The sequence below is a fragment of the Oryctolagus cuniculus genome, chromosome 16 (genome assembly GCF_051225735.1).
Source record: "Oryctolagus cuniculus isolate XC-2025 breed Fujian yellow rabbit chromosome 16, ASM5122573v1, whole genome shotgun sequence".
Taxonomy (NCBI): domain Eukaryota; kingdom Metazoa; phylum Chordata; class Mammalia; order Lagomorpha; family Leporidae; genus Oryctolagus; species Oryctolagus cuniculus.
In genome coordinates, this window is record NC_142882.1 from 25,959,448 (window position 1) to 26,031,536 (window position 72,089).

The 72,089-nt window shown below is 41.1% G+C and overlaps 1 protein-coding gene and 1 long non-coding RNA gene across 3 annotated transcripts; both read right to left on the bottom strand.

Annotated features, from left to right (window-relative positions):
• Positions 1-4,938: 4,938 nt before the first annotated feature.
• LOC149121621 (uncharacterized) lies at positions 4,939-48,677 on the bottom strand. Of its 2 annotated transcripts, XM_089316573.1 has the most exons (4): positions 48,156-48,677; positions 28,603-28,729; positions 28,267-28,359; positions 21,621-25,200 (listed from the first exon to the last, which is right to left on the bottom strand). In XM_089316573.1, the coding sequence occupies exons 1-4, from the start codon at positions 48,486-48,488 to the stop codon at positions 23,075-23,077; spliced, it is 2,679 nt and encodes an 892-aa protein (XP_089172699.1). In that variant the 5' UTR covers positions 48,489-48,677; the 3' UTR covers positions 21,621-23,074. The 2 variants fall into 2 exon arrangements, 1 of the variants encoding a protein (XP_089172699.1); XR_016223441.1 differs by lacking the exons at positions 21,621-25,200; positions 28,267-28,359 and adding an exon at positions 4,939-5,078 and having other exon boundaries at positions 48,156-48,536.
• Positions 48,678-61,755: 13,078 nt separating this feature from the next.
• On the bottom strand, positions 61,756-66,515 carry LOC149121622 (uncharacterized). Its single transcript, XR_016223442.1, has 2 exons — positions 66,310-66,515; positions 61,756-62,296 (listed from the first exon to the last, which is right to left on the bottom strand). It is a non-coding gene; the product is annotated as an uncharacterized LOC149121622 (long non-coding RNA).
• Positions 66,516-72,089: the final 5,574 nt, after the last annotated feature.

Genomic DNA, 72,089 nt, shown 5'->3' on the forward strand with positions numbered 1-72,089 from the left:
ATGCCTCTTTTCTGACCACAGTGAAATGAAGCTGGAATTAACAACTCAATAGTCTCAAGAACCTATGCAAACACATGGAGACTGAACAACCTGCTGCTGAATGAACAAAGAAGAAACTGAAATAGAAAGCAAACCAATTTCTGGAAATGAATGAAGGTGACAATACAACATTATCCAAACTTATGGGATGCAGCAAAAGCAGTGTTAAGACATTAACAAACTGAACAAAAATCACTTGATTATTTCAGTAGATGAAGAAAAAGCATTTGATGAAATACAACATTCTATCATGACAAAAACCTTAAGCAAATTGGGTGTAGAAGGAACATGCCTCAACATAATAAAGGCAATTTATGACAAACCCACAGCGAGTATGTTATTGAATGGAGAAAAGTTGGAAGCCTTCCCCCTAAGATTTGGAACCAAAGATGCGCACTCTCCCCATTACTAATTTTTTTCTCACCATTACTACTCAATATAGTCCTGGAAGTTTTATCTAGGGCCATCAGACAAGAAAGAGAAATCAAGAAGAAAATCAAACTTATCCCTAATTGCAAATGCCATGCTTCTATACATATAGGAACCAAAAGATTCCACTGATAGACTACTGGAACTCATGCAAGAGTTTGGTAAAGTGGCAGTATATAAAATTAACACAAAAATCAACAGCCTTTGTATACAGACAATGCCATGTCTAAGAAAAAACTTAGAAGATCAATCCCATTCATGTTAGCTAAAGACAGTAATTAGATACCATGGAATAAATTTAACCATGGATGTCTTAGATCTCCACAATAAAAATTACAACACATTAAAGAAATAAATAGAAGAAAACACCAAAAATGGAAAAATCCCCCAAGTTCATGGACTTGAAGAATGAATATAATCAAAATGTTCATACTACTGAAAGTAACTTACAGATTCAATGCAATCCTAATCAAAATACCAATGACATTCCTCTCAGATCAAGAAAAAAGAAGGCTGAAATGCATATGGAAACAAGAGACTTCAAATACCTAAAGCAATCTTATGCATCAAAAACAAAGCTGGAGGCATCACAACACCAGATTTCAAGACATAATACAGGGCAGTTACAAACAGCCTGGTACTGGCAAAAAAAATTAGACACATAAACCAATGAACAGAATAGGGTGTTAAACAAACACTAGAAAAAGAAAAGAATCACACTATCAAACTTGAAATATTACAGAATTTTCACAACACCCAAAAATGATGTGTTGGAAACAAATTTTCCAGGGTGATATTTTCTGTGCTTAGGAATAGATTCACACAACTTTTTAAGTGCCTGAGCGGCCAGTACTGGGGGAAACATTGTTATGCCTCTACCTATGATGCCAGCATCTCATAAGAGCACAAGTTTGAGTTCCAGATAATTCACTTCTGATCCAGCTCTCTGGTGATGAGACTGAGAAGGCAGCACAGGATGGGCCAAGTACTTGGGCTGCTGCCACCTACATGTAACACCTAGGTGACGCTACTGGCTCTGGGCTTCAGACTGGTGCAGCCTAGGCTGTTGTGGCCAGTTGGGGAATGAACCTATGGATGGGAGATTTCTGTCTCACCCTCATTCTCTGTAACTAAGCCTTACACATAAAATAAACCTTTTTATGCAATAAATAAAAAGGGCCTGAGTTTGTGGGTGCCACCTGTTGCTTTCTCTCACTATGAAATGCCATATGCCATGTTATGAAGCAAAAACATCACCCCTGAAAGATACAGCCCCTTAGACTATCCAGCCACCAGACTGTAAAAAATAATTTCCCCTTGGAACTGTTGTATGCCACATCAGGCTATGCCACTGCACTTATGCCCAAATTCCATTTATCAGAGTAGATCTAAGTCCTTTATGCTCCAGTTCCAGTCCAACTCTCTTGCTAATGCACCTGGAAAGGTAGTGAAAGATGGCCCAAGATCTGGTTTTCTGGGTTCCTAACACATGTGGGGGACCCAGATGTGGTTCCTGGCTCCTGGCATTGGTCTTGCCCAGCCCTGGCCTGGCTGTTGCAGCAATTTGGTGAGTCAAACAAGGTATGGAAGTTCTCTTTTCTCACTCCTCTCTCTCCACCCCTTTCTCTCTCTCTGCCTCTCCATCACATTGCCTTCAAGTAAATAAATACATAAATCTTGGAAATAATTAGTTAACTTTTTTTTAATTTAACTAGCTCTAACCATAGTCCTAACTCTGGTTCTAACTCTAAAATTTACTACAGAACTAAATCTAACCTTAATCTTAATATTAATCTTAAACTAATTTTAAATCTCACCCCAACACTAATCTTATCTTTCTGCTTAGGCCTAACCCTAAAACAAACCAGACTTCAGCATTAATTTGACCATACTCCTGATGCTAACTTTAATGCTGTATCTAACACTAGCCTTAAACTAACCATCATGCTAACCCAAAGACTAAGCCTCATCCTGGTGATGATGACCATAACTTCAAATATAGCTGTATATTATATATATAATATATAATCACAGCTCTCTCTATATATTATATATATGTAACCATATTATATATGTATGTGTGTGTATATATATATATATATATATATATATATATAAGACCACAGCTCTAACTCTATCCCTAACCCTACACCTAAACTTATCCATAACCCTAGCTCTATCCCTAGGCCTCACAATAGCCTTAACCCTATCTATAACTCTAATCACAAATCTAATCCTAAATATAACCCTAGTCCTAGACCTAATCCTTATTCTAACCCTAAAGCTAAACATAACTCTATGTGTAGCCCTAACCTTAAGCCTAGCCCTAACCATAACCCTAACCATGGCTTTTAATCTAACCCTAGACCTAAGCCAAACTTCACAGAACCCTAATCCTAAAACTAGCCCCAACTCTTGCCATAAGCCTAATACTAACACCGACACTAAACATAAACCTAGCTCTAATCTTACCCTAACCCCAATCCTAATAATAGCCTTAATAATAACGCTCATTCTAAACCTTAACACCAATACTAGCTCTCATCCTAGTCCTAATACTAACCCTAACACTCATCCTATACCTAGCCCTAAACTTACTTCTAACCCTAAATGACAGAATTTGCATTCACATGAGCTGTCAGGGTTTATGTACACTTGAGTAACTGAAGTGGTTAGAGAAACAGAAAGAGAGCCCAAGCCCATTTGTGTTCGAATGGCGCCATCATTAGTCATCAATTCTGAAAACGCCCCATTTTCAAGCAAATTGCTGTTAAACTTCTAGGTGTCACTGTGGTGATACATATGGGAAAACTTGTGGGTTAGGATGAAAAAAACTGCAACTTGGCAAAAAAATTTCAGAAAACATCAGTCAGTTATTGAAGTCTAATAGAGGCTTTGTGATTAACTGCCATGGATTGGCCCTCCAGTCCTAGTGTAAAGTTTGTAACAGGAGGAAAACAGACAAAATACTGAAAATGTATATTAAGTGGAAAATAAAATATAGAAGGCAGATCAAATGAATTGTATTGTCTACAAATGAAGAAATGAGCTGAATGCCAACAGTGGCTGTGTTTTATGATGAAAGATAATATCTGAGTAGTACTTGTGAAAATAAACTGCACCCTCTCAGGAAGGCCTGGAAAAGTGATACTCACAGTCAAGCATGTAGATGTAATGGCTAAAACACTCCACAGAAAAAGAAAACCTTGGATTTGATCCCAAGTCCAGCTCTAGATAACTCTTCAAAACACAAAAGAGAAAATGGCATTTTACATTTTCCCCCATCAGAATAGCAGCAAAATATGCAATCATCGGAGCAGAGAGGAAGTGGAGGACTGAGAACTAGTGAGTGAACCTAAATCTGTTTGTGATTTAATGGTGCTGTGGCTTCGCACCTGACCTCAAAACTGTCCATTTTGCAGGTACCATGGCTCACTAGGCTAATCCTCTGCCTGCGGCACTGGTACTGTGGGTTCTAGTCCTGGTTGGGGTGCCAGTTCTGTGCTGGTTGCTCCTCTTCCAGTCCAGCTTTCTGCTGTGGCCCGGAAAGGCAGTGCAGGGTGGCTCAAGTGCTTGGGACCTGCATCCACATGGGAGACCAGAAGGAAGCACCTGGCTCCTGGCTTCGGATTGGCCTTTTGGGGGTGAACCAATGGAAGGAAGACCTTTCTCTGTCTCTCTCACTAACTCTGCCTATCAAAAATAAAAATTAAAAAAAAACTGTCCATTTTAAAATAACTTTGTCTTTTTATCTTCTTGTGGTGCATTGGCTTTGGGAAGTAGGTTGGCATGGGTACACAGGAAGTCACCTGGGTCATCGGCCACCTTGTGGGCTGCCTTAGATGTGGGAACTGAAGGCACCAAGATCAGCAATGGGGTCCAGTTCTGAAGTTAGACCTGAGGACTCTGGGGGCTGGCTGAGGTATCTCAGCTTCCTAGCAGGTCCTGGAGGCTGGGGTGTCTCATCTTGCCAGGCTCTGTCAGATTTCCCCAGGTGCCAAAGTCTGTGCTACAGGACAGGATGCTGATGCCTCCCTGCCCCCCACTCCCGGCCTATTCCCACCACTTGCCTCATAGCAAGCAGTGCTGGTTTCTTTAATGGATTCACTATTGTGTACATGGCAGTTTAATTTTCTGACTTTGTGTTGACTCTGAAACCAGATGCTATGGAATTACAGAAATTTATTATATTTATCCGGAATAACTGAAGGGCTGTTTGTAAAAATTCACCTGAGTATTTATTTTAAATACATAATTCAAGGTTTAGATGGTTTCATTTTTAAATGCTTACTTTTGGTAGCAACCACAATATTTTGACAAAAATATTTGTAGAAATTTCTTTCAACCATAAATTCATATAATATAAAATGGGTGTTGTGACTGATGTTATCATTTGCTGCTGACACTGTAAGTTCATGAAAACTGAGTAACTCAATAGCAAAATCTGCCAATTCAGTAAGAGATGGAGCTCACTTTACTTTTCATTCCTTTCCAGCAGATGTCTCCCAGACTTGCTTCCATTACAGAGAAGATTCCTTTTTTGCTATGTTTTATGTTTTTAGGTGGGAATGCTGCTTTCATTTTACCACCACAATGCTCTTGGCAAGGGCCTGTAATGGAAAGATTGAAGAAATGCTGAGATCCCTTTCCATGCCAGCTCAGTAAAGTACAATAAACAGGAAATCAGATGTCATTTAAGGAATTTTTTCCCAAATGTACAAGGTTTTATATATATATATATATAAAATATTTTATATTTATATATTACATATTATATAATATTCATTATATTATTATATTAATGCATTATATAATATTTATGTTTTTTATTATATATATAATAAAAGAACAAGCACTTGCCAAAAACAAATACAGTGCTAATCTTAAGTGGTTTGGAGTGCTAGTTTGTTGTGTTTTTTATCTCAGCATAACAATTATATTATTTTGTATGCATCAAATATTACATAAGAATGTAAAATGATCTTTACAAAAGAGAAGTAAATACAAGAAAAGTAAGCATTACTAATATGCAGCAGTACATATTTATTCTTTTCAAATGGTTCAAAGCTTACAAAGCCCATTATTAATAGGATAACCACATATGTGAATTATGACTTAGCAATATAGAGCGAAAAGGAAATTACATATTTATATTAAAAATATACATGCAAATGCATAAGTCTCTCAAGTGCTCAGCATACACTGCTTCAAAAGCAGGAGGCATGAAGCCGTAGAAGTTTGAATATGCACAACATACTGAAATCTCTCAACCATAAAAACTGTACCTAATTTGTATAATAGTTTCTTTCTTCAAATATTTGGATCTGAACTCAAGCAAAGAAAATAATTGAACACCAATGATTTTAATACTATGAAAATATAAACAGGTTAACAGTTGCAAAAATCTTGAAAACTATGGAGTTTATGAGAATGAAAAATGCATTTCATAAAAAAAGCCATAGTGGATCTATTTCATTGTGGCTCTATGTTTTTTTTTTAATTTAAGATCTCTCTTCTTCCCCCTCCCTCTTTGTAACTCTGCCTTTCAATTAAATAAGTAAACCAATCTTTAGAAAAAAGATGGACAGAATAAATGTGTGTTGATTACAGAGTTCAACCAACAGTATTAACTAGAACAAAAAAAAAACTAAAAGGGATAAAATATTAAATTGTACATCAACAGTCACGAAAAGGACTGATCAAGTCACTGTTTCTCAAAGTGTCCATTTCACTTCAACAGGTTTCCTTTTTGGTGCTCGGTTAGTTGTCACTGATCAGGGAGAACATATGATATTTCCCCCTTTGGGACTGGCTTACTTCACTCAGCATAATGTTTTCCAGATTACTCCATCTTGTTGCAAATGACCAGGTTTCATTGTTTTTGACTGCTGTATAGTATTCTATAGAGTACATGTCCCATAATTTCTTTATCCAGTCTACAGTTGATGGGCATTTCGGTTGGTTTCAGGACTTAGCTGTTGTGAATTGAGTTGCAATAAACATAAAGGTTCAGGCTGCTTTTTTCTTTGCCAATTTAATTTCCTTTGGTAAATTCCAAGGACTGGGATGGCTGGATTGTATGGTAGGGTTATCTTCAGGTTTCTGAGGAATCTCCAGACTAAATTCCATAGTGGCTTGACCAGTTTGCATTCCCACCAACAGTGGGTTAGTGTCCCTTTTCCCCACATCCTCGCCAGCATCTGTTGTTGGTAGATTTCTGAATGTGAGCCATTCACCGGGGTGCGGTGAAACCTCATTGTGGTTTTGATTTGCATTTCCCTGATTACTAGTGATCTTGAACATTTTTTCATGTGTCTGTTGGCCCTTTGAATTTCCTCTTTTGAAAAATGTCTGTTGAGATTCTTGGCCCATCTCCTGAGTTGGTTATTTGTTTTCTTGTTGTGGAGTTCCTTGATCTCTTTGTAGATTCTGGTTATTAACCATTTATCTGTTGCATAGTTTGCAAATATTTTTTACCATTCTGTAGGTTGTGTCTTCATTTTCCTGCCTGTTTCTTTTGAAGTACAGAAACTTCTCAATTTGATGCAATCCCAAATATTAATTTTGCCTTTGACTGCCTGTGCCTCCCGGGTCTTTTCCAAGAAGTTTTTGCCGGTGCCAATATCTTGAAGGGTTTCTCCAATGCTCTCTAATAATTTGATGGTGTCGGGTGTAGATTTAAGTCTTTAATCCATGTTGAGTGCATTTTTGTGTAAGGTGTAAGGTAGGGGTCTTGCTTCATGCTTCTGCATGTGGAAATCCAGTTTTCCCAGCACCATTTATTGAATAGACTGTCTTTGCTCCAGGAATTGGTTTTAGATCCTTGATCAAATATAAGTTGGTTGTAGATGTTTGGATTGATTTCTGGTGTTTCTATTTTGTTTTATTGGTCTATTCATCTGTTTCTGTACCAGTCCCATGTTGTTTGGATGACAACTGCCCTGTAGTATGTCCTGAAATCTGGTATTGTGATGCCTCCAGCTTTGTTTTTGTTGTACAAGATTGCTTTAGTTATCTGAGGTCTCCTGTGTCTCCATACGCATTTCAGCATCAATTTCCAGATCTGGGAAGAATGTCTTTGGTATATTGATTGGTATTGCCTTGAATCTATAAATTGCTTTTGGAAGAATGGTCATTTTGATGATATTGATTCTTCCAATCCATGAGCATGGAAGATTTTTCCATTTTTTTGGTATCCTCTTCTATTCCTTTCTTTAATGTTTTCTAATTCTCATCGTAGAGATCTTTAACGACCTTGGTTAAGTTTATTCCAAGGTATTTGATTGTTTTTGTAGCTATTGTGAATGGGATTGATCTTAGCAGTTCTTTCCCAGCCGTGGCATTGCTTGTGTATACAAAGGCTGTTGATTTTTGTGCATTGATTTTATATCCTGCTACTTTGCCAAAATCTTCTATGAGTTCCAATAGTCTCTTAGTAGAGTTCTTTGGATCCCCTTAATAAAGAACCATATCATCTGCAAAGAGGGATCGTTTGACTTCTTCCTTCCCATTTTGTATCCCTTTAATTTCTTTTTCTTGCCAATTTCTTTCTCATACCTGTCCCTTAGGTAGTCTTCTCTACTTGAGTTAATGGCAGCTTCTGCAGTTGCTCTGCTGAGATCCACAGTGCAATTCTTGATTAATCTCTCTTTCACAACTCCTCTCTTGTCTGTAAAGAAATCCTATCAACTTTACTTCAAAAATGGGTCCAGAGGCTAGAAATATCTACCTTTAATTCACCAACAGCTGCAGTCTATATTAGTAGGCTAATTGCTTTTCTTTATTTTTAATAAAATACTCAGTTAATTGATTTTAATGCAGGAGTCTGCTACAAGTGAATGATGAAAACTGTTTATGTGATCAGGATAAAAAAGATAAACTATGAATTCTTCATTTTCTTTTGCAAAAATGTTAGCAGTGATAACATTTGCTGGAAATAAAACAGGATTGTATCTTCCCTGGGGCATAGCAAGAAAATATTTCATTATATCAATGACCTCTAATGGTTTACAAGTAGATAATAATTAAGTTTGTTAAGGAACCATTTCAATACATGGTTGCTATGGAATTTTGACTGGTATGGATAAGTTCAGAGAATTTAAAGAATTTTTACTAAGAAAGGCAATAGAAAAACTGGTGATAATTGAGGAATGTGGAATTCTAAGAAGTTTTCTTTTACAAATAAATCAACTACAATATGTTTTTACAGTGCTTTAAGTGATCTGGTAGAGAAGGCTGTGTTTATTCTATATACTTTTGTTTGTATGTGTAGGTAGTACAAATCTTGAAACATATTTTATAAATTTACTGTGACAAAATATAATGTATGTGAGCAAAATTGAGACTTTAAAATGTCAATATTGTTTACTGCCCTCGTCTATACTCTTGAAGAACAGTGGTTTTCTTACTTAATATCTATTGAATTCTTTACTTGGTGGTGTTTTAAAAGTATGCCATTGTAAAAATTAAAAGAAAAATCAAGAAAAGAAGGAAGAGGGAAGATGGGAGCAAGGGCGGGAGAGAGGGTTGGTGGGAAGTATTACTATGCTCCTAAATCAGTACATATGAAATGCATGGAATTTGTTTACCTTATGTAAATAAAAAATTTAAAAAAATTCTGTTTAGAACTTCAGTTGCTTTATAGTTCATGGTTAGATGTGGTTCATTATTAAATGGCTCAGAAATAGAATTAGTTTCATTTTTTAAATTTGGGAGGCATAGAGACAAAGATATAGGGATGTAATGAAAGAGCTAAATTCTTCATGTCCACTTGGGGTTGAGTCAGCAGAAATGGCACTCAGTCAAGGTCTCCTAGGTCGACAGCAAGAGCAGTTATCTGTCTCCCAGGATCTGGATTATCAGGAAGCTTGAGTCAGGTTCTAGAGCCAGAAATGAAACCCAGGGACTCCTACATGGTATGCAAGCATTTTAACTGCTAGGTTACATTCCTGCTCCACAAATAAAATATTCTAGCATAACTGAACATTGAAATGCTGAACTGAAAGTTGACCTCTCATAAATTTATGTGATAATAAACAGAAACACTCAGGATGCTGAATATAATTTATCCATTTCTTTCCCTCCCTAGGACTCCTAGAAAAGGATGACATGAGACAGCTGTGGGAATCTCTTAGGTGTAGACACTTGAGAATTAACATTTTTTATTGGAAAGACAATACTGGGTTATGCCACAAATTTGGGCTTTAGGTTTCATAATTTATTTTCATGAAATTAATTTTATTTTCCATTTAGAGTTCTGATTGTTTCTTGTAGTAATAATTATTACTCTTTATGCAGAAGTGTAAGTTTACCTACTTAGAGCGTTGAATGTAGTAAATTATCCAAAGGAGATAGCTGCTGTTGAGAGCACTGCATTTCTAGTAATAATGTCTATTACTGTATGAGTGTCTCTAGAACAGTTGCCACAGAATTGGTGTTCTTTTCCTTTTGAGAATTACCCTAACAGTTGCCTTGGAAACCCCAGAAGGTCAATGAAGTGATCCTAACCATCCTCAAACTTAGAGAAAGCAAATTAGGACATTGACTTCATCCTGGAAGGTTTTCATTTGTGGTGAAGAAATGAGCAGAAGTTATCAGACACTTTGGTTATTAACATTGTTTTGTTTAGATAATTCTGATTTCACAAGCTGGGAATTTGTAGAACTGTTGCATGTGCATGTATATTTTGCTGTATCAAAGTAGCTGCTGTATGTTATTCAGGTTTGATTTTTTATATTCTTAGAGTTATACTGTAGGATTTATGTCTAGTAAAATCTGATTCTTGCCTCACTTCCATTTGGGATTGTCCTTTAATAAAGAAATAAGAATTTTAATTACTGTTTTTTGAAGGCCACTTCATATATATTTAAGTTTCATATCAGCTCTGCAAAGTAGGCATTTTATCTTTGCAGATGAGGAGACAGATGCTGAGGAGCAAGATAATTGGCTCAGTCTTGTCACAGACTAACATGTTGCAGGATCTGGGTTGGAACCAAGACTGGTTAGTTAAGCACATGTTGCCTCTACTACTCAAACCTGAATCACACATTTCCCCATATTTCTTTTTATTGTGCCTTGTCTTCACTTGAGTTTGGTTTACCAGTCTCTGGTCCTGCAGAAGCTGGGGATGTTGAAGTAGGGCTTGGGATAGGGTATAGGCTTCAGTGCTGCTGACCAGGGTAGGGGCCAGCCAATGAATGATGATGGGTACAGTGCAGCTAGCTGGGAATTATGATGTCTGTTTGATGGCTGACATTACCAAGAGGACACCAGACCCTGGACAGATGCTTCATGAGGTACAGAGTATCCTTCAAGAATCATGTTGAAAAATGGATTTCTCTTCTTGTCTCATTGGAGTCAACCTAGCTGAATCCTTTAGCTGCCTTTTCTTCCTGGGGCATCTCATTACTTGTTAGTTACTTGGGAAGCTTGTTTCTGAATTTTGGAAAGCAAGAACTTTTTAGTGTGGATCATCACTCCTTCAGCTAAAATTGGCTTTTGCTGCTCCAGAGCCTGCACTCTTGCCCAATCTCTTTCTTTTCTCAAACTGCCAGATACCTCCATGAAAAAAGGAAAAAATAGCTGCACCCTAGGTTTTTTTTCTTGTGCATTACATGATGCTGTTATCTCTTTGTCCTAACATAGTAACTATCTTATATAATAATCTAATAAATATTAATGGGCTAACACATATATGTTAGAGGAGGATTTTTTTTAACAGGGAACTCCATTCTGTCCTTGGTGACCTTAGCAATGAGAATTGTAATCTACACGCTCTGTGAAGACACAAACTCCACGAAGTATGAGATTTCTCTTGTCTTTTTTTAGTGCCTGTTTGTTGAAGGAGGTAACAGTGACCGTTGAATGACAGAGTGGCTGCTTTTGGAGGTAGAAGCACACAAGTATCCACAAAGCAACATCTAAACAGGAGATGAAGTGATTTGCTCTTCACATTAGTTGGCAGGTGCATTCTCTTTTAGAGAGTGAAGATGCGCTGGTGCTGCAGTTCGCTAGGCAAATCCTCCGTCTTGTGGCGACACCACACCGGGTTCTAGTCCCGGTCGGGGTGCCAGATTTCTGTCCTGGTTGCCCCTCTTCCAGGCCAGCTCTCTGCTGTGGCCCGGGAGTGCAGTGGAGAATGGCCCAAGTCCTTGGGCCCTGCACCTCATGGTAGACCAGGATAAGTACCTGGCTCCTGCCATCAGATCAGTGCGGTGCGCAGGACACTGCACTCCAGCCACGGCAGCCATTGAAGGGTGAACCAACAGCAAAGGAAGACCTTTCTCTCTGTCTCTCTCTCTCTCACTGTCCACTCTGATGGTCAAAAAAAAAAAGAGAGAGAGTGAAGATGATACAGAATCCAAGTTAGAGAGGGTAGTTTGTAGGGAGGGAGGTGAGGTTGGGAAAATGAGCTTAGGGTGAAGCCTTTCTAATAATGTTCTCACAATCATGCATCCAATAAAAGCAATTTGAAAGATGAAATTTAGCCATTCCTTAGCATTATATATATGACAGTGTCATTGACACTATCATCATAAATGGCTATGATTTTTCTTTTTTTTATTTTGACAGGCAGGTGGACAGTGAGAGAGAGAGACAGAGAGAGAAAGGTCTTCCTTTTGCTGTTGGTTCACCCTCCAATGGCCACCGCGGCCAGCGCGCTGCAGCCGGCACACCACGCTGATCCAATGGCAGGAGCCAGGTACTTATCCTGGTCTCCCATGGGGTGCAGGGCCCAAGCACTCAGGCCATCCTCCACTGTACTCCCTGGCTACAGCAGAGAGGTGGCCTGCAAGAGAGGCAACCCAGACAGACTCCGGAGCCCTGATGGGGGCTAGAACCCGGTGTGGTGGTGCTGCAAGGCGGAGGATTAGCCTAGTGAGCCATGGTGCTGGCCAAATGGCTATGATTTTTCAACATGCTATATAATAGTGGTTTAAACTCTAGGGAAAATAAGAGGACTTGGTATACATACTCTAGAAAACAAACTATTTGTAATCTATTACAGATAATTATTTTTATTATAAAATTTTAAAATTTAAAAGCCATGCTTCTTTCCACTGTGGCTATTATGGACATGCCTTGGTTCTTCAATAAGTATTTGTTGAACACAATAATAAACAATTGAACAGATGAGTATAAAAAAGCCTATTGATGAATTTCTTGAGAAAAATAAATCAGGGATTGGATTAAAATAGAGGAGTAGAGAGGGAGCTTACTGTTGTAATCTAGGACAAGATAGTATGAAAAAATGGAGAGTACAGTCTCAAGGAAGAGTTAGGGAAAAATGTCAGAGGAAACTCCACACAAATTAGAGGGACACTGTGGACCATATGCAGGGTGTGGACATGTACAACTCAGAAACCCAGCAGCCAAGAACCTCAACAGTAGCTCAGGAGGTGAGACCAGACTGGAGCAGCCCAAGCCACTGGTAATAAAGTTGCAGAAAGATCCTGGTGGGAATCCAGCTAGGAGCCCTAGGTGGGACAGTGTACATGCCAAACTAGGCTTGTTTCTCTCTCCATGACCACCCTGAAACTGGCATCCTGTAACAAGCTGATGGAGGGCAGGCACCATTTTGGACATATGTAACAGATGCGCCAGTTCGTATCTGCACACCCAGCAACCAGCAGAGCAGAGAAACCTGAATTTGGTGGGGAGGACTAATAGAGGACTTGGTGCTCATGACTGTGGGAAGCTTGTGTGCTGGGACTGTGAAAACACTGAGGCTGCATGGGAGGGCTCAGGGTATGGCTGGTACTTTGGGCGGTCACTGTGGGAAGTTACACATACTCAGGGCTCACTGATTACCTGGTGAGGATCACTGAATATAGGTCTCCCACATATGTGCCAGGGGTCAGAATATATATAGAATCTACTGCTGCTTTCCCAGGAGCATTAACAACATGACTGGTTTGGAAGTATAGCAGACAGAATTCAAATCAGCACTCTTATAGAATGCTAGTATTGTAGGGGGTGGTTCAACCCATTATTAAACAACAGCACCCTCTCACATCTTCTGTGGTGAACTATATCTAACATGCTTACTATTTTAGAATGAAGGGTTGTTTTGTTGGCATCTTATGTGTTGCACTATAAAATTTCTTCATATATTATGGATACCATTAATTTATCAGGTATATTTTTCCTTTTCCTTTTTTTTTAAAAGATTTATTTATTTACTTGAAAGTCAAAGTTACACAGAGCGAGAAGGAGAGGCAGGGAGAGATAGGCCATCCATCTGTTGGTTCATTCCCAGTTGGCTATAATGCCCGGAACTGTGCCGATCCAAAGCCAGGAGGCAGGCACTTCCTCCAAGTCTCCCATGAGGACTTAGGGGCCCAAGGACTCAGGCCATCTACTACTGTTTTCCCAGGCCATAGCAGAGAGCTGGATCAGAAGTGGAGCAGCTGGGACTCAAACTGGAGCACATATGAGATACTGGCGCTCTAGGCAGAAGCTTTACCCACTATGCCACAGAGCCGGTCCCATGGTATATTTTTCAAGGATTTTTTTTTTTGCTTTGACTTTCATTCTTTAAACAGTGTTTTGAAAAGAAGTTTTTGGGGCCAGTGCTGTGGCATAGTGCATAAAACTGTTGCCTGCAGTGCCGGCATCACATCTGGGTACCAATTTGAGTCCTGGCTGCTCCACATCTGATCCAGCTCACTGTTATGGCCTGGGAAAGCAGTAGAAGATGGCCCAACTGCTTGGGAAATCCAGAAGAAGCTATTGGCTTCTGACTTCAGATCACCCCAGCTCTGGCCATTGTGGCCATCTGGGGAGTGAACCAGTGAATGGATGTCCTCTTAAGTTTTTCTCATATCTAGGAAATCTTTCCCTAACTTAAAGTAAAAAAAAATTTCTTCTATGATTTTTTTCTGGAAGTATTGCAGTTTTCAGTACTATAGTTATATCTGTGGCACATTTTTTTTTTTCAATTTTGTAAGTAGAAGCTATTTTATTGGAAATATCTTATTGTGCTAACACTATGTGTTGAAAAGGCTATACTTTCTCCACTGCATTGCAATTGAGACTCTGTAGAAAACCTGTTCACTGTTTGTGTTCGGATCTTCTATGCAACCTCTTGTGTTCCATTAATCTGTTTGGCTTTCTGTGTGTCAACAGCACACTTTAGTTAGTATACATTTATAACTCTTAAAATCATCCCTTTGATTTTATAATTTTTACAGAGTTATTTTGGCTATCATAGATTCTTTGCATTTTCATATGAGCTTATATCAGCTTGTTACTTTAAAAATAACCAGGTAGCTTGCTGGAAAAGAGATTGAAATTGTGTTGAGTCTGTAAAATAATGTTAGGATAAATAATGTTTTAACATTGATGAATCCTGAGATTCTTGAATAAAATGTTTCCACTTAGAGAGGAATATTTAATTTCATTTAAAATTAAGTTGTTTTTGTAGGCCTGTCAGTATTTCATCAGATGTGCATTTCATATTTTAAGTGAACTAGTGGTGATTCTAAAATTTTGATTTTCATTGGTGTTACATTAAATGCATTTTATTCTTCTGTATTGATTTTGTTTCTTCTCATTTTACTAAACTCACTTATTGCTGCATTATGTTTTTGGTTTATGCCATCACAATTTTTGTCTAGACCTATTCTTGTCAGTTGTTTTCTTTCTCAAACTACTCTCTTACTAATGATAGTAAATATTTTTTATTTGTACCAATACATTTTCTGTGACAACTTTTTGTCATTTTAGTGTGACAGTAGTCATAGATAAATAAATCCATGAGCATAGCTGTGTTCCAATAAAACTTTATCACTAAAACCTGAAGCTGCCTACAAGTGAGAGTTTGAGGGTGGAGAATTCTCACCCCTATGTTGTGATCATATTTGTGAATAGACATCTTTCCTTCTTCCTTTCAATTTCACTACTTTTATTTATTTTTATTGCTAGAATCTTCACTACAAAGTTGAATAAAAGTAGTGAAAACAAATTACTATCTTGTTCCTGATATTAACAGTAAAGTATTTTATTTTTTGTCATTAAATATGTTTTGGAGTTTTATTGTATATACTCTTTTTCATATTGATGGAGTATTATTGTATTCTCAATTTCCTGAGATTTTTTAAGTCAGGAGACCATGTTAAATTTGTCAAACACCCCTATCCACTGAAAAAGTATAGGGAATGAACCCCCCTATGCAGGCAGAAATAAACTAGGAAAGCTGCCTCAGGCCTCAGCAACAACAGAAAACAGTGATACAAAATCAGGCCGACTTTATCTTTTCTTTTCAAAGATTTTATTTATTTATTGGACAGATTTATAGACAAAGAGAGAGACAGAAAAAAAGATCTTCCATCTGCTGGTCACTCCCCAAATGGCTGGAGCTGGACCAATCCAAAGCCATGAGCTTCATTCCAAGTCTCTCACATGGGTGCATCGGCCTAACACCTTGGGGCATCTTCCACTGCTTTCCCAGGCCAAAGCAGAGAGCTGGATCAGAAGTGTAGCAGCTGGGACTTGAACTGGAGCCCATATGGGATGATGGCACTGCAGGCAGAGGCTTAGGCCACTACAGCACAGTGCTGACTCCCAGACTTTATCTTGAAACTTAACTTTACTTTAAAGTTATCCCATCTCACAGATGTTCATCTGCATGTTCAGGCTGTTGAAACAGGATGTGGCATTCAATGCTAATGGCCCAAATGATTTGTGAGCTCATTTCCTTTTAGAAATTAAATTTTTTTGTATGATATATTATGCCCAGTTCAATTGTCCCCAAAGACCACCAAGGAGCCTATACGGCTGTAAAACACGTGAGAATTTTATTGCAGGTCTGGGCCTGGGCTCTCAAATATCATTGATGCCACGGGTCTGGTTGAAAGCCCCAACTCTTCAGTTAACAGGGTTTTTATAGGGTTTTCAGAGACAATCTATACATTATAGCACCATTCAGCAAATCATCTCATTCCACGGGAGATTCAAAGAACATCTCTTAAAATTGGTTAGTGCATCCAGCGGCACGAATGGACCTAGTAAAGGTGGTGGGATGGCTTTTGAGGTCGATGCCTTTTAAAATTATTGGCTAAAGTATAGGGTCCAAGCCGCTAGGGTGTACGTGCCAAACTGCAGTGTCTCAGGATGTTATCAATCACCTTAACAGCCTGAAAAGACACCTGAAACTTCAGGTATTTCCCTGCTATCTGCCGATTGGCTGTTGCTAGGTGGGTTTATTGCAAGGGAGTTCATTTATTTCTTTTTTCTTTCATGAGCTGTAGGGTTCAGGGCCCTGTCAGGCCTGAGTTAAAAGATGGAGGCCTATTCTAAAAGAGCTGTGCCTTGATCCCGGCTCAGGTCTCTCAGATACAACACAGTTTACTCATACATTCACCTATTGAAGAATATCCTGTTTCAAAATTTAGTTTGATTTTTTATTATTGCTCATGCGGAAATTTGATTTCTTCAATCATTGAAGTTGGATAATGTTTGCATTATAAATTAGTCCAGATGTATTCCTCCTCTTCATCTTTTGAAAAGTGTATAGAATTACATTAGTTTTTCCCACTTTTTCTCCAGGTTTATTGACTGTCACAATGAAATTGATTATGAAAACAGGCTGGTGTTCAGATGCTGGGACAGACAAGTGCTTTTGGGTGCTTGGCTCAGGGGCAGTGGTGCAGCTTCTTTTTGTTGACACTATCCTCACTGACAAAGGCCACGCCATGCATTGAGCAGTGCTGTAGGGCCTGCTTGGCCATGTCTGGATTAATTCTGGGCAGCCAATGGAGGAGCAAAGTTTTGCCTGGAGCTAAAGCCTCACAGCCAGCATGATTCACATAGTAACCAGTCCTCAAGTGGGGATTGCAGGTGAGCAGTCCTCTGCCTGCAACAAGAAGTCCACCAGAGGCACACTCACTGTCTTCTGTGAGACATGGGGAACACCTGGCCACATTGCCATGGGTCCTTGCCCCTCATTGAGACTCAGGCTCCACCTCTGTCACTGTGGGACTCTCCTTGTTCTCTTCAGTGATGCTGGCAATCCAGTTTCCTGTAACAGAGTATGGGGAGCTGTGCCAGTGTCATGCTGAGGTCAAGGTGGTCAAAGTCAGAGGGGCCTCTGGGTCCATGCAGGAGGTGCTGCAGATCCTCAGGCTACATTTTACTGATTTTCAAGTTCAAATGAGCTATGCCCTGACCAGAGTCACTACTTTTTGTCCCCTGATTGTCCTCTATTTTTTTCTAAGCAGTCCCACAACTGCTAGCTTCTCAAAAACTAATCTTGTGAGAGGTGATCTGTAAGTTTATTAATATTAATAAAGTAAGTTTAAATAATAAATAATAAAGTAAGTTTATTAATATTAATAAGTGCTGAAGTCTCAGGGCCAAATTACGGAGTCTTTTATTTCTGAAAGCCGGCAGCTGCACAGGGGCATGTGCTCTCCAAATCAAACAGCCCTGATAGAGCCCTAGGGTAAGCTTATAAAGGCCCAAGCCATATCTTGTTGAAGTTAATTACAAAGCCAAGCCTTTGTTACAGAAGCTAGAGCAAGCAACATTATGCTTATCTTGTGGGCATCAACAAGTTTCACTAAAAATGCCTTCTAATCCTTTCTCTGTCCCCATGCCTGCAGGAACTCCTAGAATCAGAATGTTGCCTTTTTTTTATAGTATCCTGTAGATTCCCAATAGTCTTTTTTCTAATCTCCTCTAATTGTGTTTGGTTTGACTGTATACTTTCCTGTGCTCTGTCTACTAAGTCTGATATTCTCTCTTCTGCCTCACTGATTCTATTTTTAAGGCTCTCCACTGCATTTTTTATTTGTTCTATTGAATTCTTCCTTTCATCTTGATTCCTCCTTATAATTTCAATTTCATGGGAGAGATTTTCTTTCATGACCTTCATGGATTTCAGTAGTTTGTGCATTTGCTTTTGATTACTTCTATGTAATCATATGATCAAATTTTTGAGTTCTATTTCTTGCATTTCTTCTATCTCATCACCTTCATGATCTAGTATGGAAGTGTCATGTTCTTTTGGGAGTGTCATGATGTCTTCCTTATTTTTGTTTCTCATATTGTTGCATTTCTTGTTTAGCATTTTTGAGATACTCATCTTTTTTTTCTGCTGTGACGGTTTTTATCATTGTATTATCACTGTAGATAAATGGACTTTCTGCTTTCAGTGAATCTCTAGAGGCTTATAGTGGGTATGGCCAGAGAGCTCTGTTCAGTTCTCAAGGGAAAAGGGTATGCCTAAGGTGACACATCCAGGTTTGGCATGGTAAATCTCTTTTTTTAATCAGAAGGGAGTTATATTCTGTTCAGCTGAGCTCTTCTCCTTGATGGAGCCCAGTGCCTGAGCATTAAATCAAGTGTGTATAATATTTACTCTGTCCCAAGGACCACATAAGGATCTATGCTCCCCATTGAGACCTCTGTCCTTAATGAGTTGTACTATGAGAATTAATAGCAAATCTAGTCTTCAAACACCTGTTTAGCTGGGAGCCTAGAAAAAGTGCTCAGGCAAGCAATATTGTGAAAAATTAGTTCTAAGTAATATGAAAGATAACCCAGACAAAACAGCAGTCCAGCAAATCATTCAACCTCACTGAAACTACCAGCAGACACACCATTCATTTTCTATTAAATCTGTTTATATAAGACTTAATTTGATGAACACTTGTAAGAAGCCATGGGGACTTAAACAGGGATGAAGAGCTGTTTCTAATGGGTAGTAATGGAGGTGGAATGGATGACTTGCACAGCTATTCTCTAGATAGGAAATAAAAGAGCTACTGCAACTAGATGCATCATAGCATTTGTAGCCCTGTTATCATGGGAATAGCCATGCAACCTAGGAAAAGTGTTCCTCCTGAGGGGATCCTGAGGAATTAACTGAATGTATATCAGGTTTATATAAATCAAGAAATGACATTGTAAATTGGAAGGGATAAAAACACACATTTTCTGTAAAAATGAGAGCCACCTGTAGGAGCAGGGAATAATACAACAATAAAAGGTTATAAAAATTATAGTAAAGTTAAATTAATACAAAAGTGCACTACAGGGGCCACTGCTGTCTCACAGCAGGTTGTCGCCCTGACCTGAAGTACCGGCATCCCATATGGGTGCTGGCTCAAGACCCGGCTGCTCCACTTCCAATCAAGCTCTCTGCTATGGCCTGGGAAATAGTAGAAGGCCCAAGTCCTTGGGCCCCTGCACCTTACATGGGAGATCCGGAGGAAGCTCCTGGCTTTGTATCAGCACAGTTCTGGCCGTTGTGACCAATTGGAGAGTGAACCATTGGATGGAAGATCTCCCTCTCTCACTTCCTCTATCTTTCTGTGTAACTCTTTCAAATAAATAAATAAATCTTTTTTTTAAAGAAAAGTGTACTACATTTATGCTCCTGCTTCTCTGTTGCAATGGGTACCACCTGGACAGACTTCATTGCATGTTCTTGTCTCAAGGCAATTAGGAATAGAATGAAGACATGTAGAATAGGGGGATCATGAATGAAAAAGGTATTATGCACTCAGTAATACAGGAAAATTCAGATGAGTATTGCAACTTATAGTGTTTGAGGTTGTCCCTTTAAAGAATGAGGGTGATGTGTGGGACAACATCTACTTGCATATTCAAATAGACCTTGGATAGTAGAGTCTAATCCAGATGTGCACACAGATAAGTTGAAATTTCTCATGGGTATATAGGTCACCACAAACGCATTCCTTTGTGCTGCACACAACACTTATTATCCAGGGTCAGGGTACACTATTATGGCTGGAACATGTGTCACTTCATATGCCTATGATTTGCACTACAATAATGTGGGGAAAGAATCCTGGGTGGCCAACAAAGCAGCTATAAACAAATAACTTTGTAATTGATGAAGATGGTATTCCAAATAACTGTTGCAATTACTGTTACTCAACTTTGAAATATTTATTAACAAAATTTACACAAGAGAGCACAGTTCAATTCATATACTTGATCCCACTCTCAATGAGAAACCAAAACTGCAGGTTGTATAAGAGAAAAATGTCTGAAGAACGGTTAACCACTCTCTGTCACAATTCATCATGAAAACTGCCCAATACCTACTAAGGTGTGATTCCACCAAAGAATTCTTCCAGACAAATTATATTTCAGGGACTTCTCTCTGTAATCTTGCTATGTTTTGTGGAAGTTCACCTAATAATAAAGGTATTTCCCATTACAATACAGTCATAGGCTTTTTTCTTTCTGTGAGTTGTCAGGTAACCATTAAGAGATGACGTATGGTTCATGACTTTCCTATGCATGTATGTTTTCTCATTTCTGAGTCTCTTCATGTGAATTGATTAATGGCAGAAGAATTTTTCACATTCATTAAATTGACATTTTACTATTTGAATTCTCTTGTTTGTTGATGTTTAATTTCTTGTTTTTTAAGATTTTTATTTATTTATTTGACAGGTAGAGTTACAGACAGTGAGAGAGACAGAGAGAAAGGTCTTCCTTCTGTTGGTTCACTCCTCAAATGGCTGCAATGGCCAGAGCTGCACTAATCCAAAGCCAGGAGCCAGGTGCTTCTTCCTGGTCTCCCATGTGGGTGCAGAGGCCCAAGCACTTAGGCCATCTTCTACTGCTTTCTCAGGCCACAGCATACAGCTGGACTGGAAGAGGGGCAGCTGGGATAAGAACTGGCACCCATATGGGATGTCAGCATTGCAGGGGGAGGATTAACCTACTGCTCTACGGTGCCAGCCTGATGTTTAATTTCTGGCTATGGTTTGTTCAAATCTACTGCACTTGAAGGATATCACCTTTTTTGAGTTGCATATTTATTCAAGCCTGAATTCCATGAAAATATACTTCCACATTCATTACACTCCTAAGAAACCCCTTATGTGAATTCTCTGATGTATAATGATCGATTTCTGACAAATGGCTTTTTGTCACACTAATAATATTTCTGAACTTCTTCATTTTTTAATGATTTACTTTATTTATTTGAAAGATTGTTACAGAGAGACAGGGAAGCATAAAGAGGTCTTCCATCCACTGGTTCACTCCCCAGATGGATGCAATGGCTGGAGCTACAGAGATCCAAAGCCAGGAGTCAGGAGCTTCTTCTAGGTTTCCCACCTGGGTGCAGGGCCATCTTCTACTGCTTTCCCAGGCCATAGCAGAGAGCTGGGTCAGAAGAGGAGCAGTTGGGACTAGAACCAGTGCCCACATGGCATGCTGGCACTTCAGGCCAGGGTTTAACCTACTGTGCCACAGCGCTGGTCCCCAAATTTTTTCCTTATGGGATTTCCATTAAAAGGCTCTGTCACATGGTTAGGTTGATTTTGGAAAAAGTCCTTCACATTCATTATAATCAAGTTCTCTCCCTCGTTTGAACTGCATGTGTTATGAGGTATTCCTTCTGAAAAAAGTCTTTCTCACATTTATTACAAGATTTCCACCATGTACCAAATTCTCTGCTGTTATATTGTGTGATTTTGGCAGTTTCCAACACTCATTCCATTCATAAGGTTTCTCCCCGATGTGAATTCTGATGTTTTATGAGGTGTTACTTGAGGATAAAAGCTTTTCCATATGCATTATATCCAAAGTGTTTTCCCCCATATGAATTAGATGCTGTGCAATGAGGGCTGAATTATGGGAAAAAGCTTTCCAAGTCATTATGTTCAAAAGGTTTCTCTTCATGTGAATTTTCTGATGCATTCGGAGATGTGACTTATTCCCAAGAAATTTTCTACAGTTATTGCATTCGTGAAGTTTCTCCCTGGTGTGAAGTCTCTGGTGTGATATGAGCTATGATTTATAACATATGATTTATGAAGGCTTTTCCACACTCATTAGATTCATAAGGTTTATGCCCTGTGTGAATTCTGTTTGATATGAGGTATAATTTATAGAAAAATGCTTTTCTGCAGTCATTACATTTATAAGATTATTTCTCCGGGTGAATCCTCTGATGCATTTGGAGTTTTTCCACAGTCATTATACTCATGAAGTTTCAACACTGTGTGCATTCTCTGGTGCATTATGAGGTTTGACTTTTGTCCAAAGGGTTTTCCAGTCATTACATTCATAAGGTTTCTGCCCTGTGTGAATTCTCTGATGCACGATGAGGGTTGATTTATGGCTAAATGATTTTCCACAGTTATTCCATTCATGAGTTTTCTACCCTGTGTTAATTCTCTTCTATGATATGAGGTTTGTCTTTTGTCCAAAGGCTTTTCCACAGTAATTACACTCATGAGGTTTCTCCCCTGTGTGAATTCTCTGATGTTTCCAAAGGACTGACTTTTATCAAGAGGCTTTCCCCTGGTCATTACATTCATGGGTCTCCTCTGTGTGAATTCTTCAGTGTGATATGAGGTGTGACTTTCATAAAAAGGTTTTGCCACAGTCATTACACTTATGAGGTTTCTGCCGTGTGAATTCACTGATGTATGAGGAGGTCTGACTTTCATCCAACGGCTTTCCCATAGTCATTATATTCATAGGGCTTCTCATCTGTGTGAACTTGCTAGTGGTTTATGAGGTGTGACTTTTGTGTAAAGGCTTTTCCACAGTCATTACATTCATGAGGTTTCTGCCCTGTGTGAATTTGCTGCTCTATGATGAGGTCTGAATTTCATCCAAAGGCTTTTCCACAGTCATTACATTCATGAGGTTTCTGTCCCATGTGAATTTGCTGGTGTTTGATGAGGGCTGATTTTCGTCCAAAGGCTTTTCCACAGTCATTACATTTATGAGGTTTCTCCCCTGTGTGAATTCGCTGGTGTATCATGAGGGCTGACTTTTGCCCAAAGGCTTTTCCACAGTCATTACATTTATGAGGTTTCTCCCCTGTGTGAATTCGCTGGTGTATCATGAGGGCTGACTTTCGCCCAAAGGCTTTTCCACAGTCATTACATTTATGAGGTTTCTCCCCTGTGTGAATTCGCTGGTGTATCATGAGGTCTGACTTTCGTCCAAAGGCTTTTCCACAGTCATTACATTTATGAGGTTTCTCCCCTGTGTGAATTCTCTGGTGCATTATGAGGTTTGACTTTTGCCCAAAGGCTTTTCCACAGTCATTACATTTATGAGGTTTCTCCCCTGTGTGAATTCGCTGATGTATGATGAGGTCTGACTTTCGTCCAAAGGCTTTTCCACACTCATTGCATTTATGAGGTTTCTCCCCTGTGTGAATTCGCTGATGTACGAGGAGGGCTGACTTTTGTCCAAAAGCTTTTCCACAGTCATTACATTCATGAGGTTTCTCCCCTGTGTGAATTCGCTGATGTATGATGAGGTTTGACTTTCGTCCAAAGGCTTTTCCACACTCATTACATTTATGAGGTTTCTCCCCTGTGTGAATTCGCTGGTGTTTGATGAGGGCTGACTTTTGCCCAAAGGCTTTTCCACACTCATTACATTTATGAGGTTTCTCCCTTGTGTGAATTGGCTGGTGCCTTATGAGGTTTGACTTTTGCCCAAAGGCTTTTCCACAGTCATTACATTTATGAGGTTTCTCCCCTGTGTGAATTCGCTGGTGTTTGATGAGGGCTGACTTTTTCCCAAAGGCTTGTCCACACTCATTACATTTATGAGGTTTCTCCCCTGTGTGAATTCGCTGGTGTATGATGAGGTCTGACTTTTGCACAAAGGCTTTTCCACACTCATTACATTTATGAGGTTTCTCTCCTGTGTGAATTCTCTGGTGCATTATGAGGTTTGACTTTCGTGCAAAGGCTTTTCCACAGTCATTACATTCATAGGGTCTCTCCCCTGTGTGAATTCTCTGGTGTACTATGAGGACTGACTTCCACAGAAAGCCTTTTCCACAATGAAGGCATTTATAAAGTTTCTCCCCTCTGTGAATTCGCTGATGGTTTATGACTTGTGACTTTTGTGTAAGGGCTTTTCCGCAGTCATTAAATTCAAGAAGTTTCTCTCCTGTGTGAATTTGCTGATGATTTATGTAGTGTGACTTTTGTGTAAAGGCTTTTCCACTGTCATTACATTCATGAGACTTCTCCCCTGTGTGAATCTGCTGATGTTTCCTGAGGACTGACTTTTGTCCAAAAGCTTTTCTACAGTCATAACATTTATAAGGTGAATTAAAACTGAGTGATTTTCCACAAGGTTTACATGTGTAGCATTTTCCCCTTGTATTTATTCTCTGATTTATTGCAGGATGTGACTGGTGAATGACAGGTTCAACATACCTAAGGTACTTATAAATTTTCTCTCTTGTGTGGGTTTGTTGGTGCATATTGAGGCCAAAATTTTCATGTTTAACTTTTTCTATTTGAGTTGCTTTTCCAAAAGTGACAGTTGATTTATTATAGTTTTCTGCCATATGAATCCTCTCGGATTTATAAAACATCTTTCTTGTGCAGACGTTTGCTTGTCCAGTGGGTCCAAATGGCTGCTTCATGATGTGAATATTGTCATGCTGACCAAGAGGCTCACAGAACTGGAGAGAATTTCCAGGTATCTTAGTGTTATCAAATTTCTCTCCAGCCTGTAGTTGATCAGGCCCACTGGGGGGATACACATTGTGACATTTACTGCATTCCTCAGGCTTCAATCCTGTATAGGTTCCTTTTTTAATAATCAGTGTTGGAATATGGCTTGAATTTAAACTAAGTGTTTTTCTTAATTCAACTCTCTTGAGAGCTGATGTCTTATTATTTTTCATAAAATCCTGATTCAGATTTTTGTCATGACTTTCCTGGTTGATCCTAATCAGGTCATCCCTTTCCATGACCACTGAAATGAGGAAAAAGCAATCATGTTACTGAATCACATGTAACTATTTCTCCTGGCATACTCATGTAAAGGGAATGAAGTTACTTGTTATCCAAGTGGCATAATATTTTCACAAAATCAGTATGAGGTACTTATTTATGACCATTATATGGCTTTTCTCCTTAATAAATTAATACATTAAATTGTACCATGAGGTTTCCCAATGTTGAAATATGATTCTTTTTACTATGAGAATTTTTCAAGGATGGTAGAATTTCATTTGTGCTATGATGTGTGTGATCCCTGCATCTCAAAACAGTGTCAGTTTCAGCCCTGGCTACTCTGCTTTCAGTACAGCTTTCTACCCATGTAAACAGGGAGGAAGTAGATAATGGTTCATGTGCCTGGGAACCTGTGAGACACCAGGGAATACTAGATGAATTCTAGAGTTTTGGCTTCAGACTTATTAGACCTAAGTGTTGCAGGCATCTGGGAAGTGAGCTAAGAGAGGACCTCTTTCTCTCTCTTTCTCCTCTCACTATCACTCTGCCTTTCACAAAGATGAAATAACTATAAAGTATTCTAAAGAATGGACAAATGTTTAATAAAGATATTCACCCACTACCTAGCAACCATTTTCCCTGTCCTTTTTCTCCAGTTTATTTTTATAAAAACTGTGTGTTTTGTGCTTCTCTGATATTTCAAATATAAACATGAAAAAGTTTTACTGATCACTTACTTGTAGGTGGAGAAGAGTGAAATGTTCCTGTACTTTAAGCAAGACAACATTTAAGGAGTATGATTGGAATCTATGATTGTCTTACATTCAGTCTTCCCAGGTAAACATCATTTGTGGGGTTTTTCAAATGTAAAAATACTTTGTCTCTACTCTAGGACAGCTTCCCCAAATTCCTAAGGACACCCAACACCTTCAGCTTCTCAGAAGTACAACAGGTAGAGAAAAGTCACAATATACCACTGTAGTTAAACACTTCCAATCAGTTTGAAGAATGTGTTTCTGCAAACTGGGATGTGCTCATCTTCTTTAAAAGTGTTTTCTAGCTCATTCTGAAATCATCAGTGCTGGTTACCTCCTCTAAATTCTTTCTATAAACATTCCTGTGTGATAATTTGAATTTCTGGAGGCTTTTGATCAATTGCCTCCTATTTGCACAGAAAGATTCATTTCCTATGCATTTCTCATCTTTTTGTTTGCATATTTTTCAATGATACTGAAAAATAGGAGAGAAAGCATACTTCAAACTCCACCCTTAAAGAAATCTGAACCACTCAACATAAACCCACGAGGCTACTTGACCTTGGTCTCAAAATCTCATTACTTTCTTGGTTAGTCTAGGATCACTTATTTTCATGTTTTATATAAATTCATGCTTAGTTTATGATTTCTTTTTTCAAAGATTTACTTTATTTATTTGAAAGCTAGAATTATAGAGAGAGGTAGAGATAGAGAGAAGTGGTTCACTCCCTATATGGACACAACAACCAATACTGGGCCAAGATGAAGTTAGGAGCCAGGAGTGTCTTTCTTGTCTCCCACATGGGTACAGGGAACCAAGGACTTGGGCCAACCTCTGCTCCTTTCTCAGGTGCATTAGCAGAGAGCTGGATTAGAAGAGGACCAGCTGGGACTTGAACTGGCACCCATATGCAATGCTAGTGCTGCAGGCTGGAGCTTTAACACACTGCACCACAGTGTCATTCCTAGCTTCATAATTTCTGAGGTCACAGCACAGAGGCTTACTCATGACCATCTTTTTTGAAAGATTTATTTATTTGAAAGTCAGAGTTACACAGAGAGAGGAGAGGCAAAGAGAGAGTATGGTCGTCCATCCAATGGTTCACTCCCCAATTGGCCTCAATAGCCAGAATTTTGCTGATCTGAAGCCAGGAGCCAGGAGCTTCTTCTGGGTCTCCCTTGGGTGCAGGGGTCCAAGGACTTGGACCATCTTCTACTGCTTTCCCAGGTCATAGCAGAGAGCTGGATTGGAAGTGGAACAACTGGGTCTTGAACTGGTGCCCATATGGGATGCCGGCACTTCAGGCCAGGGTGTTAACTCGTTGCACCACAGCACCAGCCCCGTGACCATATTTTAGCATTTACTCATTTACTTACTTGAGAGTCAGAGACACAGAATGAGAGATAAAGAAAGACTGAACAGAGGTTTGCCAGCTATAGGCTCACTCCTCAAATGTTTCCAACAAACTATAATTTTCTTATTTATTTGAGAGGCACAGAGGGAAAAAAAGGAAAGAGACTAAGAGAGAGAGAGTTCACATTTATTGATTCCGTCCTGAGAAAGTTCTATTCCTGGGCAAAATCATGAGTGGGTACTCAATTTGAGCAATGAGTTAGAAATAAGTTTCTGGGGGCCAGCATTGTAGCATAGCAGGTAAAGCCACCACCTGCAGTGCCAACATCACTTATGGGCACCAGTTCAAGTCCTAGCTGATGCACTTCTGATCCAGCACTCTGCTATGGCCTGGGAAAGCAGTAGAAAATGGCCCATGTCCTTGGACCCCTGTACCCATGTGGGAGACCTGGAAGAAGCTCCTGGCTCCTGGCTTTGGATCAGTGCAGCTGCAGCCATGACAGCCAATTGGGAAGTGAACCAGTGGATGGAAAACCTCTCTCTCTCCCTCTCCTTCTCCTCTCTCTGATTTTCAAATAAATAAATAAATCTTTAAAAAAAACAGAAACATTAATCTTAAAAAAAAGTTTCTGTACATTGCCTAATTAACAAGCACTGAAGGAACTAATAAGTGCATGAAGGAAAAGGTATGAAAGTTTAGAGAAGGACAAGTTAGAATTTGGGGAATTATCAAACCTAGATAAAAGCCTTAGTAACATCAGAAAATGATTGGATTTTTTTTATTCAAAGAACATCTTCACTAAGAACAAAAGTTAGAAAGACACTGGTATCACTAAATACTCTAGAATGCCTGTGTATGATGCACAACACCAGCTGTCATCAGGAGTAAGGCTTGAGAAAAATTCATGGAAAGAGCACCAGTCACCATCTGCACAATTTCTGCCTTGGTCTCCCTCTCTCTTATGTGCAGACTGACCTGGAAGGCTTTGATTCAGGCATTCTTCCACTATCCATGGCTCTGCTCCTTGCTCCAACTTGAAGATCAAGTCAGGTTTGGTAATGCAGTGCCCTATTAATGGAAACATGTAAGACTTTGTGAAATCACTATCTTGGGTTATTTAAAGGACTACAGCTTGGTCCAGGAGCTATGTAACAAATGTTCCAATTTGAATCTTTTATTAGAGGGTAGATATTCAGATCATTCCTGGACTCAAATTCTACACCAGCCCAATATTAAACATTATAAAGTGTTCCCTTATTTGTCAAATAGCAAGAAGATGTTATCACTGGGCATGTGATGGGTGTTACTCACCCGAGGAGAACAGGCTGCTGTAGGTCTCCAGCATCACATCTCTGTACAGGATTTTCTGAGCATTGTTCATTTTCTGCCATTCCTCCCAAGTAAAGTACACAGCCAGGTCTTCAAATGCTATCATCACCTGTAATATTACACTTCCAGTCAACATATTAATTCTGTCACAAAATAAACACCCACAGTTGTGTGTGGATACAAAGGAAAAAAGAAAGGATATGGTTTCTCATTAGACTTGTTGAGTGTTTAGAAATCCACACAGAAGCATTCAACAGAGTCAAACCCATGATCTACAGGCTGTGAGAAATGCCTAACCTGGAGGGAAACAGGAGGTTCAAATCACAAAGGCCACATCTGTCAAGGGGAATTGCACAGCAGGCTAACAGAGGGGCAATATTGACTCTTGAATGGGCAGGGTTAAGTAGAAGTATGTAGAAGCATTGAGGGAAAAAGGCAAGAAAGCATCAGTGAAACTATGATGGGAATGAACAGAAGATAATTTCCAGGAAAACACCATGCCTATCATTTCCAATATGTCAGAGAAAAAATACATTAAAAGACAGGGTAGGCATTAAGCTTAGTGTTTCCGGTGCCACCTCAGAGTGTCTATGTTTGATTTCCAATGCCAGCTGCAGTTTTTAGCTCACAGGTAATACAGACCTGGGGAAGCAGTTGTGATGTCACCAATGAAGGAGGCCTAGATTCCATTTCTTAATTCTGGCTTCAGTCCTGCCCCAACTTTGTTTGGTATGGTTATCTATGGAGTGAATTAATGTGTCAAAGCTCTCTATCTCTCAGTCCATCAACTTCTTTCTCTATCAAGCTAATAAATATTTTTAAGTAAGAGAGAAAATACAGGTAAGACGAAGAATACAAATTAGCTTTTGCCCTAGTCTATGATTATTCTACTGATAAACAATTGAAATAACATTATACCTAATTAAAGTGAAAGCAATGGTGGCCAGCTCCATGGCTCACTAGGTTAATCCTCTGCCTTGCGGCGCTGGCACACCGGATTCCAGTCCCGGACGAGGTGCCGGATTCTTTCCCGGTTACCCCTCTTCCAGGCTAGCTCTCTGCTGTGGCCCGGGAGTGCAGTGGAGGATGGCCCAAGTACTTGGGCCCTGCACTCCATGGGAGACCAGGAGAAGCACCTGGCTCCTGCCTTTGGATCAGTGTGGTGCGCCTGCCACAGCGTGCCAGCCATGGCGGCCATTGGAAGGTGAACCAATGGCAAAAGGAAAACATTTCTGTCTCGCTCTCTCACTGTCCACTCTGCCTGTCAAAAAAAAAAAAAAAAAAGAAAAGAAAAAAGAAAGAAAGAAAGAAAGCAATGGGATTACTTGCCCAAAACATTCAAATGATAAACATTTGAAATAACATTATACATAATTAAGGTGAAAGCAATGGAATTATTTGCCCAAAAAGAGAACCTGGGAATGTCTGCAGTACAATCTGCACTTGTGAGTCACTGAGAAAAATGCTTAGAGATTTGTTTAAGAACCTGCAATAGTCACCAGAATTGTGATGCAGCAGCCTAAGCCTCCACCATCACTGCTGGCATCCCATGTAAACAGAGGATTTGAGTCCTGGCTGCTCCACTTCCAATCCAGTTCCCTGCTAATCTGACTGAAAGAGAAGTGAAAATGGCCTGAGTATGTGGACCCTTCCACCAATATGGGAGACCTAGATGGAGTTCCACGCTGCTGGCTTTGGCCTGGTCCAGTCCCAGCCATTTCAGGCATTTGGGGAAGGAAACAGTAGATAGAAGATATCTCCTTTTGTCTCCCTGTCTCTCCCAATCTCTGTAAGTCTGCCTTTCAACTAAATAATCTTAAAAAATAAATGAGCCTCTAGTAGATTCTCTTCTCCACACATTTCTTATCCTATTCCCAAATCCAATTAAGCTTCTCAAAGGTATTAAGGACTCCATTACTCTAAAAATTCAAAAACAAACCTAACTGATTTGTGCTTTAGCACTCGGTAACTCTTCCTCTTGCAGAATGCTAAGTGTTAACTTCATAGATAGCACTAAAACACTGCTCAGTACATCATCTATGTGACAACAAAGACTGATTCAGACAACATGACCCCAAAAATGTAGCATATTGTGCTTAGTTTCAACTCAATTTGTGTAATAAATATATATTTTGCTAAGGCAACAGAAAAACAAGAGACCAAACTGCATCATTAATGATCACGGTAATGTTTCACAATCATGCCAAATTCATCATTCATTTCTGCATATTTCATGAGAACAAATTTTATGCCGATACTTCAGACCAGGGCATTAACCCACTGAGCCACAGAGCCAGCCCTGTATTTTTCCATTTTAATTAACTAGTATACTGGGACCAGCACTGTGACATAGCAGGTAAAGCCACTACCTGCAGTGCTGGCATCCCAGATTGGTGCCAGTTCAAGTCCCAGTGGCTTTGCTTCCAATCCAGTTCTCTGCTATGGCCTGGAAAAGCAGTAGAAGATGACCTAAATCCTTGGGCCCCTGTACCCATGTGGGACACCCAGAAGAAGCTCTTCAGTTCTAGCTTTGGATCAGTGCAACTCCAGCCATTGTGGCAAACTGGGGGGTGAACCAGTGGATGGAAGACTCTCTCTCTCCCTCTGCTTCTCTGTAACTCTGACTTTCAAATAAATAAAAAAAAAATCTAAAAAAAAAAAATAAACTAGCATTAAACACCTAAAATGAGTACTGACAAGCTGGGGAATAATTTGAAAAAAAAAAAAAAAAACCACTTACAAGTGATATATTAATTTTCCTTCCTCCTAGAATCATGTGGAGGGCCTAGAATCATACCTGGGAGAGAAGGTGAATGGCAGGAGTTCAAAGAAAACTCTGGAGGCCAACGCTGTGGCATAACAGGTAAAGTTGCTGCCTGCAGTGCCTGCATTCCATATGGGGGCTGGTTCAAATCCTTCCTGCTGAATGTACAATCTAGCTCCCTGCTATGTCCTGAGAAAGCAGTGGAACATGGTCCAAGTCCTTGGGACACTACACCTGCATGGGAGACCCAGAAGCTCTTGGGTCTTGGCTTTGGATCAGCTCAGCTTTTGGCCTTTGCAGTAATTTGGAGGGTGAGACAGCAGATAGAAGGCTTTCTTTCTCTCTCTCTCTCTGCAACTCTTTCAATAAATAAATGAAACTTAAAAAAACCCTCTGGTTTCCTTATGCACTGAACAGTGGGAAAAAAGAATATGATAGAATGAATAAAGAATAATAAATACATTAACCAAGAAAACATCAGCTTCACTGTGGAGGAATAAACAAGCACATAGGAAAATGCACCTACCTATATTAAGTGGCAGACATTAAACAGAAGGTATCATTGGTTTAATGAAAGCATTATCTACAAATTTTGTAAAATAATAATGTAAAAGTAAAGAGAAATATTCAGAATGTTGAAATAAATGAGGTTATCATAGATAAACATTATGTTGTTATCAACATTTATACTAAAGAAAGTTAACAAATACACATACTGTATATTTAATGCAGTGCACTTTACCAGTAATGATTCTAATTAGAACCTTTCCCTGTATTCATCCCTTCACAAAACCCGGGATTGGGGCTGGAACTGTGACCTAGTGGGTAAAGCTGCCACCTGTAGCGCTGGCATCCCATATGGGCACTGGTTCATGTTCTGGCTGTTCTGCTTTTGATCTAGCTTCCTGCTGATTGCCTGAGCAAAGCAATGAAAGATGATCCAAATACTTGGGCAAATGCTACCAATGTGGGAAATCCAGATGAAGATCTTGCTTCCTGGCCTCATTCTGTCCCAGCCCTGCTGAATGAGGCCATCTGTGACGTGAAAAAGCAGAAGGAAGATCTCTCTGGGTCTCTCCTCTATATACAATATTTTCAAATAAATTTTTTAAAAACTTAGAAAAAAGCTCCTATAAACACAATCTTTGCCTATCAGTTAGAACTTAGGAAAGCTGCTGACACTAAAAAAAAAAAAAAAAAATTCCTGGGATTCATACAAATAAATTATCTGGAGATCATATGGTTGTGCTTCACATTTCGGCTTATATATGGTCATTGTGTTCTTTTGGTTTATATTTTAATAAGCTTATTATTGCATGAAATCTAGTTTAATATAATTTTACTATTTCAGAAAGCAGGATAAAGGTTCAGAGTAGTTTTCTGTAGCTGCATGTATACTGCATATTGTTCAAGAAGAAATTACTGAAAGGGGAAAATTTTTATGATATGCTTTTTTTTAAAGATTTATTCATTTATTTGAAAGTCAAAGTTACACAGAGAGAGGAGAGGCACAGAGAGAGAGAGAGAGAGAGAGAGAGAGAGGTCTCCCATCCAATGGCTCACTCCGCAAATGGCTTCAATGGCTGGAGCTGCACCAATCCAAAGCCAGGAGCTTCTTCCAGGTCTCCCACATGGGTACAAGGACCCAAGTATTTCAGCCATATTCTACTGCTTTCCCAGGCCATAGCAGAAGTGGAACAGCCAAGTCTTGAGCCCATGCCCATATGGGACGTGGGTGCTTCAGGACAGGGCATTATCCCACTGTGCCACAGCACCGGCCTCATGATATGCTTTTTGAAGTCACACACTCCAAACATAGCATTAGTAGCAAAAGGGAAGACATGCTCAGGAAAATTTTCTAAAGCAATACTATGTGAACTGGTGACAATTTCTGAAATGGATCTGAAAAATAAATGTTTTTTTAATTAAGTGTGGCAAAGTGGAGAACATTAGACAGAAGTTAGGGTGCCAGGCATTTACAAATCATGTGTCACTACAAAAAGCACTTTTCTCCTGAAATACAATATGTTTCATCTTTTTTACAAAGATCCTGGCAAAACTTCCTTGAGCTACCAGGGAGGACTATTAGAATACAGGGGGAAGGAGTCCTCCAAGATGGTGGAATAGGGAGGGAGCACACTGATAATCCAGGAAAAGATAGTTTAATAAAAGTGGAGATACTGTAGTTTCAGGGAAGAGTTACAGAAAAAACTTCAGAGGAAACTCTTCCAGAAGTAGTGGGACACGGTGAACCTATGTGGAGGACACAGGTGCCCATGGCTCAGGACCCCAGCTGCCAAGTCTATGCACCAGCTCTGGAAAGGGAGGTGAGGTGAAACCTCAGTAGCCTGAGACACTGGTGGGGAAGCAGCAGGAAGAGCCTAGAGGGAATGAGGCTTGAAGCCCCATGGGGGAAAGTCCACCAGTCTAACTAGAGGAGAGAAAAAAATAAATAAAATAAAATAAAAGGGACCAGTACAGACACGATCCTTTTTCTCACTCACCTTACAAAGGTGAGCAAGACAAAGAGCAGGCACCATTCTGGATATACATAAAAGCTATGCCACCTCAGGGCTGTGCCTGCCCTAAGCCAAACAGAAAAACCTGACTCTGGTGGGGAGAAATAACAGGAGGTTAGGACCTAGTGAATGTGTGGAGCTTATGAACTGAGACTGTGGAAAAAAAAAACAAAGCTGAGGGTGTGTGAGAGAACTCATGGAGTGCCTGAGACGTGAGTACTCTCGGGAGACGCCACAAACTTGGTAAACTTGGCAACCTTATGAGAGATTGCAGGGAAATGTGAGCTTACACTGAGGACTGCACAGATCCTTTGGGTGGTCCTTGTGACAGAGCAGATGAATATTATACCCACAGGGGCCAGAGCTCAGACAATGACTGCCTTCAATTACACTCAACTGTGTGGAATTCCTTCCCTTCTGAATTAAAAAAAAAAGGAGAGAAAGAGAATATTTCCCATGCCTAACCTGGATGTGTCACCATTAACCCTGAAGAACCGAACAGAGCTCTGTGGCCACACCCATCACAAGCCTCTAAGGATCCATCAAAAGCAGACAGTCCACTTAATCTAGAGTCAATGTATAAGAGAAAAACCACCACAGCAAAAAAAAAAATAGAGATAGAAACCAAAGAATATCTTCACAATGCCAAGCAATGAATGAGGAAACTGAGAAAACAAGAGAAAAGAAGACATCATAACACCCCCAAATGAACAAGACACCCTAATTCAAGACTATGAAGATGATGAGATAGAAGAAATGCAAGATACAGATTCAAAAAATTTATGAAAACAAAATTTAGAAGTTCTCAAAAACAAATACTTGAACTACAGAAATCCTTAATGGACATTTTCTCTCTCATGAAAATGAAATCTTAAGGAGGAAATAAAATGAAATGAAAAACTAGTAGAGCATGAAACTGTGATAGTGATGAGAAATCATAATGAAATGAACAATTCAATAGATCAAATGACAAACACATTAGAGAGCCTTAAAAGCAGAATGAGTGAAGCAGAAGAGAAAATATTGGACTTTGAAGACAGAGAACAAGAAAGTATACAGTCAAACCAAAGAAAAGATGAGGAAATTAGAAATCTAACAAATATTGTTGGGAATCCACAGGATACTATTAAAAAAAAAAAAAAAACAACATTTGCATTCTAGGAGTTCCTGAAGGCATGGAGAGAGAGAAAGGATTAGAAGGCCTTTTCAGTGAGATACATGCAGAAAACTTCCCAGGTTTTGAGAAGAACACAGACATCCTAGTACAGGAAGCTCATAGAACTCCTAGTAAATATGACCAGAAGAGATCCTCATCACAACACGTTGTAATAAAACTCACCACAGTGAAATACAAAGAAAAGATCCTAAAATGTGCAAGAGAGAAATGTCAGATTACTCTCAGAGGATCTCCAATTAGACTCACAGCAGACTTCTCATCAGAAACCCTACAAGCTAGAAGGGAATGGTGAGACATAGCCCAGGTACTAAGAGAGAAATCTGCCAGCCCAGAATATTATATCCTGCAAAGCTCTCATTTGTGAATAAAGGTGAAATAAAGACCTTTCATAGCAAACAGAAATTGAAAGAAATTGTCATCACTCATCCAGCCCTGCAAAAGATGTTTAAGATGTGATACACACAGAAACACAGAAACACAGCCATCAATATGAAAGAAGGTAAAGGAAGAAAACCTCACAGTAAAAGATCGTAGGAAGTTCAAAGCACATATTAGAAAATATCTTTGGCAAATGGCAGGGCAAAGTTACTACTTATCAGTAGTCACATTGAACGTTAATGGCCTCAACTGTCCAGTTAAAAGACAGACTGGCTGAGTGGATTAAGGAACAAAACCCATCTATTTGCTACTTAAAGAAACACATCTTTCCAACAAAGATGCATGCAGACTGAAAGTGGAAGGTTTGAAAAAGTTATTCCATGCTAACAGAAATGAAAAAAGAGCTGGTGTAGCCATTGTAATATCAGATAAAATAAACTTTAACAAAAAACTGTTAAGAGAGACAAAGAGGGGCTTTATATAATGATAAGGGATCAATTCAACAGGAAGATGTAACTATTATAAATATGTATGCACCTTATTACAGGGCACTGGTTTATTTAAAAATTTTTATGGGACTTAAAGGGAGACTTAGACCCCAATACAATAGTACAGGGGGACTTCAATACTCCACTCTCAGAAACAGACAGATAAACTGTACAGAAGATCAAAAAGGAAACAGCATATTTAATTGGCACTATAGCCCAAATGGATCTAACAGATATCTACAGAACTTTTCATCTTACAGTTCCAGAATACACATTTTTCTCAGCAGTGCATGGAACCTACTCTAGGACTGACCACATACTAGGCCATAAAGCAAGTCTCAGCAAATTCAAAAGAATTAGAATCATACCATGCAGCTTCTCAGACCATAGAGGAATGAAGTTGGAAATTAGCAACTCAGGAATCCCTAGAGCATATGCAAACACATGGAGACTGAACAACATGCTCCTTAATGAACAATGGGTTATAGAAGAAATCAAAATAGAAATCAGAAACTTTCTGGAAGTAAATGAGGATAACAGCACAACATACCAAAACTTATGGGATACAGCAAAAGCAGTGTTAACAGGAAAGTTTATAGCAATAGGTGCCTACATCAAGAAATTGGAAAGGCACCAAATAAATGAGCTTTCAATGCATCTCCAGGATCTAGAAAAACTGCAGCAAACCAGACCCAAAACTACTAGCAGAAGAGAAATCATTAAAATCAGGAAAGAAATGAATAGCATTGAATCAAAAAAAATTACAAAAAATCAGCCAAACGAGGAGGAGCTGGTTTTTTGAAAAAATAAACAAAATTGACACCCCATTGGCCCAACTAACTAAAAATGAAGGGAAAAGACCCAAATCAATAAAATCAGAAATGAAAAGGGAAATGTAACAACAGACACCACAGAAATAAAAAGAATCATCAGAAATTACTACAAGGACTTGTATGCCAGAAAACAGGGAAACCTATCAGAAATGGATAGATTCATGGGCACATGTAACCTATGTTAATTGCACCAGGAAGACATAGAAAACCTAAACAGACCCATAACTGAGACAGAAATTGAAACAGTAATAAAGGCCCTCCCAACAAAGAAAAGCCCAGGACCAGATGGATTCACTGCTGAATTCTACCAGACATTTAAAGAAGAACTGACTCCAATTCTTCTCAAACTACTCAGAACAATAGAAAAAGAGGGAATCCTCCCAAATTCTTTCTATGAAGCCAGCATCACCTTAATTCCTAAGCCGGAAAAAGATGCAGCACTGAAAGACAATTACAGACCAATATCCCTGATCAACATAGACACAAAAATCCTCAATAAAATTCTGGCCAATAGAATGCAGCAACACATCAGAAAGATCATCCACCCACACCAGGTGGGATTCAGCCCTGGTATGCAGGGATGATTCAGTGTTTGCAAATCAATCAGTGTGAGACACCACATTAACAGATTGCCGAAGAAAAACCATACGATTATCTCAAAAGATGCAGAGTAAGCATTTGATAAATACAATACCCTTTTATGATGAAAACTCCAAGCAAACTGGTTATATGAGGAAAATTCCTCAATACAATCAAAGCAATTTATGAAAAACCCATGGCCAGCATCCTATTGAATGGGTAAAAGTTGGAAGCATTTCCACTGAGATCTGGCACCAGACAGGGATGCCCACTCTCACCACTGCTATTCAATATAGTTTGAAAGTTTAAGCCAGAGCCCTTAGGCAACAAAAAGAAATTAAAGGGATACAAATTGGGAAGGAAAAAGTCAAACTATCCCTCTTTGCAGGTGATATGCTTCTTTATTAAGGGGATCCAAATAACTCTACTGAGAGACTATTGGAACTCATAGAAGAGTTCGGCAAAGTAGCATGATATAAAATCAATGCACAAAAATCAACACCCTTTGTATACACAGGCAATGCCACGGCTGAGAATGAATTGGTAAGATCAATCCCATTCAAAATAGCCACCAAAACAATCAAATACCTTGGAATAAACTTAACCACGATGAGAATTACAAAACCTTAAAGAAAGGAATAGAAGAGGATACCAAAAAATGGAAAAAAAATGGAAGAATCAATATCATCAAAATTTATAGATTCAATGCAATACCAATCAAAATACTGAAGCCATTCTTCTCAGATTTGGAAAAAATTATGCTGAAATTCATATGGAGACACAGGAGACCTCGAATAGCTTAAGCAATCTTGTACAACAAACACAAAGCCGGAGACATCACAATACCAGATTTCAGGACCTGTCTTAATTATTACAAAAGTGGAAAATGTGTTTTGCTCAAAGCTTTTCCAACAGCTCCTCAGTCTAGTTTGCCTTCACTTTGAAAAGATACTTTTTCTAGGGTATACATGAGCATTTCATTGACTTTGCCATCAAACATAATTTTTGCAAAGAATTTAACTGTACCCAGCTTTTATCAGGAGAGCAAGAAGTCATCACATTGATGACTTCCTCCCTGAATGAGACTATTTGACATGCCTTTGAAGAACATACAATGCTAATGCCTTTTAGTCCTTCCTGGGTTTTGGTGCAATGCATGCCTCCTTTAAAAAATTATTTGTCATGGATGCTACAAATCAGCCCAGCTTATATGGCCCCCCTTCCAATGAAAAGTGCTAAAATCAGTCAAATTGAATTCTGTAGGCATTCTCATTAGTGCTCTCAGTGACTTCTTCACTTGTGGAGCTCATACGCCTTCTAAATTCTTTGGATCAGTTATGATATCCATTACTTCTCAAGGGCTGTGATGCAAGGAATAGCCTCTCTTGGAACCTTGCTATGTGCCAGTAAAATTAAATTAGATGGCTATTAACTGTGCTATACTGGAAAAACAGTCACCTACACACCTTGAGCCTGTGATTCTCCAAACCTTGTTGTCTAGTAGGACTTTGGCCATGGATATAGAACAGTAAAACATGAGAATGACTACTATGGCCTCCTTAATATATGATGGACCCAAACTTGACATACTCCATTTGGCAAAGGGGATGGCTTCCAATGTCTACTGTCTACATCGAGATGCCAGGGTACTGCAGGAGGTCACTATTCTAACAATAAAATAGAAAAACCATTTAAGTTCAGCTGGACACCATTCTGCTGACTGTTGATCTCATTACTGTTAATCGGAATGCCTTCACTGGTGACAATCCAGAGACCCAAAGTAGTCACAGCCATTATCTGCTAACAAAAGCTTAAACCAAGAGTTATGGATTAATATCTATTATAACACAATTTCTCAGAACCCATCTAGTCCACGTGTTGAGAGTTGGAAGCTGTTATACTTGGCCCATCCATAAATAGGATGTTAATTGTGCCAGATGGGTTCTATATCCTTGTACTGCAAGGAATATGTCATAGATATTGATGTTCCAAACTTATCCAGCTCCCTGCTAATGTGTCTGGGAAAACAGCAAAGGCTTGCCCATATGCCTAGGCCCCTGAACCCATGTGATATCTGGAAGAAGCTCCTATCTTACGAGATCAGCCTGGTCTAGCCCCAGTCATTGTAGCCATTCTGGAGGAGAACAAAGCAGAGAGATTAGTCTCTCTCTTTCTCACTCTAACACTACCTTTCAAATATATAAATAAATCTTTTAAAATGTAATCATTTCAATAGATTCCTCAGTGCTCAGTCATGACTTTTACTGTCTTAAGAACATTTTCATTTCTTTTTTTATTTATTTTATTTTTTTAACTTTTATTTAATGAATATAAATTTCCAAAGGATTACAATGGCTTCCCCCCCATATCTTCCCTCCCACCCGCAACCCTTCCATCCCCTGCTCCTTCTCTCCTTCCATTCACATCAAGATTCATTTTCGATTCTCTTTATATACAGATCAGTTTAGCATATATTAAGTAAATATTTCAACAGTTTGCACCCAAATGGAAACACAAAGTGAAAAATACTGTTTGAGTACTCGTTATAGCATTGCATCACAATGTACAACACATTAAGGACAGAGATCCTACATGAGGAGTAAGTGCACAGTGACTTCTGTTGTTGACTTAACAATTTGACACTCTTGTTTATGGCATCAATAATCACCCTAGGCTCTTGTCATGAGTTGCCAAGGCTATGGAAGCCTTTTGAGTTCACTGACTCTGATCATATTTAGACAAGATCATAGTCAAAGTGGAAGTTCTCTCCTCCCTTCAGAGAAAGGTACCTCCTTCTTTCATGACCTGTTCTTTCAACTGGCATCTCACTTGTGGAAATCTTTCTTTCTTTCTTTTTTTTTTTTTTGACAGACTGTCTTGGCTTTCCATGCCTGAAATACTCTCACAGGCTTTTCAGCCATATCTGAATGCCTTAAGGGCTGATTCTGAGGCCAGAGTGCTGTTTAGGACATCCGCCATTCTATGAGTCTGCTGTGTATCCCACTTCCCATGTTGGAATATTCTCGCCTTTTTAATTCTATCAACTAGTACAGACCTTTGACTCTTAATCCTATCATTAGTCATAAAAATTCTGCTCTAAGCAAGACACACATAAAGCCAAGCTCATCCCTTTCTCAACAAAAATTTAATGCTAACTGCATATTTAGGAGTGTACTATTGCATTTAATTACAGTACTTTTCTATATCTTATTTTTTTCAGATTTTATTTATTTGAGAGGTCAAATTATAGACAGTGAGAGGAAGAGACAGAGATAAAAGTCTTCCATCTGCTGGTTCACTCCCCAAATGGCTCTCACAGATGGAGCTGCACTGGTCTGAAACCAGGAGCCAGGAGCTTCTTCTCTGTCCCCCCTTGGGTAAAGGGGCCTAAGTACTTGAGCCTTTTCCCAGTCCATAGCTGAGAGCTTGATCAGAAGAGGAGCAGCTGGGGCTAGAACTGGTGCCCATATGGGGTGCCAGTGCCACAGTACCATCCCCTCTACATCTTATAAACACATCTTATCTGTAAGAAGAAAACTGAAAAGTGAGTCAAGTATATCACAATTTATGTTAGAAATTATCTCTAATTTAAAAAAAGGAAAACCCTAAAATAGAAATGGTTCATTTTGGCAATCTGCACAAATAACCTGTGTCCTATTACTTTATTCGTTGGAGTACTTTTCAAGATTTCTCTGGCCTTCCTGCCTTCCCTTGTTCCTCATACCCTTTCAATATCACTGCCTCTCTGTCCCTGCAGTTCTCTCCCTTTCAAACCAGTCTTGTAGACTGTCAATCATTATTTCAAAATGTTTTGTAGGAAGGGCCTGAATGGCCTTCTAATATCCCTTAAACATATATTTCCATAAAACAGGCAATAGAGGGGCTGGTACTGTGTCCTAGCAGGAAAAGCTGCTGCCTGCATTGCTGGCATCCCTTATGGGTGCTGCTTTGAGTCTCGGCTGCTCCATTTCTGATCCTAAGGTTTCTGCTCCATTTCTGATTCTAAGGTCTGGGGAAGCAGTAGAAAATGACCCAAGTCCGTGGGCCCCTGAACCCATGTGGGATAACTGGAAGAGGCTCCCAGTTCTTGGCTTCAGTTTGGGGTAGCTCCAGCCATTGCAGCCATCTGGGGAGTAAACCAGAAGATGGAAGACCTTTCTCCCTCTCTCTCTGCCTCTGCATCTCTCTAACTCAAAGAAAACAAAACAAAATAAATAATAATAATAATAAATAAAAATAATTTTAAAAGCAGACAGTAGAGCATAGTGGGAAAGCCATTGCCTGTGATGCTGGTATTCCATAATTGTGCATGAGTTCATGTCCCAGTTGCTCTATTTCTGATCCAGCTCCTTCATGTGCCTAGGAAAACCGCAAAGGATGCTGCTTGTGCTCCTACTCCCACATGGGAAATGTGGAAGAAGATACTGGCTCCTGACTTTAATCCAGCTCCAACCCCAGCTGTTGTGGCCATTAGGGGTGTGAAATAGTGGATAAATGATTTACATCTCTCTCTCTCTCTAGCTCTCTCTCTCTCTCTCTCTCTCTTTGTAACTCTGCCTTTCAAATAAATATTTTTAATTTTTTAAAAAATTTAACAAATGGCCCTAAATATTCTGACTCATCTTGACATGTAACAGGAGCCAAGAAAGTTGCTGCTGACTTTATGTAGTGTCTCCTCAATCCATTCTATAAGAAAAAAAATATTTATTTCTTTTGCTATCCAAACATTCAAATCCAAAAGAAATAATACTACCCAGTACAGCTCTGTTTAAGGGTGCTCCTGCACTGAGGAAAAGTAAAGGGGCAAGGGGCCCAAACCCTGTGTGGCAGGGTGACAGTCCCCTCCCCACTTTGCATCTGAGTTTCTGATTAGAGAGGGAGACAAAGGCAACTCCAGATACTGCAGTGGTACACAAACAGCCTCAATCACAGACACGCCTTGTGTGTGTGCAACAGAAGGAGAACACAGAGCACTATGTAAGGGAGGAATACATTGAACACAAAAGGAAAAGGTGTGAATGGACATAGCTAAGAATTTCCCCACTCTGCTGATCATGATCTCAAAGATGTCCAGACCAGAATTCCATTTCACTTTGGAAAACCCACTCCATAAATTTTTCTCCACCTAGGTGTATTCTTCTGTGAGGAATCTGTCTTCCTGTGAGAGATGGCACCACCACAAACTGAAAACCAGTCAAAAGGCAGAGTTATGGCTTTAATTCTCAGAGGTGAATGGACAACCACATCTATGAATTCTGCCTTAAAAAATAAGCTTCCTTCTGCTCTAGAAATCGGATATAGATTTGGGCTAAAACGAGAAACACAGAGACCTGTTGAGTCTGTTAGGTGAGAAGGAAGGAAGCTTGATTTCCAGTTGTTACTTTGTAGCATGTTAGTTTTGAGATGATTTCATATTCCACTTCTATTTGAAGAAATGGAAAGGTAGAATCAGTGCCAGCCTAACACATGGCAGCTTTAGCCACTGATGACATCACAGCTTGCTACCAAAAAGGGACAGCCAAAATAAACTCAACAAATGAGAACCAAAATAAAACAGAACAGTCTAACATAATACCAACATTTGTTCAGCAGGTATTACCAAGATCTTGACACGCAAGTCATCAGAAGGATAAAGGGTGGGGCTGGCTTTGTGGCACAGTGGATTAAGCCACCACCAAATAAAATGCTGGGATCCAAAATGTGTGTCCACCCTTTAAAAAAGATTGATTTATTTGAATGTCACAGTTTTGGGGGCTGGTTCTGTGGCACAGCTGGTTGAGGCCCTGGCCGGCAACCCATATGGTCACCGGTTTGGGTCTTGGCTGCTCCACTTACAATCCAGTTGCCTGCTAATGTGCTTGGGAAAGTGGCACAGCATGGCCCAAGTCCTTGGCCCCCTATATCCACATGGGAGATCCAGAAGAAGCTACTGGTTCCTGGCTTCAGATTAGCTCAGATCTGGCCACTGCGGCCATTTGGGGAGTGAACCAGCAGAATGAAGACCTCTCTATCTGTCTCTATCTCTATCAGTAACTCTGTCAAATAAATAAAATCAATCTTAAAAAAATGTCAGAGTTATGGAGAGGAGGGAGAGTCAGATGGGATGGCATTGTGGATTAGCAGGTAAAGCTGCTGCCTGCAATGCTGGCATCCCATATAGGCAGCAGTTCATGTCCTGGCTGCTCCACTTCTGATCCACTTCTCTGCTCATGGCCCTGGAAAAGTAGAAGATGGTCCAATACCTGGGTTCTTGACACCCAAGTGGGAGACCTGAATGAAGCTCTTGGCACCTGGCTTGGGCCTGGCCCAGTTCTGGCCATTGCAGCCATCTAGGAAGTAGACCAGCAGATGGAAAATCTCTTTCTCATTCTCTCCCTTTCTCTATCTTTGCCTTGCAAATAAATGCTAAAAGAGAGAAAGATCTTCCATCTTAGATGGCTGCCATGGCCAGGGCTGAACCACACAGAAACCAGGAGCCAGGCACTTCATCTGGGTCTCTCACATGGCTTACAATGGCCCAAACACTTAAGTCATCCTTTGCTGCTTTTCTCAGGCCATCAGAAGGGAGCTAGGTTAGAAGTGGAGCAACTGGGACATGAACTGCTGCTCATCTGTGAAGCTGGCATTGCAGATGGTGGCTTTCACCATTGTGCCACAATGTCAGCCTCACGAGTGCCAGTTTGAGTCACAGCTGTTCCACTTCTGGTCCAGCTCCCTGCTAATGCAACTGGGGAAGCAGAAACAGATGGCACAAGTACTTGGGTCCTTGCACCAACATGTAACACTTGGTTGGACTTCCAGGCTGGGCCAGCATTATTCATTTCAGTCTCTTGAATGAACCAGCAGATGCAAGATCCCCATCCTTCTGTCTCTGCTTCTTTCTCTGTAACTCTGCCTTTAAACTAAAATTTTTAAATCTTAATAAAATAAAGGGAAAGGGTGAAAGAGTAGCCATAGTAAAGTAATAGAGCAAAGCTACAGTTGTGCTGTCCCTCAGCAGCCTTCTGCCTTAAGTGGGAAGTCTCCAGCTTACAGACACTGACATAAAAGACACATTCACAAGACATTTCAAAACAACAGATGAGAGGTTTACAAAACATATTTGTTTTATGGTAACTTTCATTCAATAGGTACACTGGGTTTAGATATAAGCCTTTTGTGCAGCCAAGTTAACCCAGGGTCTAAATCAAAGAGATATACTGAGGAAGATGTGCTGCCAGGGGAGAGAGCTGCATTGTCTCATTGCTCTTGTAGCATCATAAAGAGAATGAAAAGAGCTACTCATGTGCATGGTTATAAGGAGGACAGAAGCACAAACATTTCAGAAGAGGGGAGCAAATTTCAAATATAGTTATTTTAAGAAAATGAAATGAAGTGAATTTCAGAATATAGTGTGGAGTAGAAAAACACCATCAGTTCATCAATTCTCACAGGGATCCAGGAAAACTGCCCTGCCTATCCATAGACCAAATGTTTCAAAACCCATTTTCTGATTAAATTCAGAAGATTACAGGAATCAGCACTCTGGGTGTTCAAATGCCAAATTAAGTTTTAGTTTCCACTATGGGCAGATGTAGCCCAATCACTCAGAACATGAGAAAAACTTTTCCATATGAAGGAACATGAAATATTCAGGCACACAGAATACCTGTGCTTAGTGCTCCAAGTGAACCCCAGGATAAGCACCCAGAAAACCTGTTAGGTCTTGGGTCCAGTGCAGTGGTGTAGCATGTAAAATTTTATTTGTTTATTTAAAAGGCAGAATTACAGAGAGGCAGAGGCACAGAGAGTGGTCTTCCATGCACTGATTCATTCTGAAAATGGCTGCAATAGCCAGAGCTGGATCTATCTGAAGCCAGGAGCCAGAATCTTCTGTCAGATATCCCATGCAGGTGCAGAACCCAAGAACTTGAGCCATCTTCCACTGCTTTCCCAGGCCACAGCAGAAAGCTGGATCTCAAAAGAGCACCCATATGGAATGCCAGCACTATAGGTGGCAGCCTCACCTGCCATGCCGCAGTGTCAGCCCTCAAAATAAACCTATTTTAAATGAGGGATGGGAGAGAGTTTGTTTCTCCAAAGCAAGGATAACAAGATAATACCACACAGAAGAAGCTCCTGGCTCCTGGTTTTGGATCGGCACAGCTCCGACCACTGTAGCCAATTGGGGAGTGAACCAGCAGATGGAAGACTTCTCTCTCTCTACCTCTCCTTCTCTCTGTGTGTAACTCTGACTTTCAAGTAAAATAAATAAATCTTTAGAAAATAACTACTAGTACTCATTAACTTCAAAAATATAGAAATTTAATGAAACTCAAAATATAACCAAAATAATCTACTACAAATTATAATCTTTGAGTCATATTAGAAAAAAATTAACCCCTCCCACACTTTGAAAAAATGCACATGGGGCTGGTGTTGTAGGTTAAGCAGACCCTGGCAGTGCCAGCACCCCACATGGGCACTAGTTCAAGACCTGGCTGCTCCATTTCCAATATAGCTCCCTACTAATTCACCAAGGAAAGCAGAGGGTGATGGCCCAAGTGTTTGGGCCCCTGAAATCAAGTGTGAGAACCAGAAGAAGCTCCTAGCTCCTGGGTTCACCTGGCCCAGCCCAAGTCATTGTGTCCATCGGAGGAGTGAACCAACAGATGGAAGACCTCTCTTTCAATCTCTCTGTAAATCTGCCTTTCAAGTAAATAAAATGAATCTAAAAAATACCCTGTATACAATGTAGTATTTTGGTTATTCCCTCATACAAAGAAAGCTCGGATAAACTGTAGATGAATCCTCCTGGCTTGATGCAATTCAGAAGGATGATTGCCTTCTGCCACCCTGTGGTAGACATCAATGAAAGTTATTAATGGGAAGATGAATTGGCCAGTGCCATAGCTCACTAGGCTAATCCTCCACCTGCAGCACTGGTACTCTGGGTTCTAATCCCAGTTGGGGCACCAGTCCTGTCCTAGTTGCTCCTCTTCCAGTCCAGCTCTCTGCTGTGGCCCAGGAAGGCAATGGAGGATGGCCCAAGTGCTTGGGCCCTGCACCCACATGGGAAGGGGCATATTTTCTCTTTTCTTCCTTACTCCTCCTCACGTTAACACCTTGTACAAAGGCTTACACAGACCACAGTCATTATGAAAATCTATCACTAATATCCTCCCATGTTGAAAATGTCATGGGGTTAAACACAGAACCCAGAATAAGAAAAATAATGGGAAGCTGGGGTTCTGGCTGAGCGGGTAAAACCATAAGGGTGCTGGTTCGAGACCTGGCTGCTCCACTTCTGATCCAGCTCTCTGCTATGGCCTGGGAAAATAGTGGAAGATGACCCAAGTGCTTGGTCCCCTGCATCTGTGTAGAAGACCTGGAAGAAGTTCCTGGCTCCTGACTTCAGATCCATGCAGTTCTGGCCATTGTGAAGATCTGGGGAGTGAACCAGCAGATGGGAGACCTCTCTCTCTCTCTCTCTGTGCCTTTCCTTTCTGTAACTCTGCCTTTCAAATAAATAAATGTTTTCTTTTTAAAAAGTAATTGGCCCTCTTAATTAAAACTGTATGGACTGTAAGATAACCAGCTTGGTGGAGCATTGAGTGACTGTAAAGAACCAGAAGAGAAAAATTGCACTTTTCTGTATTTATGTTTTCATAGCTCTCCACTTTATGAAAATCCATATTAAAGTAGCTCATTATTAACACACACGGTAGACTTGCATTAATTTCAGTTCACGCCAGTGCCATGGCTCAATAGGCTAATCCTCCACCTAGCGGCACCGGCACACCGGATTCTGTCCCAGTTGCCCCTATTCCAGGCCAGCTCTCTGCTGTGGCCAGGGAGTGCAGTGGAGGATGGCCCAAGTGCTTGGGCCCTGCACCCCATGGGAGACCAGGATAAGCACCTGGCTCCTGCCTTTGGATCAGCACGGTGCACTGGCCTCAGCGTGCCAGCCACGGCGGCCGTTGGAGGGTGAACCAATGGAAAAGAAAGACCTTTCTCTCTGTCTCTCTCTCTCTCTCACTGTCCACTCTGCTTGCAAAAAAAAAAATCAGTTCACTTCTCACTTTGCAAAGAGATTAGCAGCAGGTAGTAATAGTTGACATCCCTAATAACATAAGAAAGAAGGGGTGAAGACAGAAATTGAAAAGCAGGAAAATAAATCAGCTATGTTTCCATGGCCTCAAGCTCCAGATTGAAAAAGGGTCTGTTAATTAAACACACAGGAGAGATCAATGCACAAAGCTACTGCACAAGCTTCACATTGCCGCTGGGAAATACATCCAAACACAAGGTGCCCCAGCTGTCAGATGTGTCCACAGGGTCCAGCATGGGGGCCATGAGCCAGATCCTACTCTGATCTTCTCTCTCCACCTCTCTGCTGCCTCAGGCTCCCAGCTGAAGGCCACCAAGCCCGCCCAGCTGGAACTACCATGGGATATAACAGGAGGCCCAGCCAGAAAACATTCTTTGACCCACCCAAAGTGAGAACTGGGCTTATTTAAATATAGGGAATGGGACCCCTTCCTTCACCTTGCTCTCAACTGCCCTGCTTGTGCCATTACTCGTCCTGTGTACTTTAAGGAGAATTTGAGTGAGGCAACCTGTGGGACTGGCCGAGCGTTGGGAGACTGGGAAGCGGCGGTGGGAGACACAACACCTGGGCCCCAGCCTTGACTCTGCCGGAGAAGCTCCCAGAATCACTGAGAAGCTAGTGATCAATGTCTGGGAGCTGACATCCACCATCACACCCACCCCTCTCCCACACATGCATAGATGCCCCTTCCTATTCTCCATACTTGCCATGTAAAACCTTAGGAGCACGTCCCCTTTCTTCAGGACACCTGGAGAGCAAAGTGGAGAGTGTGGGACAGGAGAAGTCACTGGAATTTGGGACCCACGGGTGGCAGATGCAGAAGCACAGAAGCAGCCGGTGGTAGGTCTGGGGTGTGTGCTCCCCAAATGCCTGCAATTGCACTTGCAGAGCAAGACGCCCCAGTGAATGTGGGAGAAAGAGCAAAGCAGCCTCTCAGGGAACACTCTGACCAGTAAATGAACTTCATCTGTTCCCAACCCTGAGCCACAGGGAAAGGCACGCGAATGCGCACGTTCTCCCACATTCACACGCACAGGCATTCAGAGAGGAAAACGTTAGAGCACCGGGTGACTCTGGGAAATGGAGTCCAGGCCAGGGCATTCCTAGATAGACTTACTGGCCCTCTCCTAGGGCTTCAGTGTGGGGTGGGTGGAGACAGGCTGGGAACCAGAGGGTGTTTGCTTTTGTTTACATCCCTCCTTCCCTTCCTTCCCACTCCAAATCTCAAGGGTCAGGTGCTGTTCTTCCTTTCTTGAACAAAATCTTAAGAACTGACAGCCACTGCTGCTGAGTCCCAAATGCCAGTTCCCTCACACATCCTGTTTCCCTCAGAAAAATCCCCCTGCTGCTTTATTCCTGGGCAGCTTCTCTCAAGTAATAAATGACAATGATTTCAATGTAACTCTTAGCACAGGTGTAGACAGCATAGTTTAACATATAGATTTCAGAATACAATTTTTATTTGTGTCTTGTTGATGTTTGTTGTTCTTTTCAAAGCATTTCACACCACCCTCTAATTCACCAAGTAGAAAAAAAAAACAACAACAACAAAAAAAAAAAAACAGGAGAGCTGGATACAGGACTAACATTGCCAAGTATCTTCTAGGGGCCAGATTAACAGAGTAAATGCCTTACTTTGTATCATTTATACCTTAGGTCAATTCTGGAGACAGTATTATCAATTTACAAAGAGAAAGCCGAGGTGGAAAGAGTTCAGAATTGAATTTGCCCACAGAAATATGGTTAAAAAGTCTAGGTTAAAGGCCAACCAAAGTTAAATATAGGCATTCGGATCTGGCTGAAGAGCCCATGAAATTATTTTAGGCATGGAAAGTCAAGACACTCTCAAAAAAAAAAAAAAAAAAAAAAAAAACACTAAATGAAAGATCTCTGTGAGTGAGATCCCAGTGGAAAGAATGGGCCATCAAAGAAGGGTACCTTTCTCTGAAGGGAGGAGAGCTTCCACTTTGACTATGACATTGTCTAAATAAGATTGAAGTCAACAAACTCAAAAGGCTTCCATAGCCTTGGCAACTCATGACTAGAGCCTAGGGAGATTTCTGACACCATAAACAAGAGTGTCAATTTGTTAAGTCAACAACAGGAGTCACTGTGCACTTGCTCCTCATGTAGGATCTCTATCCTTAATGTGTTGTACAAGGTGAATTAATGCTATAACTAGTACTCAAACAGTATTTTTCACTTTGTGTTTCGGTGTGGGTGCAAACTGTTGAAATCTTTACTTAATATATACTCAGTTAATCTTCTGTATATAAAGAGAATTGAAAATGAATCTTGATGCAAATGGAATGGGAGAGGGAGTGGGAGATGGGAGGGTTGCGGGTGAGAGGAAAGTTATTGGGGGGGAACTATTAACTTCCAAAAACTGTACTTTGGAAACTTATATTTATTAAATAAAATTTAAAAAAAAGAAATATTTTGGGACCAGCACTGTGGCATAGTGGGCTAAGCCTCTGCCTTCAGCACTGACATTCTATATGGGTGCAGGTTCAAGTCCCTGCTGCTCCACTTCCAATTCAGCTTTCTGGTCTAGCCTGGGAAAGCAGTAGAAGATGGCCTAAATGCTTGGGACTCTGCATGCACACTGGAGACCCAGAACTTCCTGGCTCCTGACTTTGGATAAGCTTACCTATGGTCATTGCAGCCATTTGGGGGAGTGAACCAGTGGATGGAAGACTTCTCTCTCTCTCTACCTCTGCCTCTCTGTAACTCTGCCTTTCAAATAAAAAAATAAATCTTTAAAAGGAAATATTTCTTTTAATTTGGGGTTCAGTTTCTAAACCCCAGATTTCTCATCTCTAAAATAAAAAGTGAAGGAGAGGAAGAGTATCTACAATGCTAATCTTCACTGTAGAGAAACATATAGGATTATAATTTATCTAAAAAAGAAAGGAGATTCAAAGTTGTTATTGCTGTATGGTTAATTTCCTCATGTTTAACATCAAGATAGCATATAAATATTATGCATTCTTAGGTATATGTGTGGTGTCTGATTTTTAAGATTTAAGTAGGAATGTAAATGGAAGCAGGATGACATGGAGTTCTGTTTCTGATTACTTTTGGCAATTATAATTCATGGGATTAGAATTGCTCGATTAGGAATGCTTAAATGTATCCATTCATTTCACACTAATGTTTATCATGTCAGGCAATATTATTTGTGTAGACTGCTTTTTCTTGCCAGATTGAAAATTCAGGAGGGCAAGAAACATGTTTGCTTTGACATTAAAACTCAGCATCTTGATAGAGTCATTCTTTTAGTTGAATGAATAAATGAGGCTATAAAAATTAAACAAATACAATTTCTGATCCCAAGAACTACCTAGTTGAAGAGACAATGAAATAGATATCTATTTGATAACTGCCACAATTAGATGACTGTATAATTTGTTGCTCAGAGATAAATTTGATCATAAAAGAGACATATTCATAATGACACAGGGTTGAAATGTATAAACAGAAACCATCCATGGCCAAGCAGGTTAAATGTTCACCCTAGCTTTGTAAGGCATTCCATTCATTACTTAGTAAGCATTTACTGAGCATTCTTTTGTGTGGTGTGTTGAAAGAACTACCAGCCACATGGTTTCCCTAGTTATTGGGGTAAGAGAACCTGAGCAATCAGAAAAAGGTTTGGATGAACTAAGAGGATTTACACAAAGGTAAGAAAAACAAAAAGCAGAGAGGTCAATTACAAAGTATATCAAAGGTAATTTAGTAGGATCTGAACCAAGGTATGGTGGTAGTGGGAATGAAGAAGAAGCAACAGATCAGAGGGAGATCTAAAATGCAGAAACAACAGGAATTCAATGGTAGATGAAGGCAGGAGGGAACTCATGTGTAAGTCTTCATTTAGATTTTATTATTTAATAGGCAAGGAGTTCTCAGTACATTAATGTTCATCATTAATAAAAGGCTACCTCCAACCGACTTATAAACTGCCCCTAAATCCAGGACACAGTCTCATGGGTAGCTACAATCTATAAGCCTTATGTTGATCATCATGCCAAATATTTTTAACTGCTACAATATACAATGGTCCTTTTTATGATGCAGTTACTTAGAAACTAGAAGACATAGTCAGGTCTATAAGAACAATCTAAATAAAAAAGTAAAATTCAGGGGCTGGCGCTGTGGCACAGCAAATAAACACTTGGGCTGAAGTGCTGCCATCTCATACAGGCACCTGTTTCAGACCTGGATGCTCCACTTTTTTTTGACAGGCAGAGTGGACAGTGAGAGAGAGAAACACAGAGAGAAAGGTCTTCCTTTACCATTGGTTCACCCTCCAATGCCCACTGCAGCCAGTGCTCTGTGGCCAGTGCATCACACTGATCCGAAGCCAGGAGCCAGGTGCTTCTCCTGGTCTCCCATGTGGCTGCAGGGCCCAAGGACTTGGGCCATCCTCCACTGCACTCCTGGGCCACAGCTGAGAGCTGGCCTGGAAGAGGGGCAACCGGGACAGAATCCGGCACCCTGACCGGGACTAGAACCCGACGTGCCTCTCCTCTCTCTGTGTAACTCTGATTTTCAAATAAATAAATAATAAATATTTTTAAAAAGTATAGTAATGGTCAATATTTATAAAAAAGTTAAATTAAAAACACCTCAAAATCATATAATTCAAACCTAAATTTGGAATACCTCAGTAATTCACAATTTATATATTCACCAACCTTAGGTAAGCACAATGAAGCAGGAAAGAAGTGAAAAAAATTTCCCCGGGGTAGGGGGTGGCACTACGGTGCAGTGGGTACAGTTGCCACCTGCAGTGCCAGCATCCCATATGGGCATTGGTTCGAGTCCCAGCTTCTCCACTTCTGCTACAGCTCTCTGCTATGACCTGGGAAAACAGTAGAAGATGGTTTAAGGCCTTGGTCCCCTGCACCCACATGGGAGACCCAGAAGAGGCTCCTGGCTCCTGGGTCATGGCTCCTGGCTTCAGATTGACACAGCTCCGGCCATTGCAGCCAATTGGGAATGAACCAATAGATGGAGGGCCTTGCCCTTTCTTTCTTCCTCTCCTTCTCTCTCTGTGGAACTATTTCAAATAAATAAGTAAATAACTAAAAAAATTTCCTGTAATAACCAAAATGCACATTATAAAGTCCAAGTAAGGTGTCTAGCCACTGGGTCACCATCATGACTCATAAAAAACTCACTCTGCCTTGGTTACTCTGATATGAGTGGATGGACACAAAGCAGAAAAGCAAGCAATAGGTTTGAGCAGTGAATAAATGGAAAGAGCTCCAACAACAATGCTGTAGAGCTCTGTGGCTCCTAAATGAATGTAATATGCAGGCAGGCATCTCCTTAATTTCTGCCATGCTCTGAGTTGTTCTAGGACCATAGAACTGAGCACAAAAATCAGAGCTTTCAAGTCCAACATCCACAATTCACTTAGTGATAGTGGAGTACTGTAGCTTTGTTTCATGAGTACAACTAAACCTCACACACTTGATATGCCATTCTGTTAGGATCCACTGGAACTGGAGAGTGTATGGGGTCAGAGGGAGTAGAGGAGCATGGTGTGTGGGTCTCATGGTGGTGGTAGCTGTGCAGAGGGAGGGGTGGAGGTGGAGAAGAGCAAGAGCCCCTAGCACTGTGGGAATGAGGAGCAGAGGGTGAATGGAGAAAGGGTGACTGTATGCATTATGCCTGGTACTCTCCTAGGTATAATTGATGCAACATGAATAATGTGAGTATCATGATTACTCTAAAGGCAATTTGAGTCCTGGTGGACAGATGACAAGGACATAGATAATTAAAAACAGTGTGACAAAAGTTGTAGGTGCACAATACAATCTCTTACATCGTTTTTGGATGCCATGCCTATCAGGCAGGAACCATCAGGTTAAGGTCAGATTTCAGGGCTGGCATTGTGGTGTGGAGGGCAAAGCCACCCCCAGCAGTGTGAGCATCCCATATGGGCACCAGTTCAATTCCCAGCTGCTCCACTCCTGATCCAGCTCTCTGCTATGGCCTGGGAATGCAGATGGCACAAGTCCTTGGGCCCCTGAACTCTCATGGGAAGACCTGGAGGAATCTCCTGGCTCTTGGCTTCTGAGCAGGGCAGCTCCTGCCTTTGTGGCCAACTGGGGAGTGAAACAGGGTATGGAAGACCTCTTTCTCTCTCTGCCCCTCCTTCTATCTCTGTGTAATTCTGAATTTCAAATAAATAAATCAATCTTTTTTTTAAAAAAAGAGTCAGATCTCAGAGGAAGCAGAGCCTAGAAATGACAGCATTGTATGAAATAAAAATAGACAGATGGTAAGTAGAAGCTTGGTAACTGAAGCTGGGATCAGAACATGGATCTTGACTGGGAGGCTGTCAAACCACTCATCAACCTGGACAAGGCTGGGATCTCCCAACATCTATCCTAGTGCCCATGCCTTGGCAGAGATGCATAACCAAGAAAGAGAAAATCATCTCTGGCTTTGGCTGAGAGGACTATGGGAGCTCCCCACATGTGAATCCAGAATCTTTTTAACCCTGAGATTCCCTCTTTCATAGGAAGGCTTTTCTGGCCTTGTCTTCTTAGCATAAACCTCTCATGCCACCAGACCTCCCATAGACCCACATCACAGGGCACATGATAACCTATGGCTGAATGAACAGAATCTTGAGGTATCATGTAAATGGAAGACTCATGAATCTATTCTCAGCTTATAGGTATACTTGAAGGTGAGAAAACTGAGGCAGGGGACGTTGGTCAGGCTCAACCACAGAGTCCTCCTTACAAAGCAAGCAAGCAAGAAAGAAAGAGGAGAAAGTAAGAAAGAAAGAGGAGAAAGAAGAAAGGAAGGAAGGAAGGAAGGAAGGAAGGAAGGAAGGAAGGAAGGAAGGAAGGAAGAAAGAAAGAAAGAAAGAGAGAGAGAGAGAGAGAGGGAGGGAGGGAGGGAGGGAAAAAGAAAACAAAGAAAATCCTATGCACACTTCAGAAGTGCCCAGCCACCCACCTCCTGAGTACATGCTCCTGGAACAATGACAAATCCCTGAAGACCAGAATTGGACAGGCACTATCTTGAGAGTGTAGAAAGCATTTGGGGAGGAAAAGCCCTGCCCCACTAGAGCCCATTGGTCAAAGGATACAGCAGAAGACTCAGAGGCTTGCTGCATCACACATTTGCCCACAGAGTAGGATGATCACAGAAGGCCTGAAGACGTTTTGTGAGTTGTGGCTTTGTGGTACTGCCTGCAGCTGTTGACACATCAGGGATGACTGGTGGCAGTGGTTTGAGCTAATCCTGTCTCTGCCTGACCAGCACTGCAGTATGCATGGAGTCTGCTCCTGGAGTGCCTGATGAGGCCAAGGGATATGTGTAGACCTACAGTCAGAGGAAGTATGAAGCACTGGCCTCAAGGTTGGAAAGTTGCCATAGCAACAATATTTTCAGGGGATGATGTGGCAGGGTTAGCCCTGCAAGGCAGGGTGGTCTCCTAAATACATGTCCTTCCCTTTATGCTCCTCTGAACTTAGATGAGCCTGAGTCGAGTGCAACAACCTGGGTGGGTGATGCTGAGAGACCACCAGATGAAATTCTGGCTAATGTATGCAGGTCATAATGACAACCGTATATGCAATGTTAGGTGCTGTCCCCTGCATTCACCCACATGCCTGATATGAATGAGGGTCTGACAGAGGGAGAGTGGGCCATGGGATTTTCAAGAAGGACCTGTGAGCAAGTGAAGCAGGCTGATTTCTTACCTGGGGCTACTAGAGAAGGGCAAGGGAGGTTTGCAAGCTAGAAAATGAGCAAAGAGATAGGAAATACTACATCCCCTTAGCCCCTTCCCCAAGATGCACATTCAAGGTTAGCAATTGCCCTCCTCTTAAATCTGAATTGGTGCTAGTAATGATGTAGGAACTTGTGAATAAAGGGCCCAATGTGGCTAATATTCTGCTGGTCTTTCCTAAAATGACCCAACAAATAATATTTTCTTAAAACAAATAGAGGCATGCATATAGCTTGAGACTTGACTGAGAGTTCTTGCAAAATATAAGTACTCTTTGCTGACTTGAAAGATGCTAAATGTGTGGCTCCATATTGGGGGTTTGGAGTTCTGTCATTAGAGCTGGATTTTGCCATTGGTGGTGCACATCATTTTCTCTACTAGGTCTCTGACAACTCCTATGGCATTTACCCTTGCTAGACATTTCCTCAGATTCCCAGCTGAAAGGCAGCCAAACGTGAATCCCATTATCGAAAGGCTGACATCTGTGGTCTCTTTGTGTGAGACTCTCATTTGTTAGGCTGGAAGAGTGAAAGCATCACTCAACAAGAAGCACCGGAGACAGACCTGATGAGCATGTCTGTTTATTAGCAATCAGGCACAGATTTGTATAGGGTAAGTGGGGAAGAAAAAAGCCTGAAAGTGGTAACAGTAATTCTATAGGGCAGAAGGGGCAGCATGCCAAAAGGCTTCTAACTAATTGACTTCTAGGTCACATAGGACTCATAGGCTCCTGGGCTCCTTTGTGCAACCAGCCCACATCTGGCTGTTGCTTATCAGCTCTCTGTTTATGAACCACAAAAGCACAGCCACAAGGCTTCCAACAGGAAGTGGGGAATGGAGGAAATGGGCCTGGAGCTCCTGCAACTTGCCAGCAGCCAGACTGTGGGGTCCCTCCCAGCAAGCATGGTGCACCATGCCCTCTCAACTTTCTGCATGGGGCAGGGCAGGCAGTCCCATGGGATCACCCACAGAAATCTATCTTAACTGCAAAAGATTATGATTGGCTACATTTTTATGATAGAATTTATATCAGAAATTTTCCATCAATTATCCTTTATTCTGGATGTATCATACACAGTGATGGAGGAAGAAAAATTCTTACATCCATGTTGACCTCTCACCTACACAACAAGCAGGCTCCTGTTTGTCTTGCTAATACAGCCTCTTCCCCCCACCCCCACCATGACCATCCTTGTCCTGCCTCAACTTTTGGACACAACAACATATGAAAGCTCCTGCTATCAGCCTGAGATCTCCTTCACTCTTCCCAAGCTGTCTCCCTCTATCTCAGCAGCTCAGCCTCAGAATCCAGCCTCATTCCGAACCACTCCCAGCTCACACTGTGACCTCAACGGACCTTTAAATCTAGCCCAAGCACTTCTCTATCTCAGCAGCTCTGCTTTAGCTCAGACCTCCAAGCTCCTTCCCACTACTTTGTACAATATAAAGCACTAGTCTGTAAGACAGGGGGTTCTCTCTTTGCTGTGTGCTTGCTGGGAACTCTCTGTCATGCATTCACCTTGGAGTGAATAAACCTTCTGAATAAACCTGGACTGCCTGTGGCTTCATGCTCTGTCTCCTCTTTCTTGGCACAAAGTTTGTATTGTTTTGTGGACTTGTGTAATGGAGATGAAGTATATTACCTCAATCCCTGACCATTTAAAAACCAATTTATAAACAAGGACATGGAATGTGGCTCCACTAAAGTGTATCTGTGATCTTAGAAAGTCTTTTGGCTGCTTTTATTGGAAGGTGAGTGTCAGGAAGTGAACTGATAAAAGCGATTGATGAGATTTCCTTTGAATTCTGTGGTGCTTCCCTGAAACTTGGAACACTTTGGTGATTTAAGCCCTTCAGATTAAAAACTCATTAACAATTCTTGCTCAAAGTGCTAAAAATAATCAGCTACCTAGATCATGGACCTTGGATAAATGTTCTCTCTCCAACTTGAAGCTTTAAAAGAGGACTTAAAATGTCTTAAGATTGATGTTTTCAGGAATAAAATACAAAGAACTACCCTTTTTTCTTTGACTTAGCTGAACTTAGCTGTGAGAAGGAAGGGGAGTGTGGAACCCAGTGACTACTGATATTGGGAGGCCTGACCTATTAATGGCTACTCCCATGATTTTCTAAAGCTTTTATATGTGAGTTAAATCAAGTGAGAAAATATAGTGTGCAAGCAAAAGGACTCTGAAAATCAATATGTTGCCCATGATAGAGCCTAGGGTACATGAGGAGTCTTCAAAAATTTCATTAAAAATGTGTGTCAGAGAAAAACTAGGTATCAATTTTTTAATTGTAATAAAATTAACTTACCTTTTAATTCCATTTTCTTTTTTTAAAAAAGATTTCATTTATTTACAGACATTGAGAGGTAGAGACAGAAAGTCCTTCCCTCCATTGGTTCCCTCCCCAAATGGCTAGAACAGCCAGAGCTGCACCAATCTGAAGCCAGGAACCAGGTGTTTCTTCCTGGTCTCCCATATGGGTGCAGGGGCCCAAGCACTTGGGCCATCTTCTATTGCTTTCCCAGGCCACAGCAGAGAGCTAGATTCAAAGAGGAGCAGCCAGGACTAGAACTGGCACCCATATGGGATGCGGGCACTGCAAGTGGAGGATTAACCCACTGCACTACTGCACTGGCCCTTGAATTCCATTTGTGTTGTGTATTCTTAAGAGTCTCCTTGGATATAGTTTGCCCTATGTGTAGTCTAGAGCACTCTAGGGAGGAATATGGGAGACATTGATCCCTCTGCAGCTACATGATGTGTTGATTGAGCTTATAAATTCAGAGTATGGGAACTCAAGGGTAGCCCATTGGAAATAGCCTGTTAGGACATAATAGTAATAGTGGTTAACCAGTATTTAATGAGTCATTATATGCCAGACATGACTATTAGTATTCTAAATGTGTTGTCCCATTTCATTTTTTGCTTAAGCACTAGATATAACTATTGTTATCATTTTCCAGATGAAGAGGAACAGAGATTACCCAAGATGCTATTGCTAAGCATGACAAAGTCAGCATTCAAACCTGGAAGCATTTCTTAATGACGATGGTTAATTTTTGTTTGGATTTGTCAGTCTAGTTGATTGTATATACTATATATATACTGTCTACAGATTCCAATGAAGGGTTAAAAAGTTAAAAGCCGCTTCCCCCCCCAACCTCCTCTGGTGAACTTTCCTGACCTCGTTAGACTTGCTCTGCATAGCCATTCTCTATAAAGTTAATTGGTCAGTAAATTACCCCAATGTGAGCGTAACCTCAGTTTCACCTAAGTGAGATAGAAGAAGTCACCATATATCTCTGCCTCCTGGACCCCTGACTCCACCAGGTGTCCCTTATCGCCATTCGGCTGCATTCCTAGGTATCATCAAGGCAGTTCCTGCAATCTTGTGTGGCCCTCCCTTTTGGCAATAGGAGGCTTTTTGATACTCCCTGTATTCATAAATCAACTGGTTGTAAAATCACTTAACTTTTATCAATTGTTTACTCTATACCACTGTCTGCTCTATGCAATGATTGATTTTCTTTGTTTCAATGTGTATAAAAACCCCAACCCAAGACTATTCGAGGCCGCTCGCCTGTACTGGGACGGGGGCCCCGACATGTCGGAACATCAATAAACTTTACCCTTTGTTAATTACATGAGAGAAGGTCTCTTGGAGCGTTTTTGGGGTGGCAAGAGCAATTCAACTCTAATTCGACTGTAACACCAAAAGGTTTTCCTTTAAAAAGATTTATTTATTTGGCTGGTGCTGTGGCTCACTAGGCTAATCCTCCACCTTGTGGTGCCGGCACACTGGGTTCTAGTCCTGGTCTGGGCACCGGATTCTGTCCCGGTTGCCCCTCTTCCAGGCTAGCTCTCTGCTGTGGCCAGGGAGTGCAGTGGAGGATGGCCCAAGTACTTGGGCCCTGCACCCCATGGGAGACCATGATAAGTACCTTGCTCCAGCCATCAGATCAGCATGGTGCGCTGGCTACAGCGGGCTGGCTGTGGCAGCCATTGGAGGGTGAACCAATGGCAAAAGGAAGAACTTTCTCTCTGTCTCTCCCTCTCACTGTCCACTCTGCCTGTAAAAAAAAGATTTATTTATTTTATTTGAAAGGCAGAGAGAGAGAGAGAGAGAGAGAGATCTTCCATCCACGGCTTTACTCCCCAAATGGCTGCAATGGCCAGAGATGGGCTGATCCAAAGCCCGGGGTTTCTTTTGGATCTCCCACTTGGATTAAGAGATTCAAGAACTTGGATCACCCTCCATTGTTTTCCCAGGCACATCAGCAGGGATCTGGATCTTAAATTGAGCATCTGGGACTCCCACCAGAGGTCATAGGTTTGCCAGAGCTGCTGGCAATGGCTTTATTTGTTAAGACTTTCAAAAGGCCTTATAGATGACCTAAGTTGATGAGAGTAGAGAAGAGTTTGAGGCACTAAGGGACTTTGAATCACACCTTGAATGAGAAATCTGAGAATATTAGTGTCTCCCATCTCAGCTAACCTTCAAAAGAGGGTGATGTAAAGAGTTAATTCGCTTTCTGTTTTCCAAAGGGATGTTGGCCCTTTTGTCTCTCCTAGGGATTCAAGAGTGAAACACAAGGCAACCTTTGCCTACCCAGGCAAAGGGATTTTGGCTGTATTTTTAGAGAGCTATAACACAGTGGGATAAGCAAGTGCTGTGCTTCTGTAGGACCCAGAAACAATTTAACATAGCTTTCAGCCTTACCACTACTGAATCACCATGAGCTCTCACTAGAAATTCAGGTACTTTGAAGACCTACTTAGCACATAGCTTTATCAAGATGTAGGTGAGTGTGGCTAATTCAATGAGAAAGAAGAAAGCTGGAAAAAAAAGTGACACTTGGCATTGTCCATTCCATGCATGTGGTAGTGGGCTGTTTGCCTTTGAAACATTCTGTGGACTTCACTGGATGTTATCTCCTCTACCTTGGATGGGAGTAGCCAGGTGCCAGCTGGCAGCCATTCAGAGACAAGCCTTTGTGTTTGTTGGAATGAGGCCACTTCTGTTCTGAGCAGTGAGGTTTTTATTTAAAGACTAAAGTAGTGAGAAATTTAGGAGCTGGATTTAAAAGGAGGAAAGACAAACTTTCTGCCTTACCTTTATTTGTTTCTATTTTAGGAAACTTGCATTATTTGTAACTAAAACTTTGGTTAGGCCTCTGAGGATTAGACATCATGCAAATTTCAAACAAAAATGTAAAGACAAATTAACTTTTCACACATTCAGAAAACTTTTCTAGATTTTTATCAATGTTCCTGTTACTAGTGCATTTGTGTTTTCTTTTCCTTGCTGCATTTAAAAAGTCCTACAGTCATTCAGGGCCTCTATGGGAGTGTGTGTCTGGAACTGGCAAAAGAAAAGTCCTAAGACTGTGTTTACTTGACATCTTTAGGCCTTGTTCGGTCTCCCAAAGTGCTATCTTATAGTATAGGGGGTTGAGAAATTGCCAGAATGTCCTGAGCAAACTCTGCTCTGGTGGACATTGCTTTCACATTTGGAGAAGGTAAGACACTGTGTGTGCAGGCCTGCAGCACAAAGAACCGGGTTTTCTGAAACAGAGAGTGGGAATGCAGGGACAAGGAAAGAATGGAGCCAAGACAAGTCCTGAATAAGGCTCATTTATTCAACAAATCCAGTAGTATTTAAACATGACCAGTTGTTTACAAGAAGGAGCACAAAAGATTTACATATCAAAAAGGCTTTTAAGGTTACAAAGAGTTCCAGATAAGGTTCTTAATTATTGATTACACTTAGGTGATAAATGCAGGTTTCAGGTGTGACTGATTATCTATACCATCTCTTGTGAGAGGTATAGCAGTGAAATAAGGTTCTTCCTGCCTCTTCCTGGAATCTCCTTAGTCTAATTGTCTGTGCCAGGAAGTCTCCATCCATTTGTTTAAGTGTAAACAAAGGGAGCTACTGCCTGTGGCTGCCCACATTTCCCCCTTTTTTATTTTGTGAGGCATTGTTCCTGTCTTAGGTTGCCCATGTCTCTTCTTGTCCTCACCTATCATTGGACACCCCAGACATTCTCTGAGGCTCCTGTCTTAGGTTGGTACAAGGAGACCGAGTCTTACCCATCATTGGAATTCAATGCCATCCTTTTTGGCTCGGGGGTGAAGCTGTGAACGCAACGTTAAAATCTCAGACCAAACAGCACCAAATGACACAGAGAGGCATTGGAATATACAGTGGAGGCACACACAAATAGGCAGGAGCAGCAACAAAGGACCCAGCAACATCAAAAGCCAGTGGGTCCATTGAGAGTCACCAAAAGAAAAGGGATTAGTTAGAAACATATGCTGAAGTTCACCTTGTAGCTGCCGTACCAGATATTTTATGTAAGGAACATTATTTGAGATATTAAAGCAGCAACCTCCAGGAACCAAGTCACAGCTTATACGATCTTTCAGTAGTAAGTAGTTAATGGCAGCTAAATGTAGCCAGAAATTGCTACTTTCGACAGAGAAGGAGGAATTGACCATAAGAATTACTTTAACAGTTTTTGACCAATACAGCAATGAGGCCTCTTTTCCAGAATTGACAAAGGTATACCAGAGTCTGTCAATGTGACCAGTTTTGATATGCTAAAATCAGTATTCTCCCTTTTCAATTGATCAGTCACATTAAGCCATTGATTTTCAACTATATCCCTCCCTATACGGAACAAGGGTTGATTGTTCCTTACCCATTGTACAAACCCTGCTGTTTTAATTAAGTACATGAACAAGTTAGAATTACCGGCGAACCAACAGAGGTGGTAATGTAGGTTTGGCTTGATGTGAGCCGGCAAGCTTCTTTCATCTTCAGGGGGATCCTGATCAGCAATGTTATCATAATGAAGATCAAGGGGCTGCTTCGTGACATTGTCTGTTTGCCACACCAGTCACTCAGGTAACCATCGTACTTCATTGTCTTTTTGCGAGAATATAGAAACATGTCCACGTCCCCATATTAAAGCAGGGTCAGGTCCATACCATTGAGCAGTTAGAGGGTCTTTTTACTTCCCATAGACTTGTTGTCTTTTGGTTTCAGAATGCCAGTGACGATCAGCTGCAGATTTCCCTTGATTGTCCAGTATTAAAAATTTTAAGATGAAAAGAGCATGTGATAGCCATTTTTGCAGGGAATGGGCCATGGTCCCATATTCCCCCTTTTTTATTTTTTGTAAATAATTTTTAAATGTGGCATGTGCATGTTCCACAGTACCTTGTCCCTGGGGATAAGGAATCCCGGTGATATGAGAGATGTGGAAGTTACCACAGAAGTGCTTAAAAGAGTTGGAAGTATACACTGGGCCATTATCAGTTTTTATCTGTATAGGGGTTCCTAGAACAGCAAAGGCCTGAAGGCAATGAGAGGTGACATGTTTGGCAGCCTCGCTGGATTGGGGGGTGGCAAAAACAAAACCTGAACATGTATCTAAAGAGACATGTATGTATTTTAGTTTACCAAATTCAGGAAAATGGGTAACATCCATCTGCCAAAGCTGATTAGGCATAAAACCTCTAGGATTTACACCATAATGAGGGACCGGGAGAAATGTGACACAGGAAGGGCAGGATTTTACAATTTGCCTTGCCTGTTCCCAGGTGATTCCATATCTTAATCGTAAGGTCTGGGTATTGAGGTGATGCAAATCATGACCACGGGATGCTTCTTCTATGGAATAGACACGTAAAATACTATCAGCAAGTCTATTACCATCATGTAAGGGACCAGGTAGGTCAGAGTGAGCACGAATGTGGCCAATGTAGAATGGCTGCACCTGTTCATGGATTAAGGATTGGATATGAGTAAATAGTGGGGTAGCCCAAGAAACAGAAGAAAATACAGAACAAGTTTCCAATAGTGGTACAGAATAGAAAACATATTTACTATAAGTATAAATATTAACGGGAGTATGCACTGTAATCTGCAATGCCATGACAACAGCAGCCAATTCTACCAGTTGTGGAGAAGAAAAGGGAGTAGAGAAGGAAATGGTACACTTGTCATATACAACAGCGGCCTTTCCTTGTTTAGATCCATCAGTGAAAACGAGAGAAGCTGAAAGCAGGGGTTGAAGCTAGTGACCTTAGGAAAAATGCAAGCATGAGATTGAAAGAATTGTACAAGCTTGTTAACAGGGTAAGAATTTGAGGTCTGGCCAGAGTAATGAGCCAGGGCCAGTGGCCAATCATCGGTAAAGGAAAGAAGCCAAGAAACCTGTTGACCGGTATAAGGAAGACATATAACATTGGGCTCAGATCCAAAAATTTTCCTGGACTCTAATCGTCCCTTAGAGATCAATTCAGCAACAGCCAAATAATAAGGAACAATTGATTTTTTTAGGAGAACTATTTAAGTAAATCCAAAGCAGGGGAGCACCTTGCCAGAACAAACCCATAAGTAAATAAGCAGTTGCTAATACTAAGTAATACAAGGGCTTACTGTAATCAAAGTAAGTAAGGAAATTTCTCTGTAAAACATCTTGAACCTTTTGTAAAGCTATTCGTGCCTCAGGAGTGAGTTCCCTGGGGGAAGTAGGGTCAGGATCCCCCTTTAAGATATCAAAAAGTGGCTTTAAATCTCCAGTTGTTCAATGTAGGGTAGGCCGAATCCAATTTATATCTCCTAATAATTTCTGAAAATCATTTAAGGTTTTTAGGGTGTCTAATCGTAGAGTCACCTTTTGTGGGACAATTTTTCTAGGATAAAGTTGAAAACCAAGATAGTGATATGGATAATGCAATTGCACTTTATCGGGTGCAACTTGTAAACCGTACCTACATAATTGTTCCTTCATAATGGATAAACACAGGTGTACTTCGGATTCTTTGAGTCCAGCAAGCAATATATCATCCATGTAATGAATTATATAAAGAGAAGGGAATTGAGTTCGGACACTAGAAATCACTGAAGCGACAAACTGTTGACACAGGGTGGGGCTGTTGGCCATACCTTGGGGGAGGACTTGCCAGTGATACCTTCTCATAGGTTCTTTGAAATTAACGGAGGGCACGCTGAAGGCAAACCGGCAACAATTGGCAGGATGGAGGGGGATAGTATAAAAACAATCTTTTAAATCAATGACAGCAATATATGAATTCTTTGGAATGGCTGAAGGGTTTGGTAACCCAGGCTGCAAAGGCCCCATAAGTTGCATAGTAGCATTAACTTTTCGGAGATGCTGCAGCAGTCTCCATCTCCCTGATTTTTTTCTGATCAGAAAGATGGGGCTATTCCAGGGGGAGGTGGACAAGATGATATATCCCGCCCGCAGTTGTTCCTCAACCAGGGCTTGAGCAGCTACTATTTTTCCCTGCATTAAAGGCCACTGCTCCACGCACACAGGTTCATCAGTCAACCAATGAATTTTGTCAGCATGGGTGACAGGCTGAGCAGTGGCCACTAAGGGTTTTTTTATTTTTGAAAGTTGGCTATCAGGACTATTTATTACAGACACCTCACAAGTAGGCCCAAGGGGTTTTATCTCATTAGGGCTACACAGGATTGCACCTAATTGGGATAGGATATCTCGTCCCCATAGATTGGTAGGCAAGACCTTTAAAATATAAGGTTTAAAAATTCCGGTATGGCCAGCATCATCCTCCCATTTGATAAACTCAGCATTCTGTTCTAAGTCCTGACTCTGTCCTATCCCTCTCAACTGAGTCATAGATGGATGTTTTTTCCAGTTTCCTGTGTCTAATAACCCTTTAAAATTTTTTCCATTTAATTTCAATGCAATAATGGGGTGATCTTTTGTGATAGGTTCTAGCCAGAAAACATCTGAGGACCCACAACCTTTGTTGCCCCTACAGGTAGCCTTGTAGTTAGAATTACAGCTTAATGGAAGCAAAATCAATTGTGTGATCCGCTGTCCTGGGGAAAGTGTTATTACAACATTATCAGCTTGGGCCATGATTTTTATCTCCCCTGAATAATCATTGTCAATGACACCAGGAAAAACCTGTAAGCCTTTCATTGTTAAGCTACCGCATCCCAAGAGTAATGCAAACATGCTGGGTGGTGGAGGCCCAAAAACTCCTGCAGGGAGGACCTGGTCCCATATCCAGGGTTAATATTTTGTGCTTAGAGACGCTGAGGTCCAATCCGGCATTCCCTGGGGTTGCTCTCCAGAGGGTGCTAATGTCCCAGACAGGTTGTTGGGGGAGGAGAGTCATGGCCCCATAGATTTCTTGTGGGGCCTGGGGCTGGCCCCTCCTCCCATTTCCTGAAATATTGTTAACTAAGGGATTGCCACCATCTTTATAGGTCCTTGAGAGGCATTCATTTGCCCAATGCTTTCCCCATTTACATTTGGGACATAAAAAGGGGGGGATGCTCCTATTTCTATTGTTACCTGAAGTATCATTTTGCGGGCAGTTCTTTTGTAAATGACCTCTCTTTCCACATTTAAAACATTCCTTCTTATTCATTTCTGCCCTTTGAGCTGACTCTTTCAAGGAAATTCCCTGTAAAGCAGCAGCCATGGCCAAACCTTTTGAATAAGAGGGGCCAATATCTGCACATCTTAATATATCCATCCAAATCATTTTTCTTTTGGTAAGGACAAAGTGCCTGCTGACAGGGAGTGTTGGCATTTTCAAATGCTAACTGGGTAACAAAAGGCATACCAGCCTCAGGATCTCCAAATATCTTCCCTGATACCTGTATTAATCTATTAACAAAATCAGCATAAGGCTCATCTGGTCCTTGAATAGTCTTAGACAAGGACTCACCAATTTTTGCTCCTTTAGATCGTAATATATTCCAAGCATGCCTGGCCACAGAAGCAGTTCCTTGGAAAACTGCAATGGGCTGAACCATTTGTCTTTTAAGGTCTTTGAATTCACCTTCTCTGGACAGCATATTGGCATTCCAATCAGGATTTCCCCCCTGGCTATTTAACTTAGCAGTGCAGCAGCATTGGTCATCAAACTCTGCTTTCCATAATTTATTGCTTTCTTTTTTAACCCTATTCCTCGCATCTGCAATAATGCCTTGACTGCCTTTACTTGACGGTTTTCCTGATGCTTGTCCCATAATGCCTGCTCAAAAAAATCTCCACAATTTTGGTGTTGGGTACTCACCACAAATTGTACACTTCTATAGTCATGACTCCATGAATCCAGGTTCCTCACTACTTCTTTAATTATCAGGTCCCATGTTCAGGCGCCACTTGTGCCGGCCTGCAGCACAAAGAACCAGGTTTCCTGAAACAGAGACTGGGAATGCAGGGACAAGGACACAAAGAATGGAGCCAAGACAAGTCCTGAACAAGGTTTTGTTTGTTTGTTTGTTTGTTTATTCAACAAATCCAGTAGTATTTAAACATGACCAGTTGTTTACAAGAAGGAGCACAAAAGATTTACATATCAAAAAGGCTTTTAAGGATACAAAGAGTTCCAGATAGGGTTCTTAATTATTGATTACACTTAGGTGATAAATGCAGGTTTCAGGTGTGACTGATTATCTATATCATCTCTTGTGAGAGATATAGTAGTGAGATAAGGTTCTTCCTGCCTCTTCCTGGAATCTCCTTAGTCTAATTGTCTGTGCCAGGAAGTCTCCATCCATATGTTTAAGTGTAAACAAAGGGAGTGACTGCCTGTGGCTGCCCACAGCTGTGAAGAGGTTATCAGATCAAGATAGGAAAGCCAGTGGTGAGTGATTGGTAATAGGGCTGAGGAGAGTCTTAGACATTTCCCCTGAGCTTTAATGTGAACCATTGCCACCCAAAATGTGTCCACAGGTTTTGCTCCCTTCTCTCTTTTGACCTTCAGAGCTCCATCTACAGGTGAAGGTCAGTGTTGCATGTTGTTTTGAATGATTTGGGTGACTCAGAGCAGTAATAATACATCAGGTACAGAAATTAGGGCCCTGAGCTTCAGTAATGAGTACTATGGTTAAGAAGAGGGGACCAAAGACACGGGAGAGTCAGGTGCTTCATGAATATTACTAAAGATTGCTATCCAGTGTTAGAACAGGTGAGAGTGGATTCAATAGGAGGAGAGTAACAAATCTTTCTTAAGATTTTATTTATTTACTTGAGAGGCAGAGTTACAGACAGAGGGAGAGACAGAGAGAAATGTCTTCTGTCTCCTTGTTCATTGCCCAGTGGCCACAATGTCTGGAGCTTAGCTGATCCAAAGGCAGGAACCAGGAGCTTCTTCTTGGTGTTCATATGGGTGCAGAGGTCCAAGCACTTGGACCATCTTCCACTGCTTACACATGCCATAACAGAGACTGGATTAGAAGTGCAGCAGCTGGGATATGAACTGCACACATATTGGGATGCTGGTGCTGCAGGTAGATTAGCTTACTATGCCATGGCCCTGGCTCTGCTTTTACTTCTTTTTCCTTTTTTAATGTTAACTATACTCCCCTAAGATTTAGATAAATCTGGCTGCTAAATTCTTCCATCTTTACAGACTGGAGCAGTTACACATACCAGGGACTGACAGCCTTGCTTTGTCCTGCCCCTGTCAGAGTGACAGACCTGGTTTGTCCAGGCCCTCTGGCTGTGGCAGTCTTGCTTTGTCCTGCCCCTCTGGGTGTGGCATCCCTGCTTTGTACCACTCCCTGGGACTGACAGCCCTGCTTTGTCCAGGTCCTATGGCTGTGGCAGACTTGCTTTGTCCCGCCCCTCTGGGCATGGCAGCCTGCTTTGTCCTGCCCTCCAGAAGTGACAGGCTTGCTTTTCCCCACTCCCCTGGAAGTGACAGCCTTGCTTTATCCCACCCCTGTGGGAGTGACATCCTTGCTTTGTACTGACCCCTGGGAATGACAGCCCTGCTTTGTCCTGCTTCCTGAGATTGGTAGCCCTGCTTTGTCCAACCCCTCAGGGAGTGACAGCCTTGCTTTGTCCCACCCCTCTTGCTGTGACAGCCCTGCTTTGACCTGCCCCCTGGGACTGACAGCCCTGCCTTGTCCTGCTCCCTGAGAGTGACAGCCCTGCTTTGTCCTGCCCCTCAGGGAGTGACAGCCCTGCTTTGTACCACCCCCTGGGATTGACAGTAATACTTTGTTATGCCCCTCTTGGTGTGACAGCCCTGCCTTGTCCTGACCCCTGGGAATGACAGTGCTGCTTTATCCTGCCCCTTTGGGAGTGAAATCCCTACTTTGTCCTGGCCCTCTATGAGTGACAGCCCTGCTTTTTCCTGGCCCTATGGCTGTGGCAGTCTTGCTTCGTCCCCCACCTCTGGGCTTGGCAGCCCTGCTTTTTCCCAACCCCTGGGATTGACAGTACTGCTTTGTTCCACCCCTCTGGGACTGACCACCCTACTTTGTCCTGATCCCAGAGAGTGACAGCCCTGACTGCTCTTGATGAGGCTTCCAATACTTCATGAAATAAGAGTGGTGAGAGTTGATATCTTTGTCTGGTTCCAGGTCTGAGGGGAACTGACAGATGACTTTGCTCTTCTACTTTTCCTCCATCTGGTTCTCCACATGAATATAGGGTAAAATCAAGCTTTCATCCTTTTGGCTTCTCTCAGGTTTGTGACTGTGACTTGATAGTCCCGGGAAGTGTTGCTTTCCTGAGTGAGTGGGTAAATGAGTGAATCAAAACAATGCTTCCTGAAGTCGTAGTATTGCCCTGTTATGGGAACGAGTGGCCAAAGCAGTCATTGGGAAAATGTGGACGTTCATGAAAATTGTCTGTGAGAAAAGGAAAGAATGATAAATTGACTTCAGTTGATTAAACCTGCAAAGATAATCTGGGTGCAATTCATTAGATATCTATACATTTTTTCTCTATGCTTAAAGGATCAAAAAACTAGAGTGGGCAGATCCCAATAGGATGTTCATTGCTTTTTTATATTATTCTTAGAAATTATTCTTTGTAACATTTTTCTCATTTTCTCAGACATGTATTTGCTTCAATGGAGGAGTGAATGAGAGATCTCACATCTGAGGTTCCCTCTCTCAGATTCCTTCAAGAACTTGGGCTGGGCCAGGCAGGATCCAGGATCCTGGAGCTCTATCCCGGTCTCCGACTTGGGTGTCGGTGGCAGGGAATCATGGACTAGGATCAGGAAGCACCTCCTTCACATGTGCATTAGTGAGAAGCTGGGTTAGACACAGAGTCTCCAGGACTCCCAATGGAACTTGCATATGGATGCCATTGTCTCTCATGGCAGCTTCACCTGCTGCACCTTCACGCCTGCTGCAACTTCTGCTTCTTTAACTGCTTCACACTTCTGGAAGTCTTTCTTGGGACTGCTTTTCTGTATTGGAATATTCATGAATAGAGGGTAGGTGTGTGCATCGATTTCACATTCACAGGAATCAATGTTATCACGAATGGATCAGTAGCAACATTTTATAGACATGACATCCAGATGAGGGTTAGGAGAAGAGGAGGAGAATGTTATCAACCCAGGAATCTGAGGAACTGACAATCACTGGTTAGAGTTTGAACAATCATTTTCCAAATGTGAAATGCAAGGTAGACAGGAACAAAAGTTTGGTTTAGTAGTGTATCAGCAGTCGAAACCGTTTCTAGAAATGAAATGTGTGACTCCCTCTGTGGTATGTATACTATGTGTGTGTGTGTGTGTGAAATCATGGCTTCCTTTCTTGCATTCCCATGGAAACTGACTAGGACCCCGGGGGATCTGGAGGGGGAATCCACTTTGGGATCAGGTGATTCTGGGAGAGGGGTTTCCAGGGAGTTGACTCTGCATGAGGCCTTCAGCGCCTGACACCCTGCACCAGCTTAGTCATGCCGGATTGCAGGGACTGCTTTTCCAAAACATCACCGAGGCTTAGTCAAGTCCCACTGATCTTGGAAAGCAACCCAAATGCTCCGATTCCCCCTGCACATGCACACTGAGCACTCTGGCCACCAGGCTTCTGTGCGCATGTGCAGCCCACAGAGCTCCAGAGCAAGGCATGCCTGCACAGTTGTGTATTAGGTGTTGCTTGGCAACAGTTACTGTGAGTTCAGAGAAGAGCCCTGCGCCCCTGGCTTGTGGCTGCACACAGCTGCCACGGGTTCCTCAGGCCTCAGAGTCTGTGAGAGGTGGCCGTCATTCTCGGCCTGGAAGAAGGCTTACTCCTTCTCGTTTGGGAAGCGGGATCAGGTGTGAAAATGGTGGGTAGGATGAAGTCCCAGTCCGGGGTCGGTCAGCGTGGGTGGAGCGGCCCGAGTCCACCTTAGGTATGGACTACCTGACCTACCTCCTCCTGCAATAGTTCATCCATTGTCACAGGTTTTTGATGGGCTGTGGAGCTGTTTCTGAGGGTCTAATCATGTCATCTGCAGATATGGACTTTTGGTTTTCCTCCTTCTGTTGACTACCCACCTAATGTTTCATATGAATTTTCAATATGAGAGATTTATTTGGAAAATAGGAATATATTAAATAATAACCCAGAAAATAATACTTTATTATTTCTACCTGCAGCAGGACACATTCTCAATTAGTTACAAACCTGGAATCTCTTTTCCTCCTCCTGAAACTCAAGGCCATCTAGTACTGCCAACAATACATACCCACAAAGGAAAAAGATAAGACTTCATGCCCCACTTTCTACCTGACAACACCAAGTAGCCACAACTCATATTGTGTGAGACTGCAAAAGAATACTCCAGATTACAGCAGAGAGGAGCAAAGCACCCTTAATTTCAGCATTGCACAGATGCATATGATAGAAGATACAGTCAATAGACTCAACTCCAAAGAATTCAAGGGAACCTTGGCATTTCAAATGTGAATCTTAAATAGAAGCTGAGTGAGAAAGATGTCTTCACAGTTGGTTAATGGAAAAAATTCCACTGTGAAGGATCAACTGCTATGTCTGAAAATGTGAGAGCACACAGGTCATGAAGGAACCGAACTCTGTTGGAAAGGACAATGAATTCACAGCCCAGAATGAAAGTTGATCCAGATTCACACAAGCTTAATGATTACCCTTCTTCTCACTGTGAAGAATTTAATGTGAACCCTACTGCATGGCATATGTTATGTGTTGAAAGTAGATATCTTCCTGTTTGCAGCTATTTGGGAAGTGAAAGAGCAGATGGAAGACCTCTCTGTCTCTCCATCTCTCTGTCTATAACTCTGCCTCTCTGAAGTGGAGCAGCTGAGACTCGAACCAGTACCCATATGGGATCCCAACACTGCAGTTGGTGACTTTACCCACTAAGCCACAGTGCTAGCCCTTCACTCTCTTCTTAAAATGGGTCTAGTAGGTCCTAACAGCAAGGAAATTGATCTTTCTCCAAGCATCCTAACATCCTTATAAAATTTTCTGGCACAGGCGGGCAAGAGAAATTTATTATATTGTGGATGATACATCCTTGGAATAGTGATGAAATGTTTCTATAACTCATAATCTTTTGTTAATATAAAATAAGGTTTATTCTTTCAAAGATTTATTTATTTGAAAGAGTTACAGAGAGAGGAAGAGACAGAGACAGAGGTCTTTTTTTAAACTTTTATTTAGTTAATATACATTTCCAAAGTACAGTTTATGGATTACAATGGCTTCCCCACCCCCAACTTTCCTCCCACCCACAACCCCCCCCATCTTGCACCCTCTCCCATTCCATTCACATCAAGATTCATTTTAAATTATCTTTATATAGGGAAGATCAATTTATAATATATTAAGTCAAGATTTCATCAGTTTGCACCCACACAGAACATAAAGTGTAAAATACTGTTTCAGTACTAGTTATAGCATGAATTCACATTGAACAACACATTAAGTAAAGAGATCTCACATGAGGAGTAAGTACACAGTGACTCCTGTTGTTGACTTAAGAACTAATTATAAAATGCTCTTGGGGCCGGCACTGTGGTGTAGCAGGTAGAACCTGCAGTGCCAGCATTCCATGTAGGCGTTGGTTTGAGTCTCAGCT

Coding starts and splice junctions, on each gene's coding strand:
- LOC149121621 (XM_089316573.1), bottom strand. CDS start 48,488: ATGCCTGTGCGTGTGAATGTGGGAGAACGTGCGCATTCGCGTGCCTTT. Junction 28,730..48,155: donor TGCTCCTAAGGTTTTACATG/GCAAGTATGGAG, acceptor GTAATATTACAG/GTGATGATAGCATTTGAAGA. Junction 28,360..28,602: donor CAGCAGCCTGTTCTCCTCGG/GTGAGTAACACC, acceptor TTCCATTAATAG/GGCACTGCATTACCAAACCT.